The sequence below is a fragment of the Alexandromys fortis genome, unplaced genomic scaffold (assembly GCF_014885135.2).
Source record: "Alexandromys fortis isolate MF-2015 unplaced genomic scaffold, M_Fortis_MF-2015_v1.1 scaffold_80, whole genome shotgun sequence".
In the NCBI taxonomy this organism is placed as follows: Eukaryota; Metazoa; Chordata; class Mammalia; order Rodentia; family Cricetidae; genus Alexandromys; species Alexandromys fortis.
In genome coordinates this window covers 602,319-672,897 of record NW_026068174.1, presented here as the reverse complement: position 1 = coordinate 672,897, position 70,579 = coordinate 602,319, and the positions used below count along the sequence as shown (strand labels likewise).

Here is a 70,579-nt window from a genome sequence, read left to right as displayed (position 1 = left end):
GTGGAACGAACAAAGAGCCATCATAGAAGGGGGGAAACCATCTCCAAGTGTGCTCCCATCATGGTGGCCTGATGAATGCAGCTGAAACCTGGAGCCCCATTTCTTCACCATGCATTTTTTCCCCTGAACATTCTGGATGGAATTGGCAAGCTCAGTGCCGGGAGGACCAGGCAATAGGAAGACCTGAGAAATCATGAGAAAGGGGAGACAGAGGTTCTACAATGGGGAGACAGGGATTCTGAAAGAGGCCCTGACATCCTCCCCAGCATCTTAATAAAAACACTCTGAAGCCCACGGCTCAAACATGGAAACCCACACATACCCGCAAACACACAGCCATTGCTGTCTCAGTCCAAGCCCTTCATAAACACTGTGAGGCCAAGGCCAACCGGTTTAGTTTTAGTCTGTTTATTTCTGGATTTCCTTTCTTTCCTTCCTTCCTTTCTTTTTTAAACAGGCCCTAGTGTATCCTGGGCTGGCTTTCAAATCACACACTGTGGCTGAGGATGATCCTGACCTTCTGAGCATCTTGCCTCCACCTCCTGGGTGCTGGGATTATAGGAATAAGCTATCATACCTGATGTATGTCGTGCTGGGATTCACCCAGAGCTTTGTTCATGGTAGCTGAGCAGTCTACTGGCTGAGCTGCATTTTCATGCCCACAGCTGACTGCTTCTATAGAAGCTAGTTCTCCCTCCAGTAAGCAATACAGCTCCTGAGTCAAGACCATTATCCAGAACACAAAGCAGCAGCCGCCAGTCCCGTTTGCACACTCCTAGCCCTCTCCGGGCCTCTGCCTCTTCCATGTCCTCCGTTCTGATCTCTGTCTTTTCCACTCTGTATCTGCCTGGATCTTAATGATCCTGCTGTCTGGGTCTTCCCAGTTCTCTCTAGGTCCCTGCCTTGGTCTCCAAGTGTCTATGTCTGTGTTTCTTTTTCTATCTTGTTCCCTGTTTCTATGGCTCTTTCTGTGGTTTTGTCATTGACCAGACAATGAGAAAAGGCTTTACTGGGCCCAGACTTACACTGTGAGGATGAGAAATTGGAGCCAAACCATGAGAAAGATCTCTCTTGCTTGTGAGCACACATATCGTTTCATTTGGCTATGGTTGAAAGCCTTCTCATTTTCCCCAAACTAGAATTTTCTCATCAGTTTGTGTTGCTGCCCCGGAGAAGGAAGAGAAGCGGGGTGAAAAGGACAATGGCGAGTCCACAGCAGTTTTGCACAGGAGGATGGGCTCCAGACCAGCAGGGAAGGAGGCAACTCCAGTGATAGCTTGTCCATCAAGATGCTGTTTCACCTTGAATATATCACCCACCATCTCTGAACCCGTTTCCTCTTCTGTGAAAAGAAGAAGACTTGATGGGAGCACCCCTGCCAGCTTTACAAACCTCTGGGTAATTTCTCATTTGAGGATGAATAGAGAGATGCTTTCAGATAAAAAAAAAATAAGCCATCATGCAGGAATAGAGAACAGAGAAAGGACAGTGACAGCAGATGCCAGTGAGGGTGAACAAGGGTGGCAGTGGTGGTGGTTGTGATGATGACAGTGATGGGATGATGCTGTTGATAATGGTGAATATAGTGATGCTCATAATGGTGGCTATGATAACGATGGTAATGAAATGGTAATGATGATAGTAATAATAACGATGCTATGATGGTGATGGTGACGATGATGGTGGTGGTTGTGATGATAAAGGCCAACAGTGGTGATTACGATGGTGGCGATGATGGTGATGGTATGGTAATAACAACCGTCATGGTAGTGGCGGCATGATGATAGTGATGGTGGTGGTTACGGTGATCAATGATGGCAATGATAGTGGTGCTGATGGTTGTGCATTGATGATGGTGGTGCTTATTGTGTTGAGCACAATGATAGCAATGATGATGGTAATGACAGTCGTCATGGTGACTGTGGCAACATTGGTGGTGGTGAGGGTAACACTGATGGTGGTGGTAGTAGGAACGCTGTCAGTGTTGGAGATCATGTTTACAACAACACAGTGCATCTCTGAACCATGCTCCCAGCATGCAAGCAAGAACTAGCGGGTGTGCTTCGGGAACACAGTTCTTCCACCACACATTGGGACCTTTCCACCTCTCTGAACCAACTCAGGTCTCCCATCCCCCTCACACTACCCCAGAGCTCAGAGCCTGGTTCTAACCCCCTGCCATCTCCTCCAAGCTCTTTCCTGCAGGGTCCACCCTGTATCAAGCTTGTATGTGTTCCTGCCTCTGCATTCTTATCACCCTGCCCTGGCTAACTCTGCCCCCGACACACTCTTATACACCCTCGTTCTTCCCCTCAACTCGCTCCTAGCCAGGCAAGGAACATGAGAATACTTACTACAGCTATTAGCTTCTAGGAGCATCCCATGGACCCTGCCTAGGCTTCCAAATACTCAGCTCCACCCACGGTCAACTTGTCAAGAGGCAGCAGGACATAGCCCTGCTATTGCCACATCAGCTTTCTCCATCCTTGGGACAGGGTGATACCAAGTCCAGCTCTCTGCCTCAGTTTCTCCCCCCCCCCAAGGGAGTTATCTCTTAGTCCCTGAGACCTATGAGAAAAGTTTTTCACAGAGTTTAAATGGGCCAGCAGCAGCCTCTTAAGTCTTGCTGCCATCCAGCCAATCCTCATTGGGCTGCAGCCAGAGCAGAGAGGCTGTGGACACACAGTGAGCCTTCTATGACAAGAAACAGCCACTTCCTCTTCCCTCCACTCAACACAGAACCAATCAGGGAACCCATAGGAAATAAGGAGGAAGGAAACAGAACAGATAGACACCCAAAGGTCAAGAGCACAGCCTCCCTCTATGCCTTAGGTCAGCCATTGATCAAGGCAGAGTCTATTGGGTAGCCTTCCTGCAGAAGCAGGCAGAACCTGGTAGCCTCTTTCTACCCTGGCTTCCCCAAGTCCCCCCAGCTTCCCCCTAACTCCTTCCCTGCAGGACCTGTGGTTGACAGGACCTCTGGGGAATCAATCACAGGAGCAGAGCAATCCCCAGCCTCTGACATTCCAATTAAACACTTCCCTCTGACCTTGGTTGCATCATCCCGGCTTATAATAACATTATCTGACTTTGCTGGATGGATGGACAGATAGACAGACAGGCAGACAGACAGAGAATTGGAGCCCACGAGACAGACAGAGGGGATAAACAACCACACAGTTCCAAAGCTGGTCTCAGCACCCTAGAACACATTTCAATCACAAGGAACTGTAGTACACTCCGAGAGAGAGCCGTCAGCCTTCTCAGGGACAGGCATCCATCTCTGTGGAGGAGACAAACAGCCTTGGTCCCCGCCAAGGGGCACCCCGCATTTATCCCACAGCCCAGCCCATCAGTCATCTGTCACTGCTAGCCTGAAAGTCTGAAATTCTGGTGGCAAGTGCAGAGAAGAGACTCCAAGGGCATGGGCTGATGGCCCCTGGCAGTTGACCCTTGCCTGATAGGGGACATTGGGCCCTTCTAGAAAGCAATCTATGAACGGAGGGAGGCTTCTGCCTCAGTACTCCAGGCTGTAAGGGAGGACATCAGGGGGTTGTCCCACCCCTGGGTACCTGCTTTCTGATGGAGAATTATCCTGGATTTGTAGAGAGCCCAGACTGAGAGACAGAGAAAGGAAGCCCCTCCCTCAGCCACAGATACGAAGCACCTACCTTGGTATGCTGCACCTGAAGGAGAGGCATGATCTCTACCCAGTCATGAATAACCTTCCTGCATCCCCTGGGGATCTGGAGAAACTGAGCCCTCCACTCATGGCTATGCAGAGGAGCCTTTATGATCCTTGCCTTTGGTCCAACCTGAACTGAATTCACATTCCTGTGATTTCTTAAGTCAGCCACTCACCCTCTCTAGGTGCCCTGGGGTGAATAGTACCTGCCCTGAGGCATGCAGGAGAAATGCTGACCACCTGGAACATGGGAGATCCTCAGTGAAAAGTGATGAGTCTGGGTCCGGCCAATTCACAGGACTGGGCTCCCAGGAATGGGTGAGCTGCCTAGGAGGAACCCCAAAGATTTTCCAGGGGCCCAGACTTTAGGGCTGGAGACAGGACGCATTATCAATCAGCCTCACATTTAAACATTAGACTCCATCATCCCAGGAGCAACCCAAAAGTTGCCTTATTCGCCCCCACCTCCGAAGAACCGCTTCTTGAGCTGGCGCTGTTTCTTCTGCAGTTATTTTTAGTTTGTTTTCCCAGTAATGATTCTTTTGGGTGAATTTCAGGGCTGTAGCTGTGTGCTCTCTGGGAGACGGGAGACGTATCCATACAAAGCGAAGAAGGAAAAGGGAGGCAGTTATTCATAGTAATTCAACTAGATTTGTAAAGTTATTATTAAGCATGTGTCACCACAAAAGTCACTTTGATTTGGCTTTCCTTCGAGCTGTTCTCCCAGCCCAATGTTGTTTCTTTGCCTTACATGGGAGGCCCAGAGAGCTCCGAGACCTGTCCGGCACACTCAGGCAAATCCTTGCAGGGGGGCAGGGTAGGCCTCTTAGGCCTTGTGTCTCGGTGAGTGTGGCGGAGAAGATGAAACAGCTCTGGCAAACTGGACAGAGCGCCAGGGCCAGCCACCGCCACAACACACTGCCACCAAAAGGGGAGTGCTGCTGATGGTCCCAAGGGACAATGCGGAACTGGGCACAGACAAGAGTAAGGAAGTTGTCCGAGGTCACACAGCTGGAGAGCTAGCTGGTAACCTGGTAAGCTGGGTCCAGAGCTTGAGTTCACATTTCACAGTAAACATCATCTGAGAACCGCTGAAATGCCCCGCGAGACAGGGCTGAGGTGGAAATGGAGCCCCTGGGACCATGGATAACCTTCCTGTTCTGTCTCCTGAGCTTCAAATATGGCTTCATTTTGGCCTGAGCAAAGCAGTGGAGCCTCCAAATGAGGACTTCTGCAGGGTCCTTGTCCTCTCTGAGTTTCTGGGGGCTGCTGAGGTTCCTGCTCTTCCTCCCTCAAAGAGGGAGCTGCTTCTTAGTGGCTGGGCTGGCAGTCTGCTCAGGACCCCCTAGCCCCCTCTCTCCTTCTGGAGGATGGTGAAGTGGGCTTGAGGTGTCCCAGGGAGATCCGCTTCCAGGGCATGTATAATCAGAGTTATTCTGAGCAGGGAGATTTTATTGGGGGAGCCAAGAGGCCTGGGATTGAACCCCAGTTCTGCCACCTCCAGCTGTTGCCACCTGGAGCACATGACTTTGTCCCGCTGAGCTCAGCCACCTCTTGTTTAAGTGGAGATGCTAAGTGCATGCCATGTGGCATCTAGAGAAAATACCAAGGGTGACAACCTAACAAGATGACAAGTACTGGCATCTCAACCGCTGCCTCGTGTGCCCTTCATTCATTCACCATTCATTCATTCATTCACTCATTTGGTTTGTAGATGCTTAAAAACATGGCTCTATATATGAAACTGTATTCAGAGTTAAGAGAGTTTAAAGACAGATGAAACACAGCTTTTGTCTTTAAGAGTTTAGCAACTGAGTAGAGGAAGCTAAGACAGGGGCTGCGTGAATTCTAACAGGAGATAGGGACTAATTTATCTAGGTTGGAAGAAACAGTCTTTTCATAAAAGCCACCAGAGATGGAGAGGACTGAATAGTGGCTGAGCAAAGGGGTAGTGGCCAATTGGAGATGGGCTATAAAGCCCCAAATGTAAGGCTGAAATTAGTCCTACAGGCAACAGGGCGCCACAGATGGTCATACAGCAGCAAAAGTAAGACAGACATAAGAATCTGAGAATTAAGATGTGGGAGGTAGGTTGGGAAACAGTAGGAAGGAGATACTGGTTCCACTTCTGGTCTTCTGGACCCAGCCCCTAAATGAAATCAGGAGAGGTATCTGTGGTGCTGGGGCTCGCCTTCCTCTCCTAGCACACGAGTCCTCTAATGGCTGTCTAGACATGCAGTCTGCAGTGACAGAGCTTCTTCCCAGTCCTGCCTCTGCAGCAGCCCAGACCGAAATTCTCTCTCAAGGCATGAAGACTTGGCTGTGCCAACCCCAGGGCCAGGCAGCGCTGGATGGAGAGCCTCTTGAGGCACAAGAGCAGCAGAGATTATGGCTGACCTGGAGGCCCCTGCTTTTCCTCCCTCAGGGTTAACTGCTGTTTAGCTGTTGGGATGGGTCATGGATAGGGTGTTTTCTGTCTCTCTGTTATACATGTGCGCGCGCACACACACACACACAAACACACACACAAAAACAGGGTTCTATATCTGTCTCTATGTCTTTCTTATACACGTAGTGTTTTCTCGGAATGTGTCTCCTCTCTGTCCCACTACACACACACACGCATGCACACACACACACACACACACACACACACACACACACGACCACCACCACTTTGCCTTGGAATTAAATGCGGCTGTGTGGGGATGGGAGGGAAAGGGGGAGCCCAGAGTCCAGCCTGCCTGGCCCAAATCCAAATCCTTTCTTGGCTGGGAGCCCAGGGTGGTCCCAGCTTACTGGCCATGTGTATTCAAGGGAGGGAGGGAAGGGACAGCCAGGCGTGGATGGGGACTGGAAGGAGTATGCGTCAAGAGAGGAACAAAGTGAAGATTCTAGGAAAATGTGAGCCCCAGGGTCTTTAACCAGATGGTTCTGGGGGTACCTCATTTTGCAAAGATGATATATATGCTACATATTGGGGGTGGGTGCATGCATGCACACGTATCATGTCGGTGTTGGCTAAGCGTCCTGATGTCTTTGTCCTTCTTTGTGAAGTTTCTTGTGACCAAATGTGATAATTCCAACTGTATAGTTCCCACAGGCACACACTTTTGCCGGCCTCATCAGCTTCCTGTTCACTCCACCCAGTCATGATGAAATTCTCAGTTCTGAGAACTCTCTGGACCCTCAACCTCCTGTTTTAAAAAAAAAAATCTAATCTCTTTTCTGCTGCCACCTCCTCTTCTCTGTCGGGCCTTCCCATATCAGCTCATCCTTCCTTCAGTGCGGTGTCAAGTCACCTCCCTCAGGAAGCCTTCCCTCATCTGCCTGATTCTCAAGGGCTCTGGCTTCCCTCTGAAGTGGTCCTCACTGCCCAGAACACTAAAACTCTGGTGTGCAGTGCCAGGGTGAGCACTTTAAGGCCATGGACCGTTTTGTGCATCTATGAAAGCTCTTGACACATAGTGTGGCATGGGGGAGGGACCGCCAACAGTTCAATAACTTAATGGCCACCCACTGAAACATCAGGCAAAGGACAACACAGTGGAGAGGAACACAGAAGGCCCACGTTCCTGGGTCTCCTCTCTGCAGGGAAAATCAGACAGATCAATGCGACCCATAGACACACAGCTGCAGGGGGCGTGGGGGCTTAGATGATGTATGGCACAGGGCAGAACCTGGTCAATGACGGGGAGGACTTCACAGAGGAAGACACACCCGGAGTGAGCATGTGCAAACGATCTATTGGTATTTCGGTCCAAGGTCTGAACTGAGCCCAGGCTGCACCTGGAGCAATGAGACAGGAAGTCATGCTACCTGTGGAAGAGAAAATGAGCTCCCAAGTCTGCTGTGTGGCTAAGCCAGGCCGTGATACTGGTGTGTCACGATGGGTTCATCGAGGGGCAGGAGCCAGGTACATCCTCTTGTAGGGATTCCTTGACTGTTAAGCAGATACCCATGGGACTTCAGGTCCTTCACTAGCTCTTGGTACACCTTGGTTTTCTTGTCCCTTCAAAATAAAAATGAGGGCTGGGGCTCGAGCTCTGTGGCAGAGCACTGGCTTGGTTTGTACAAGGTCATTCATTTGTCCCAGACAACAAAATGACAACCAAAAGTAAGGCAGCTTCTGATCTAGAGTATTAAGCTGGTCACATGACACTGAGCTTGGTGGATGTGGGGCTGGGGGTCATCAGGTAGTGAGGGTACCAGCTAGGAAAGGGAACTGAGCTGGGGGAAAATGCTCAGAGCACACGAGGGATTCGGGGCTTAAAAAAGGCCACCAGATGCTAGGGCCCAGTGGTCTGCTTTCTCTTGCTTGCTTGTGTCCTATACAGCTGCTTCTCTGGGATCATCTTTCCTAGCAATTCTCTGTCTCTGGAAAACACCTCAGTATGGATCATGAGTTACCATGCTGCTAGGAGCTAAACTGTAAACTCTTAAAATCGACACGTTGAAGTTTTTGCCTCTAAATAACAGAATGAGGCTGTATTTGGAGACAAGATCTCTAAACAGGTGATTAAGTTGAAACAGGGCCTTTGGGATGGGGCTCTCATCCAAACTGGTGTTCTTATTAAAATAAAAGAAACCCAGGATTCCTGAGCACAGAGAAGTGGCCATATGACCACACAGAAGACATCCATCTGCCCTCCAAAGACTCAACCCTGCCAACACCTTCATATTGGACTTCTGGCCTGTTAATGTGTTAACTAACACAGCCTGTGACATTTTATTACAGAAGTTGGAGGGGCCGAGGCAGTTGCCTTGCCTTACAGAACTGGAAGCAGGTCTCTGGCCTTCAGTGCTGACATCCTCATGGACAGAGATTAGTAATGACCCTGGAATCTTAGCCAGGAGCCCATCAGGCAGGCGGAGGTGAGGTGCCTGCAGGCCAGAGGCTGGGTGATGGTGATGATAACCCTGTGCCTGTGTGGCTATGGCTAGACTCCACGAAGATCCAACGCATAGTTCTGAGTCAATGCTGGGGGTGGGGAGGGCTGTGCCAGGCTGCGGACAGAGTCACAGGAAACAGTAGTCCTCTGCTCTCAGACACTCAGAACCAGCCTCCTTTTGCCCCAATGGCTTCTCTGGACTGGAAGTTCTGTGTATACCTAGAACCCTCCTGACCATAAACATGACCAGGGAGAGACAGTAGCCCACTCTCCACAGAACCCAGTGGAGTGAAATGGTCAGATCAGCTGCCTATCTAGTCTCTGGAATCACACATTTGATTTGTTGCTGCTGCTTTCTAGTCGAGTGACCCTAATCAAGAAACGTCCCCTGAGTCTCAACTGGATAAGGCAATATTAACTGTATCTATTGAACAAGGGTGCGGCAAGGATCCACACAATACATGCAAAATCCCAAGAACGGTGCCTGGCACATCAAAGGCACTCCTGATGTTAGTTTTCGGTGCCACCGGGTCCCTGATGAGTTTTTGGGGGCTCTCTAGCTTCTGCCATCTGGGTGTTATCTAGCTCAGCCTACTCATTCTGATCCCCAACACAGCACTCAATAAAAAAGGATTTGTTTCTGCCTGGGGAGATGGCTCAGTGGCGAAAGTGCTGGCTGTACAAGTGTGAGGACCTGAGTTCAGATCCCCATGCAAAAATCTAAGAGGGGTGATGTGTAGCTGTAAGCCCCCAATGCTGGGCAGGATGGAGACAAGGGGATCACAGGGCTCGTTGGCCAGCCAATCTAGCGGAAACAGTGAGCTCCAGGTTCAGCGAGAGACCCTGTTTCCCAAATTAAAAAAAAAAAAAAGAAAACTGAAGCACTATAGAAGATGCTTAAACTCAGCCTGTAGGGCTCCCCCTCCTTCCTCGACGCATGGTCGAGGGCAAGTGCACCCAATACCCGTGCATACCAAATACACTCACGAAATGAAAGTAGGCAATGAAATGGAATGCAGAGTTAACAGGCTGTGATGTTTGCGATAAGAACAAGAGGGATAGCTAACTTAGGGAATCTGAAGAGGAGCACCAGGAGGTCCCAGGAATACCCTCTTGGGAATGCCCACCCTGGCCTGTACCCTCTTAGCGGTGGGTATTTTGAAAGCCAGGGCACACTCAAAGGGGCTCCTCAGGCAGATAGGAAGCCATGCTGGCTCTGGATTGGGTCTTGATGAGCGCGTGCACAGGGTGCTGGGGCAGAGGCGCACTCCCTCCCCTCCCCCTATTCCTTGTTATCTGTTCTAGGCATCACGAAGGAGCTGGCGACAGAGACAGCCCCAGCCACGGCCAAAGCTCCATCCAGAAAGGCACTAAGAAAGGAAAAGCAAGGAGGAGACAAAACAATCCTGGGCCAGACCTTCCCAAGCATGCCAGTCCTCTCTCCAGCCTCCACCCCACCTGTCCTCCCTATCTTTGTCCCAGTGGTAAGGCTCACTGGGAACCCATGACCAAGGCTTCTTGGTGAGACCAAGGGCACTTGTTATATAGTCCAGAAGACAAGGGGTGGTACTGTCCCCTCTCTAGGTAAGCTGGGCTAGGGACACCTGGATAGCAGTAGAACTGGGTTTCCCTGGGTAGTCTAGTTTCCAGATGGGGTGAACAGTCCTTACTCCTGAGGTGGAGAAGAGGGACATGTGGCATTTGGGGACCTGGCAGGCAGCTCCATACCCCATAGATGGTATGAAAAGAATAGGGTTGGAGAAAAGAACTCCACTCTGTAAGGATGAAAGGCCCCTGGACTGACAAGCTGGCTCAGTCAGTGAAGCACTTGCAACCCAAGCATGAGGACTTGAGTCAAGTCAACAAAAAATGTGTAGGAGTCAGATATAGTGAAGTGAGTCTAGTAACCCCCATGTTGAGGCAGAGACAGGGAGATAGACCCTTGGTGCTCTCCGGCCAGTCAGTGTAGCCCCAACAGTGAGCTCCATGTTTAGTGAGAGACTGCTGATGGTGATGGTGGAGAGATACTGAGGAAGAGACCTCACATTGACCTCTGGTTTCCACAGGCACATGTACACATACAAAAATGACGGCGAGGCCCCTCAGCCTTCCTGAGATAGCCTGCATCTTCTCCAGGAGTAAAGCAAGCATGGCCAGGTAACCCCACTGCCTGGCTCACGAGCTTAGCATCCACCTTTCCTTCCAGAACAGAAGGTCTATGGGAATAAGAGCTGATCCTCCCTGCCTCATGGTTAGACCCATGACACCTGCGGGTTAGAGATTCACAGTACTGTTGTGAAAGTTGGGAGTGGAAGAAGGGAGAACTGAGTCAAGGTAAAGAGAAACCCATGAAGCCCATGCCGCTAGCAAGCTGCCCAGCACATTACGCTATTTCTAGCCAGAGCCAGGAGAGGAGGGTGAGCCCTCAGCCTCTTTGACTCCTGAGTCAGAGACAGAAGCTGTGGAGAAGAACAGCTGGACAGAATCTTGGGGGAAGTGTGTCTCTTTCCTCTGGCCACCTCCAAGTTCCGGGTCCCCACTGCAAGGGCGGGTAGAGCAGAAGGACCAGCTTATATTCTTCTTTACACAGCATCATCCCTACCTCAGGAGTGCATCTGTACTCTTCACCCCAACAACCCCCCCCCCACACACACACACGGGGAGGGGGGCGGAGGGGGGCAGGAACATGCAGCTGATTGCTGGCTTGCCTCTCCTTGGGATGGTTATCAAGTCCTTAGGTGACATTAATTGCCACCAGGCATTAGGGACCTAATGAGAATTACCTTCTGTGACCACCCCAGCAAAGTCTGTCCCCAGGGCCTCCAATGAGCCTGATAGTCCTTCCCAGTGGACCTCTGAGTTCCAGTCAGCCGGCCATGGGGGAGGTGCAAGAAGAGCTAGGCAGGTTCTAATATGAAACCCAAGCAGGAACAATCAGCGGCTAGGAGGGAAGGGGTTCCCATAGCCATTCAAGCCCATTTTCCCCAAAGTGTCCCTTTCTGGAGGAAAAGGTAACTTACAGGAACCGGCAAGGGAGGGGTCGTGACAATCATGATTTGCCGAAGGCGGCTCAGAAGGGAAACAGCCTGAGGCTTGTCAAGGCTGCCTTTCTTGTTGAGCTGGGATCTCCTGTAGTAGCTCGGGCTGGCCTTGAACTCTGTGTAGCGCAGGCTGGCCTTGGACTCCTGATCCTCCTGACCCCACCTGCCCAGTGCTAGGATTACAAGCTTTTTACTGGGCATGCTAGGCAAACATTCAACCGACCAAGCTACATCACAGCTGAAGGGCAGACGAGGTGTGGACAGGGCGCCCACCAACCTTTGTTCTGACCTCAAAGCCCCATACTCTGTCCGGTATAGAAGGGTGACACACAAGTTCCATCCTCTCATGGGACGGAGTCTGCCCCTCCGGAATAGGGCCGATTAAGATCAAACCTTTCAGGATTTTCCCCCATGACATCTAATAACGCTGTCAAATCAGTGCCATTGATTTCCACGTCTGACGGTTGACTGTCGGGTCTGATTTGAGTTCCGTTCTAATGGACGAGGTGTGATGGTGGGAACGAATGTCCGCCCCTTATCACTCCCTCTTCAACCAATGACTAGGTGGAGTACAGAGACAGTTTCTCACATCCTCCCAGGCCCTCCTGAGGCTTGCGAAACAACCTGTAGGCAGTGGCAAATCCCTCGTCTGCCCCCAGCGGCGCCCCTTGCCCATCCCTGACCGAGGAGCTCCAACCAGAGGAGCTGGGCGCGGCAGCAAGGCTGATTCCCACCGGGTGCCCTGCAGAGACCCAGGCGGACTCAGAGGCTGTGGGAGGCTGCCCCCTACCCGCGCCTCGGGTGGAACCGCTGAAAACATCTCCGGCACCCGGCGGAGAGCTGGCATCCTTTGAAAAGGGACATCGGCGGCGTCTGCGGTGGCGTCTACACAGAACCGCAGTCGCAGCAACCAGCCGGCTCTACTCGGATCCCAGCACCAACCTGAACCGCTGAGGAAAAAAAAATTTAAATGTAAAGCCGAAGAGAACTGAACGGCGAGGCCAGCCCTGGGCTGACTCTCATTAAGGAGCCGCGCGCGCCCCCAGGCTGGGAATGCGGAATGGACACGTGGACAGACAGGGGAGCCGGGGGAGGGGGGAGTCTCCGTGGCGCGCGAGCCGTGGGCCGCGCGCTCCGGGGCCACGTGATCACGGGGAATCTGGGAGGGGGAGGGAGAAGGGAGCGAGCGCGCCAAGCTGGGCGCCCGCCCGCTACGGTCCTGGTGGGCGCTGGATGCCGGACCGAGGAAGAGGGTGGCGAACATCAGTGTGTGTGTCTCTCTTTCTGGAATCATTTACCGAGGAGCGCCGTGGAGGCGGCGGCGACTGCTTCGAGCAACTGTGGCTCCCCCCCCCCGCCTCTTCCCCGCCCCCCCGCTCCTCATTCTTCTCCCCCCCCCCAGTCCAAGGAGAGCTGGCCCCCCTGCCGGCATCATTCTCTTCGCTGGGCCTCCTAAGCACCAGCTGCTTCCTCGGCCAGGGGCTGCGCAGGTGCGGATGCCTTAGCCCCTTGGCCGCACTCCCGCTTCTCTCCATCCGCAGCCGGGACTGGAGCGGCGATCCGCTCGCGCAAACTGACTCCGAAAGAGCTACAGCTTATTCCCTGCCGCACCAAGGCAACGGGCAAGGGGGTGTCTAGGGGAAAGGCGGGGGTGATGGGGAGGACAAGGCGTCGGAGACTCTGAACCCAGGAAAAGTTCAAGGTTTGTGCAGGTTCCCCCAGGGAAGGCGAGGAGCGATGCTTGGCGGGGCAGGGCACCTCTACTGAGACAGCGACACCCCACCCGAGAAGAGAGAGGGTGGTAGCCCAGTGCTGCCGTGGGCTGACTACCCGCTTTCCCATTCTACGACGCTCACGGGCTGGATACTGGAGGAGACGCTCCTGGAAGAAATGGCTCGAGCCAGGGCGCCTTAGCTGGCTTTCCCGCTCCCTCGCTACTCCAAGCCCCATCCATCTCCATGGGGCAGCGGGTGCCTAGAGCTCCACCCTTGCTCCAGCCATCAAGCCCCAGACCGGCCAGGCGGCGCCGAGTCGGCCTGTGCTAGCGCAGACTTGAGTCGAGACTGGAGAGAGCACGCTGGAGTCCAAGACCGAACACTGCGAAGGGACAAACATCTGGTCACCCACCTCAGGCGTTCCATCTGGGCGTCGCCTAGGGTGGTGGCGACCTGCGTCGCCTGTCTCATCCCTGCAAGGAAACTTTTCCTTCCCCGTTTGGATTAAAGTTGCCTGGATTTTCTCCTTCTTTGCAAAAGAAATCATTCGTTGGCTCCCGACCTGGGATTTTCCGGGCTGCTGCAGGGCGCTTGGAGGAAGAAGAAAGCCGCGCTGTGTGTTTGGGGTTACCACCGAAACCAAAGCGATCCGGGCTCGCGTTGGGGATCTGCACCTTGAAGCGAGTACGGATAGGAAAGGCGCGGAGAGGCCAAGGGCTTTGGCACGCAGCTCTCGACAACCTCCGAGAGGTGGGTGGCCACAGGACCCCGGGACCGCACGTGCGGCTCCCCCCTCGCTTCTCAGATCCTGCAGGGGGCACCAGCCCTGGGAGGTGGAGACTCCTCCGGCCCGGAGCTGCGCCCCCGCTGGCTCCGAGGGTGTAGCCGGTGGTGCCTGGGACGCCCCCTCCCCTCAGAGTGTACCCAAATTGCGCTCTCTGGCCCTTGAAACCTCAACAGAGACAGTTGGGCTCCACAGTGAGTGGGAGGCGACCGATCCTAGCTTGAGACCAAGTCGCCGTGGACTGCTGCCCCCTAGGACCCCTTCCGCCCCCGCCTCTGCCATGGCCCCAGGAATGTTGGGCCGCCACGGCGCCGCCCTGCTCTGCCTCTCCGCGCTGCTCGCCCACGGTAAGTGTCGCGGCGCAGACTCGGGGTGAAGATGCGGCGGGCGCCCCTGGAGGGGGCGGAGGGAGAATCGGAGGAAGGAGCACCCTCATCCTATTGCTCCCCTGGACTCTCCGCTGGCGCTACCAGCACGGCGTCCCCGCCTGCCTCGAGAGCATGCTGAGGGGACCTAGGTCGGTCCAGGGGAGACTGGAAAAGGGGATCTTTCCTGTGGTCTCCGAGTTAAAATGCAGGATCCAACCTAAGACCCTGGGGGCGTGTCTGCCCACGAAGATCTAGAGGGATGCTAGAGATGAACTAGATTGGGTCCCTGACACCCGGCCGCGTTGCCCCGTGCAGCCCGCGAGGCTGGGAAGTACTGGGACCCACGGGATCCCGGCTTCCCGACCCCGGCGCGCAAGCGGGTTCCGAGTCGTGCGGCCCGCTGCCTGGCTTCCTGCAGCGGGCCTCGGGCAGGGACGCGCACGGTAGGGGCCCGGGAGGCTTGTGAGCTGCATCTCAATGGCCGGCCGGCTCGCGGAGCAAGGCGGGCGGGGGTCTGGGCAGCGGGCACGGGCCGGGAGGCTGGTGGCGCGCGGAGAAAACGGGGCCGCGCTCCCGCGTTCTGCAATCTGTTGCGTCTGCTCCCCAGGCTCGCCCGGGGCTCCGGGCTCCGCGGGAAAGAGGTGACGGAGGGAGGGGTCTGGGGTAGTGTGCCCATGCAGTGAGACAGCGAGGATACAGGTTGGAGATGGGGCGGGGGGGGGGGGGCAATCTCAGGACAGCCTTCCCCACCCAGAGTGGGAACTCAGATTTTTGAGCCAGGAGGATGCTGTGGCAGCTTCCGCAAGCTGGAGATGCTCCAAGAGGCGAGGGGCGCTGACCTAGGCGGGAGGGAGAGAGCTGTAGAAGCCCGTGAGAGTATAGCTCTCTGCTGCGCCCAACGTGGACGCAGCTGACCTGGGACATATCTCTAACCAACAAAGGGCCGACTAGGGGTGAGGGAATCTGATGTCCCACTTCGAGGGGTGAGCCAAGGACAGAATAGGAGAGGGGTTTTGTGGAGCAGACCATCTAGAGGTTTTAGAACCCTCCACGTGTGGTGGTCAGCTTTTGCCCGAATCTGTGAAGTCCCTAGGAGCCTGGTTGAGCCTGCTGTGAACCCACCTAAGGTCTTTAACCAGGGGCGTTGCTCACCCCAGCTGGGGTTCGTTTTCAAGGCTGAAAGAATAAGAAAGAATGACTTCTAGGAATTGTAGGATCCCAAGACTGGGAGGCAGAAGGGAACCAGCTAACCTCCCCCCCCCCTTTGGGTGGCTGGGTTCTTCCAGCTGTGGGGTGAGCTCTTTTGCCTTTGATTCAGTGGGAATTGCTAGTCCCCTGTTTCCCCAGAAATGTGCAGGCAATGGCTAGCTGGAATAGGGTACGGAGGGCACTTAGGGGTGCATCCAGAGAAGAATCTTCATCCCTTGGAGAGATTGACTGTGGGTAAGGTTAAGACAGTTGCGTGACCAGGAGCTAGCAGGCCTCTGTCTAGGAGTGGCTCTTCCCGGTGCTTGAGTTCCATTACCAGCTCAACGTTGGCCCCTGCGCAGCTCAGTTGCTATCCATAGATCTTGCTACCCCCCTGCATGTTCTCTGGCCTGGCTGTAGAAATCTGTTTCCCTTCCCGGCCTGTCAGAGTGGTCTGATTCCTAAGCCCCTGCCCTAGGCAGGCCTTCTGGAGTGTCCTGCCTGCTGTGAGCCTTAGCTAGGGCTTCATGGTGTGGCTGTCTCTGGGCCCAGGGTGTCCCCCAGCTCACAGGTACTGCTGTCCTTAACCTGTCCACACACAATGCTAGCACAGTACTTGCGTGGCTAGGACTAAGGACTGACTTGGAAGACCAGCGCCCTATTGTTCCCACTTCTGGCTCCTTTCTAAGTCCTTCTCTAAGCTTGAATGTCGCTTTGTCAACCCATACCTCAGTTTTACTTTTAAAACTCCGACGTACCCCCAGTAAGCAAGAACAAAATGAAAGAAATGATGTCATGTGAAAATTAAGAGAGTCTGAGCCCCAGGCCTTCATCCTGCAGGACTGCCTAGGAGCCTCCTGCCACCTCCTCTCGGTTTGAGGAAGGTACATGGACTTACTGTCACTTAGGCCAACTTTCAATAGGTTTTCTAGACTATTCTAAGATGGGGGACGTGGGGGTGCTGCTGCAGTATACAATGCCTGGCGGGCGACAGAGGCCACAGGGTTCTGATCACACAGTCGGACTGGAAGTCAGGCAGGCTGGGCTTCTGTCTCACTATGACACCATTGGGCAGGGTGACCTTGGACTGCCTCTCTAGTGTCAGGTCCCCCTCCTCCCAGCCACAACATGTGGTCTCTGGCCCACAAGTTCCTTCTCAGGTTCCACCAGACTGTTGGGCAGAGCCCTTGTGTGGACAGAGCACCACATTTGTTGTGGGCCCAGCTGAGCCCTGCAGGGTGTTCAGAGTGGGGTGTTCGGCTATCTCTTGGCATTTCCAGTCTTGAGACTACCTCTGAAAAAAGCTAAGAAGGTTGTTTTCTAGTATTTGTCTTTTGGGAAATGATCCTTAATTTTCAGTTTCAACAGAAGCCTGGGGGTCAGGGTGGTGACTGAGCCTGTTGGGGAGCTGACTTGGTCTGTTCTCTTACACAGTAACCTTTATTTTCCCCCAGTGCCTATGGGACCAAAGAACCATTCTTTGCCCTGGTATCAGGGTCCTTCCTGATCTTGTTCCAGTGTGCATCTTCCCCCACGGTGCTCCTGACCTCTGTCCTTCCTGGTGCCTTAGATACCCTGTCTCACTTCCCAAGTCTTCCATAGTCAGCACCTTGCCTCCAGAAACCCCTACTCCAGCCTTTAAAGCCCAGATCCAGTAGCACCTCCAGCAGGGACTCTCTCAGGCCACCCCCAGCTCCCCAAGGCTCCTGAATGTTCTCCTGCCACTTCCGGCTGGCTACCTTTTGAGCTGACATCCACATGCATCAAGTCCCCTAGCCCAGCCTGATGCCTTGTACACACTCTCCCGTCAGTCCCATCCCCAGTGCACACACACAGCAATGGGTCAGAAGAAAGGGATGAGGGGAAGCTGGCTCCCTGGGATAAGGACTGAAGAGGGCAGGGAAAGAGACAGGTGGGTCTCTTGGAGAGGAAGAAGGGGGAGCAGGCCCAGACCATACTAGTGACTCCTTCAGGCTGTACACCCCAAGTGGCACACTGGGCCGTGTTCTTAGGAAGCTACAGGCCGTCTGACACACCCCACGACTTTCTCCTGGAGGTTGTGTCTCCTACCCCCCTATTATGTCTTTCTGGAGGATTGGGCAAGCAGCAGGCCAGGCCAGAAGGCCTGTGGTGGTTGTGGAGCTCAGCTCTGTTAACGTGTGAGGCCAGTAGGTGGGGGTGTGTTCTAAACTTGGTGGCAGAGAAGGAGCTTTGCTGGAATGGATCCTGAGAATGGCTGGGTGCGGGGTTCCAGCTATAGGAGGCTCTGTTGAAGGCCAGGACTGGAACTGGGCCCTGCAAAACACCCATGAGTTTGGGGAGCGGGGCTACAGGCCCAGCCTCTATCCATCAGGATATAGCCCACCCATCTGGGCAAGGTCTGGCCCTGTCAGCTTCAAATACTGAAAGAGGAGACCCGAGGACAACCAAACCCAGCCTTCTAGTAGGCACGGATGAGGGAGCAGACATGCAGGAAAAGGCCTGGAACTCAAATAGCAAGATAATGCTGAAAATTACACCAGGCATGAAGCCTAAAGGGGATTCTTGGTTTGGACAAAAGCACTTGGGCAGTTTTTTTTTTTTTTTTAGATTTTTTTATTGCTGTATAAATAATACCATTCAAAATTTCCACCTCCTCCCATTTCCCTCCTGCTCCCCTACTCCCCCTTCCTCTCCCCCTCCAGTCCTAAGAGAGGGCAGGGTACCCTGACTTCCCAAGATATTCTGCAAGTCCCAAGCTAGCCCACAGTGGCCAGCCATCCTGACAGTCCTATTTAGCCTTCCCTAGCACCCCTGATCACACACCACATCTGATAAAACTTTAGGGCTGAGTCTCACTCACTGCTGGTCCTCCCAGCCCAGCCACAATGAGACCAAAGATTCCCCATCTTGTCCCCACCTCAAGGCATTTTGTATCCAGAGTTATGAGCCCAGCTTCTCAGAGAACTGACACTGGAGGAACCCAAACCCAAGACCTGTTTGGGCTACAGATCAAGTTCAAGGCCAGCCTGGACAACTGTCTCAAAAGGTGAAAGAGAAATCCAGGTCATATCCCAGTGGCACAGTGTTTGTCTGCCCTGTGCAAGGCCATGGGTTTGATTCCCTTCGGTAGCCCAAAAGCAATTCTGTAAGGCAGTTGGGACTCAGAGTCCTCTGATTGCAGGACACGCAGCATGCCTTAGCCCCAGGAAGTCCATTTCTCCTGAGTCTGCTTTCCACCTCTGCCATTCTTAACCTCCAAGTTCTCTGCCCCCCTTCCACCCTTCCACCTGCAGCAAATGCCAACACATGGCTCCGATTGCCCTCCCTGCTCCTTTGCCCCATCCCTGGCAATCCTCCCTTCTTCCCTGCTTGAGCTCAACACAGAATTTTAATAAGAAATTAATGAGCCAGGTGTGTACATGTTTATTTTTGAGAAAACAAATGTCCTTTTCTATTTTCCTTCTCTGTCCCTTTAGCTGAAAAGCAAAGTGGGCATGCCTTGCCATCAAGTCAAGCTGGTGGTGCTCTGCCTAGCTGTCCCCACGGTTGGGCCCCATACCCACCAAAGCCAGCGCCAGTGCTCGGCCAGCCAAAGGCTGTCAATGGAGGATGAATGGAACTTTAGAGAGGGGACAGGTGAGGTCAGTAGTGTAACAAAGACAAGCCAACATTGAGGGTAGCCATCACCCATGGCCTTGGTGTCCATGAGTCGCTGCTGTGTCTTGTCCTTTGTCCCTTTGGCTCTGCTTCCTTCCTTGCCACCTCTCACACGTACAAAAAAAAAAAAAAAAAAAAAAAAAAAAAAACAAAAACAAAAAAAAAACAACCAGGCCTTGTTGGCTCTCACCACCCAGCAGTGTGAGTGGGAAATAGAAGCAATTACCTAGATAATTCAATGCTTGCTGCATGAATGAATGGATGCAAAAATGAATAATTCGCTGTAATAGAAGAGGCAAGAGTAGAAAAGGTAATTGAAGAAAGTCCTTTGTTTTGGTTTTTTTCTTCTTTTTTTTTTTTTTTACTAAATTATTTAGGAAATAATCTGTTTTTAGAAAGTTCCCCTGTTTATCAAACACAAGTCCTTCCTGTTGTAGTCTCTCCCCAGACTTTTTGGTCCGTGAGAATAGGCGAGTAGTTTGCTTTCTTCACTCAAATGGCGTTTGCAGTTTAGCCCATCAAGCAGCTGGTAATTAGATACTTGGCTTGTAGAGCCTGTCAGCCTGTCTTTATTTTCCTGGCCCTATCTTTGTACCTGGGAGAATGACATGTTTAGGGACATCAGGGTGGATGACTAGTTCTCAAAATGGTCCAGATTCTCAGAGACATCTCTATCACCAGTCTCGAGCATGAACATGAGCAATGTGGGACCCTTAAGAGCAGGGGCACAAGACTCCTTCCTACTTGTCTGCAATTCCCATGATCCCACTGTGTCCCCAGGTGGCCACCAACTTGCCAGTGAGCAGTTCTGGCCATGCCAGCTCTAAACCCAGGCTTTCTAACCCTGTACCTGGGGCTCTCTTGCCATCAGGGGCAGCACTGGCATGGGCAGAGAAAGTGGGGACCTGTGAATCCAGTAGACTGCTTCAGGTTCCCTCTCCCTTGCTCTCTTAGGTGTGTCCAATCTCTTAATGGCTCGCTCTCTCTCTCTCTCTCTCTCCCCCCCCCCTTCTCACCAACCTAGTCTTCAAGAGAGCAGTTCATTTCCTCCATCCAGAAAGCCCCTGTCGTAGGGTTTCTGTTGCTGTGATGAAACACCATGACCAAACAGCAAGCTGGGGAGGAAGGGGTTTATTTGACTTAACTTTTATGTTGCTGTTCATCATCAAAGGAAGCCAGGACAGGAACCGAAGTGGGGAAGGAGTCTGGAGGCAAGGGCTCATGCAGAGGCCATGGAGGGGTGCTGCTTACTGGCTTGCTCCACATGGCTTGTTCAGCATGCTTTCTTATAGAACTTAGGACAGCCAGCCCAGGGGTGACCCCACCCAGATGGCCTGAGCATTCCCATATCAATTACTAATTAAGAAAATGCCCCACAGGCTTGCCTATGGAACTGTTTTCTGAAGTGAGGCTCCCTCTCTGATACCTCTAGCTTCTGTCAGGTTGACATAAAACTAGCCAAGACCCCCACCATGGTTCCCAGACAACAGAGGACTCACAAACATTACCACCCATTCTGGTTTTCCCCATTTGAATGGCACATTGCCTGGCTTTCCCTCCTGGCCATGATCATAAATGTGCCTGGATGCCATGTGACCCTTCCCTGCCAATGCCATCCTCGTGTCCCCAGAGGCATGCTGGCGCATGGTGTATATGTTGATTGTCTAAATAAACCAGTGCACAAACCCTTGTGTATATTGAAGTATACATAGACACCATCTTAAGCCCTCAGAAAATATTCAGTTGGTGCTTACTTACTGCACGGGGCCAGCTGTCATCCCAGATAGTCTTAGAATAAAGCTCCTCAGGCTGCTGGCTAACTGTCAGGAGGACACACATTTATTGGGTGTGCTATGCTGTCAGGGACAAAAGTCCTGTAAGGGGAGTGGGGAGTTCTAGAGCAATTGAGCAGTTTGTCAAATAGCAAAGTGAGCTCCTGCTGGATGGGGCATGGTTGAGTATGAACTCCAAGGAGAGAGGGGATGAAAGTGAGACCCTTCAGTATCCACAAGCCTTCACAAAGGACACATGGTGAAGAGCCCTGGGTAGGTGTGGTCACTTGAGAAGGTGGGAGGTTGGCAGGACTGGGGTCTGAGAGAGAGAGGAGCCTCCTGACCTCCCTAGGAGGCCGAATGCCAGTGTGGTCACCCCACAGGACCATCCAGCATTCTTCTCCTTCTCTGCAGTCTCATCTTTGAACTAATTATCTAAGCTTGCAAAAATCCTGTTCACTGGGACCTGTGCGTGACATGTTCTCACTCGGCCTGATTTTATATCGCTCTAATTTGGGGATTTGGGGTGTTGTGGTCAAGAGGTGGAGACTCTGCTAGCATTCAGTGACCACAGAGCCTGCTTTCTGTAAGTCTCTGAGCAACCTGCAGTGGTTCCAGGTCACCTGCTCTGGGACCTCTCTGCCTCTCTCATCATTGACCTGCAAGTGTCTTGGTGTTGGCCTAGCCTCCCACGGTCAGACACTAGCCACTGATCTTCCCTGGTGCCCACATCTCAGCCAGGGGTCCATTCGTCTCTCATCTTGTTCTTCCTCTGGCTCCATAGCTGTTTGAGGCCTTTGTGTAATGGGAAGAAACTCTTCCTTTGGAAATAGGAAAAATGACCATTTTCTCTGCTGCCAATACAGAAAAAAAAAAATCTCAATTTTCTGTGACTGTTCTCAGAGAGGTAAAATCTGCCAGTAGCCAGCCCATGGATGAGAGAGCTGAGAGGGTAGAGAGAACAGGTGGTGATGGGCTTAGTTTTCCTGCCCTGGGGCACCCACAGCCCTTCGCAGGACATTCTTCCCAACCTTGGCCTCTGTTGACCACACACCCTGTGTTGGGCAACCAGTGCTCTGTCTGCTGAGCACTGATTTTGCCCTCCAGTTGGTGTTGGGCACTGAGTCATCCCTGGAGCCAGCAGAGGACCCTGTTCTGTTTCTGCCTGGCTCTGACATTCAGAGCTTTCCTCCTCCACCCACCCTTTCCCTGCACTGGGCATTAAACTCCCTGACTCCGTTGCCCCTTTCATGGTGATTTGGGCCAAGTTTCTTAACCACTCTCTGCTTAAGCTCCTCTTCTGCAAAGGATGATGGTCAAAGCACTCCGCTTGCGGGGTGTGTTGTGATGATTCAGTGAGTTATTTTATGCTAAATATTTCAGCAGATCGCACCCAGCACAGAACAAACGCGTAAAAATGACGGTTGTCAATATTATCATTACTAATGTTATTAGTGTGTGCCAGGAGCCATGTTGAGTGTGAAGACGAAGCTATCTGTCTCTGATAATCTGTTCTTAAAGAGGTTTCTAATGCAATGTCTCAGAGAGAGGAGACTTGTCACTGAACAACTGGAGCCACCACGGAAGGGACTGGGAATGCTGCAGGGAGGGAGGGAGGAAAGGTCGGAGGGGGGAAAAAGGGAGAATTGGTAATTTAGAGAGAGCATGGGAGGCATCTAGGAAGAGGTGGCTCAGGAGCCCTGGTCAGGTTCCAGAATGCTGTTCTGCAGGTGAGGCAGTCAGTGTCGTCTTCTCCAAGGGAGACAAAACCAGGACAGGGTGACTGCTGGCCTGGTGCTCAGCACCTAGGGGTGAAGTGAACAGGTAAACTGAGGCTGCATGCTGGGGAGAAGTACAGCAAGCTAAATGCCAGGCGTGTGCGTAGCCATTCCTTTCCGAGATGTTCTGTCTAGAGACCTCTCAGATCGGTGACCCCATGTTCCACAAAATGCTCAGAAACTATTGAGAGTTGAGGTTGATACCATACAGGCAACATTCTTAACAGCGACCAGGTCAGGGGAAAAAATTGCAGATCGGTCCAGAGTGGAAGGAAGTTGTAGTGCTACCATCTGGAATTGTGGGTCTTGGCGTTGAAGTGGCCATTACCTGCAGTCTCATGTACCCCCTTGAGCGGTGCAAAGCCCACGTTCAGAACCAGGTTTGGTGGCGAGTGCTGCCTCTGTGGCTGGCTGAGGAGCTGAAAGGGCTGGATTCTCTACCTACAAATTTTAGTCTGCAGATGTGCAAATGGAAGGTGGGGAGCCTGTGACCCAAGGCTCAAGACATGGAACTGTCAAGGCCCAGAGTTCCTGGAGCAACTTGCATTATGGACTCTTGGACTACTCATCAGAGCCCAAGCCCAGAGACCCCCAACACCCCTCACTGTGTGATGGAGGCCCAGGCAGCCTCATTTCACATTCCATCCCTCAGCCAAAGGCTTCTGCCAGCCTGTGGTCTGCAGGGAGGCCTCAGGAGCCCAGTCACATTGGTGGGGGGTGTTGGGGGCATCCCACGGCACCCCAGCCTGTGCATCCCTTAACCACTACAGTGAAGCCAGGTGACCTGAGAGCCAGGGACTTCAGAAGATTGGTCCCCCGAGCCTTAGCTTCCCCACTTGCAGCCTGGGAGCATTGGAGCCTTCTCTTGGGAAGATGTGCAGGGGTAGAGCCCACTGTGGAAGCACTGGGAACAAACAGCAGGCACCTGCCACAGGGCTTTGTAAATACAGGTTTCTTCTTTTCTCTCTTGCCCAGAGTCAGGCCTCTGCCTGCCAGGAAGCACATTCAAGATTGTGCCAAAGACTTCCCGGAGAGCAGTTGTCTGGTGATTGGGGGTTTTGTTTTGTTCTGTTGGAGTCTTTTATTTTAAGCCTTAATGCCTCCTAGCAACACACTGCTTGGTTTTAGGACCACAGTAGCCATCTCAATACCTCCCCATACCCGCACCCTGCTGCTACCCAGGTCTCTGCAGCAGCCCAGGTCCCTAGCACAAGCATGGCACTTGTCTGGCGGGGTCTTGACCTCCTGAGATTCACATCCCTATCAAGCAGTCCTCAAGGTGGACAGAGGATGACCTCTACCCCCGTAGTCAGGATCCACGTGTAGGGTCCCAGGGCAGGGTTCTGACTCAGAGCCCTGGTCTCCCTGCTCCTGTAGCCTGGAAGCTCACGGGGACAACACAGAATGAGTCTCCAAGGCCTCGTTACATTTCTGTGTATCTATCCCTGCATGTCTACCATGGGAAGAAAATCTTACCCATCCTATAGAGTCCTTAAAAAGTGGGTCGTTAGAGCAACATGCCCCGTAATGGCACCTACAAATCTTGTGACAAAAGTCATGGAGCCGCTGTTAGTAATGTTATTGGCACCAGGGAACCTTCAGGAGTCGATTTCCACAGGTCTGTCTCAGTGGCCCTTACACCCACTCCTGCCCCCACCACCTGCATTTTTCTTCTTCCTCTGCTATTTTCTTTCCCCACCTGTCCCTCCCCCACAGTGATGGCATGGATGATCAAACCTCTCCTCCCAGGGCTTGGGGATAAGGGTTAGGGTCCCCGACTTTATTGCCCAACAGTAATATAGCAGAAACCATGTGTCTGCCGCAAAGTAATTTTAACAATATATTCCGATCCATCCGTGCAAAAGATGGTTGTTTTCTCATGGAAGCCCATAGGAAGCTGTGAGTGGATGTTTGGAGTTCCTGTTTTCTTCTGTCGGGGTCACAGCCTCAGAACTCTGGCCTTTTACTCTGCCAGCAGCAGGCTGAGTTCCTTTTTGAACCCCACCCCCAGGCGCACCAGCTCCAAACCACATGTCTCTCCCTGCAGGCTCTCAGAGGCACTTCCAAGGCCTACTTTTAGGGGACCCCTCTAGTCCTGACCTGCTTCTCTTGATTCTTGAAAGTTCCCTGCCAACTTAGAGCTGGCCCTGCCTTTCCCAGCTGCGGTGATTCATGCTAGTGATGATGGTGACCCCAGTGATGGGGCCTGAAGCTTCTGTACCTCACCCCCACCCACTGCCGGATTCTGGCCATCAAGGTCAAATGCAGTCACTGTTCTGCTCAGTGTCCCCTCACCTCACCAGGAGAGAGAGCCAGACCCTTTGCAGCATCTCCCGAGCCTACGGGACTGTCATTTCTCCCCACCCTGCCTCTGACCTCTCAGCTCCCACCACACTGGCTTCCCAGCTCTCCTCAGCATGCTGAGTGAGATGACTCAGAGGCTTGGTCTTCAGGCCCCTCTGTCCTTTGGTCTCTCAAATGCTTCTTAACCAGTTCAGACTTCCCTGGCTACCTCGGTCCACTCCCACATCCCTGGGACTTCTCCTATGACATAGTCCAGAGCTGGGTCTACTTGCTAAGAGGTTGAGCCCCCAGCTGAAGGGAGGCCCCAGCCAGCAGAGAACACATTTGTTTTGTTGGGTGTTGTACCCAGCGCCTGGACCAGGGCCCAGCACAGGGATTCTTAGTCTGCAACGTGAAAGGAAGGAGTCAGTGGTAGGTGTGGCCCCCTCCTGAGCTGCTGGGCAAACAAACTAGTTCTTAAATAGGTGACAGTGACAGGAGCCAGAGGTAGAGAAGTTAGCCCTTCCCGCCCGTAACTCATTGACCGTTCGTCTGTCAAATCCTAACTGTGCGACCTCAGAGAGATGGCTTACCTTCTCTGTGTTTGGTTTCCTCCTTTACATACTGGAGTACTAGTAGTATGATCCTCATGAGGTCAGTACAAGGAACGAAGGAGATAATGTGGGCCCGGAGGAAGCTTTGGCTTAATGGTACTTGCTCAGTAAATGGCAGCTATTGTTAATGCCGTTGAAGGCTTTGTCTATACCGAGCATGTAGCACACACTGGACGTGTTTATGGCAGCCACAGGCTGGCACGGGGCAAGTGTGCAAGCAGGTTTGGTGCAGTGCAGTTGATGCCTGGTGGCAGAGGTGCCTGCAGAGTACCTGGTCTCACATGGACTTTGGAGAGGGCTAGAGGTTGCTGCCAAACTCTTATGCTGAGCAGCAACATGTTGAATCACAGCAGTGCCATGGCAGTGTGTGTGTGTGTGTGTGTGTGTGTGTGTGTGTGTGTGTGTACGCGTGTGTGCACGCACGACTGTGTGACAGTTTTTTTTTCTGGAGCCTGCTCACTGGTCCATATAGTATGCAGTGAGGTGGGGTCAAAGGTGTTTCAGCTCTACACCACACTGGGGGATACACTGTTTCCTGGCATCAACCTTCTTATCTGTGAAGGGGGAATCCTGGGAGTCAGCAAGCCAGTGGGAGCAGAGGTTCCAGAAGCAGATGGTAGGAAGGTGCCTTGTGGGCACGTCAACACAAAAGGGGAAACCCCTGCTCTGTCATAGGGTACCACAGCCTTATAGCCCCATCCCCAAGAATCACACTCCTGCTCTAAGACTGTATAAGTTGGTTTGCATAAAACTATCCCTAGGCCTTGCCTTTAAAAGTCTTTGTCTTTTCTCTAAACAGCCCGTAAATGATTTCGGCAAATGGCTCTAAGTAGGAAAAAAAAAAGGAAGAAGGAAAAGAGAAGGAGAAAAAGAAACAATAATGTCAGTGCCAGCTGCCTGACCAGAATGTTGATGAATCTCCTGCCTGCACCTATTCCTTCCCACAAGCCCAAACTGTGCCTCCTCCCTCAGGCAGGAGATGGCCATCAGACAGGAAGCTGTTCTCTCAACCTGCCCTGCCACTCCAGATCTCCTTGGGGACATACGCCTCCCTTGTCAGTGTAAGGGCTCCCTGGAAAAGGCGGGGCCTGCCCATCAGAGGAATCCGGATCCCCTCTAGGCGAGGATTGGGTGGGAACATTGGGATCCCCTCTAGAGCCTGGTTTCTTCCACCATCGTTCAGACAGCGCAGGCTGGTTCCCAGGCTGAGACCTCGGGCACATGCTGATTGGTTTGATCATCTGTCACCCTGCACAGCTTTCCCCAGCACATGCTGTGTGCCAGAGCCTTCAGGATGAGGCTTTCCTGACGCGGTCTGAGCGCTGCATTAATCTTTGGGCATTAAGATACGTATATAGAGGCAATGTGATGCTATGTCTATAGCAAAAGAATAGTAGTAGGTTCACCCCTGAGGCTGATGACCGATCCAGCATGGGTTCTTGTTTCTGTTAACCGTACCATGCACGATTTCCATCTTGTGAAGACCTTAAACCCAATAAGAAAGTGGTTGGTTACTTCTTCCTGCAAGCACAGCCACTTAGAGGAGATCTAGAACCAGGCCCTAGACGTGACCTGGCTCTCCTGGGGCAGGACCTACACTAGAAGCTCAGCATGGAAGCCACCCCTATAGTCTTAGATCTAGGCTCCAGTGCAGACCACCCCCATGCCATTGTGACCACAGCTCTTGTTGTGGCGTGAGGGCCAAGGTAGGGGCATGCAGCTCTGGGACAGTTGGCCTACTTTCTCCTGCTTCTCTCCTGTGTGCTCCCCATGCTTACTACTGGGAAGTGTTACCGTTGCCTGGCATTGTCTGGCATTGCCTGCCCTGACATCACCATGTAGCCATAAGACCTTTTTCCTTGCCCAGGCCCAGTTTCTCTGTGTGAAGCATAATAAAATTGTATGAAATCAGTGATTTTTCTCCAATAAGCACAGAGATGTATGCCACACTTGATAACACAATACGTCATAACATCTTCATACCACGTACACGTACAGATGTTAGGTGTCACAGATGAAAGCCAGCAGGTGGATGAAGGAAAGTGAGGTCTCACGAGTCCCACTTTCCCCATGACACCATGGCTGCTCTCAAACACATCCATGAAGCCAGTAGATAGGCACTAAGTCTGCTGTCACCGTGCAGCTGAGAGCCCACGGGGCATTGCTGATAGAAGCATCCATGGACCTCCACACTCCCTTTCCCTGAGACCTCAGTTTCCCAATAGAGTTGCACCCCAGGGAGATGGACTGGCTCCAGCACCCATGGACACTAGATGTGGGATTAGAGCCACAGGCACCGGAAAGGTTTGGGTGGTAGCAGACAGGGGCCTGTACCATTCCTGTCCACCTTCCCGGCGGGCAAACTGTTCAGATGCCACAGAACCGCCATTCGTCATCTTGTGCTCCCTTTGATGTGCCGAGAAGGAAGGAGGATGAACACAGATACAGCCTCTGCTTCCTCTCCCACTTAATTGGAACCCAATTAAGTGAGTAATTGTTACAAATGTGAAATCACCTTCCACAGCTTGGGGATGTGGCCTGCACACAGCATGAGCCGCAGGCCTCTTAAAGACAGACTTGACCCTAGCGCTTGGATCCCCACAGTGGGGTGTGTTGACCCAGAGCTCCCCACTCTTCCTCTCCACTAGTTACCATAAAACTCAGCCAGCCGCCGCCCCAACTCATGGCCGTTGAGCAGAGTAGTCCATCAAGGCTTTCGGCCTCTGCTCAGACACTCACACCCTGCTAGGCCTGTGTCTCTGTGCTAGGCCTGGCTCACTAGCCCTGAGCTCACGCATACCTGCTCGGCCCTCGTAAGTGGCAAACATGCATAGGAAGTAAATCAAGGCAGAGAGGTGGGTGCCACCAAGGACAGTGAGAGGAATCCAACTGGAACATCAGAAGCCTTAGGCAAAAGCTTTCTAAGGAAGGAGATGTGCTCCCGGGACTGCCCACAGTCCGTCTTTCCTGACAGAGGGAGCAAGGACAGGTATACGGAGAATCAGAGCATGGAAGACAAATGGCTCACTTTAGGGAGTGTCCTAGAAGCCCGTGCAGTGAGCACCCCACCCCCAGAGGCATTTGCTGACATCACTTCTACCTACTGTGCTCTGGGCAGTGGAACCATGGTGGAATGGTTCATTTGGTGTAAGAACCTGCACACGGGCTTTTAGGGCAGGAAGACTTTATTAGTGACAGAGACAGAATGGATGGTAAATCCCTTTGCAACTGTGTGATGAGGACTTGGATTGAATTGGGGTTGTCTGGGTTCAGAAGTAAGTACTCAGAGGATGAAGATCTTGGCCAGTCAGTAGAGTCTGCCGTCCGGCTTAGCATCTGAATTTGCTCCTAGTTAATTCTTGGACTAACCCAATGCTAAAGCAAGGCAGGGAGTAGAGAATAGCGGGGACCCAGAAGCCAGCATTGCATAAGGCTCCTGGCGCTGAGATTGGTCCAGGGAGATTCCCCAATGCTGAGAGACCGGGTGGGTGGGAGATCTGGAAGGATCTCAGGGGTCAGAGGACAGGAGGAGAGGAGGAAGTATATTGGACATGGGCATGTGTTATTGGTGTGTTTGTACGGGTTCATGCACATATGTATGTACATATGCATGTAAAGTCCAAAGGTCCATGTTACATGTTTTCCGCTTTCACACTCTGGTTTATTGTTTGAGACATGGTCTCTCACTAACTTTGGAGTTCACTGAATTGGCTAGGCTGACTGGCCAGGAAGCCTCAGGGACTCTTTTGCCTCTACCTCCCCAGTGCTAGGGTTACAGGTACCTGCCACCACACCTAGATTTTTCTATGGGTCTCCATATTTGCACGGTAATCACTTAACCAATGGAACCATCTCTGATCAGTCCTCAGTTTGATCTTTGAATGATTCAGAGGAAACCTATTTTCGTTTTCTATCTGCATCTGTGGTTGCCTTTCTCACTTGGTTCTCTATTCTGGGTCTAGGTGCTCAAGGCCGGCCTCCTAGAGCCTCTGTTGAGTCTCTCTGTTTATGTAGATGGGGCTGTTTACTGCATGAATTGTGAATAACGTGTTTGGTGGGCTAGTCTTGGAATGCTAGTACAGACACCACACGCTTAGCATTCCAGATCTGAAGTCCAGAATGCTCCAAACTCAGAGACGTTTTGAGAGCAGATGTGACATCCCCCAGATGGAAAATTCCACACCCCACCTTATTAAACAGGCCACAGTCAAAGTGCAGATGCATTAAAAATAATATATATGAAATATCCATCTAGGTGCATATTTGAACAAGACATAAATGAATTTTGTGTTTACTTTTGGGTCCCATCCCTAAAATGTCTCCAACCGAAAAGAATCTGAAACTCAAGACCTTTTTAACCCTGAGAAGTGTTTCCAGGCTCCACCTGTCAATCTCCAATCAACTGTTCATGAACAGTGCACTTAAAATTAAAAAGTCTGAGTGGAACATTAATGTGGGAGGGGGCAGGGTTGGACGGACATAGCCTGTTTGACCCGTCCTAGCAGGATCTCTTGAGGGTCCTCTCTGAGGTGCTTCTGAGGAGAAGCAGCTGAGACCAGAGAAGAGCTGACAGGTGTGGGACAGGCCTGGCCCTGAGCCATCAGTGGAACTGGGAATGCATAGAGCATGGGGTTTTTCTAGGGGCCTGAAGAGGGGGGGAGACCAAGAAAACAGCTCCCATAGATCAGATTCCAATCAAGAAAAGGAAGTATGCAGATGGAGGGGAGGGAACTGTGAGGCCAAGTAAGGGGATCTGTGGGAGCTGGGGTACCTAAGCCCTAGGTCTACATGGACTCCCATTGACATTCACTGTGGCAGAGAAAAGATCTCCAGCTTGGATAATGGGGACTGATGGACAAGTGGTCTGGCTGCCGCCTCTGCCTCCTCATCCCTTGTCCTTCTCCCTCCTCTTGTTTTTTTGTTTCGATTTGTTTTTATTTTGAAACAGGGTTTCTCTGTCCTGGATCCCCATTCTCTAGACCAGGCTGACCTTGAACTCAAAAATCCACTAGCCCCTGCCTCACTAGGACTGGGATTAAAGGCATATGTCACCAACTCCTGACATCCTATCTGCCTTCTTGAAGTATAAAATTCTGGCAAATATAGCCAACAGGCATTCTGTGGACTAAGTTACTCAAGGAGTTCTGGCCAATAGACAGGCTTGGGGACAGGCAGTTAACTTGCCCCTTCATTGCTGAGGAGAGAGTAAATTCCTTAGAGAGGGACACAGTGGCACCCAGCCCTGGAAGAAGCCTGTTCTGCTGCTGCCCCCCTAGGAGGCCCAAACTGCCAAAAATCCCACGCAAAGTGTCATTGGAGCCCCCCTTCCGCTGATCCCAGGGGTTGCCCTCGGAATAAGAAGATTGGGGTCTCCACTGAAGCTGTTCCGTCAGCCCTAGGGGGAGCGAGGTCTTTACCCAGAGGCCACTTTTTTCTCCAAAGCCCCAGCCCTGCTTCCTGAGGATAGTGGACTCAGAGAGGCAGTCATTCACAGGGGAGATGACCCTGGTGGCCTTGGGGGAGGGGCTGTCCCTGACCACACAGGGTGACAGTGATTAAATGCACCAGCAGCTGGGCCATTGGGCCCTCCCTGCTGCTAATTTGGGTCAATTAAGCCAATTTGTCTTTGTTGACTGGATGTCCCCTCTCTGTAATGGCTTTGGCCCCTCTGGGACCAGGGAAGAAAAAATGGGGAGGAGGAGTCTCCTGACTACAAGGCTCTTCTCCTCCCCCCACGACACCCCAAAGCCCTGGGCTCAGGGGGCTTCTGGACCCTTGTGACCTTCGCTTTGTCCTGAGGATGTTGTCAGCAGCCTCATCCGGCAGCTGCCCCAGACTTCACCTCATCTCACAGCAGAGTGAACTGTTCAGAGTCTGCTCAGATGGGAGCTGAACCCAGCCGTGGGGCCCTAGGCCCAAGATTACTGTCGGTACCTTCTGACCTCTGCCCTTTCCACAAGAGGCTTGCTTTGGGCTGGTTCTGCTGCTATGAAACCCCCTCCCCAGGTTTCCTTGGAAACTCACTTCTGAGGTAATCAGGTTCTACCTTGCTCAAAAGAAAGGGAAGAAGGCTCAAAAATTGATGGCTTCAGAGGGAAGAGTGCTGTCTGGCACTGGGCATGCTCCTGAGAGTGTTTCTGGCTGTGGGATTATAATGAACCTATACCCACAAGTCTGGCCTCCCTACTTTTGGCCTGAGTAAGCAAAGGTCAGAGGTCAGAGGTCAGACTGCCACACAGCCCTGTTTTGCTGTGAGCCCTGCATGCCTCTTCATTTCCTGGACCTCGGTTTACCTATACCTAGCCCTGGAGGCATGAGGCCATGGTTGGCCTGGGCTCCTGTAGCTCTCATATTGGAAGGGTTGGCCTAGAGGCAGTGTGGTATGATGGGCAGTTTTCTCTTGTTCCTGCCTCGGAAATGTCGCCGTACTTCTTTCTCCACTCTGGACAAATGAGTCAGGGAACTGTTGTCATATATAGGGACACGCGGGGACTAAGAAGACACAAACCTTCCTTGTGTTTCCCAAAGAAGTTGCATCATCTCCGCAGACTCAGTGGAGGGAGGTACTACCCAGGTCAGTGGGTCATGGGGGAAGGGGCAGCAGTCTCTGGGGAGAAGAGCTAGGCAGGACCAGTCCCAACGGTGCACGCATTAGTCAGTCATGCACACTCATAGGATGGCTTCCTGAGCTCACCCTGTGACAGGTGAAGATGGGAACAGGTCAGAGGGGGACAGAAACAAGTTGAGGCGTTGAGTCATCACTTGGAGTGCTTTCTCTCTAAATACAGCTCACTGGACTTGCCCTGTGTAGCATCAAGGACACCTTCCCATAAGCTGTGGCCCTTGGTCTGAGCTCTTTTGTGCGGGCCCAGTGGTCCCCATGCCTGAGTCCTAGGTGGTTATCTGAGTGGACGAACCTAGTGAATAGAAGGGAGACTAAGTGAGAGGCTAAGGGGCTAAGGCAGTGCAAGAGATCCGTGTCCCCTCCCTCCACCAAGTGCCCTCCTCAAGGCTAAGCCCATGAGGTGTGTCACGTGTGTGACCTGCTCACCTGCCTAGGCATCAGTACTGAGGGTGTGACCCTAAAAGCTGGTAAGGGGCTCACTGTTAACTCAGAGTCCCACAGGGACCGACCAGAGGGAATGTCTCAGTCCCTTCTCTCACTGCTGGTGTAGACATGGAGACCCAGGTGGTTCCCAGCCAGAAAGCCGTGCAGGTGCATGCCATGGGGGCAGTCCATGGTTCTCAGGTCCAGGGGCCTCCTTGTTCATGCTGAATTGTCACCCATGCTGTCTGGGTACCCGGGGAGAAAGGGAAGTGTGTGGTAGTTTGCCTTCAGGGGGCCTGACAGATGGGTACATATAATGAAGCTGAGGGCACATTGGCTTAAATCATGGAGGGCCCCTCCCACTTCTCCTTCCCCGGCTATGATCTTGACAAGGCCCCCCACCAGTCAGCCTTTTCCTGGGGTGTTTCTGGGCTCTCAGGCTGTGCCTTCCCTCCTTTCTAAGTCTCCTCTACAGTGCCTGTCCCCTAGCTGGTGTGCCTTCCTGGGTACCCCATCTCTGCGGAGAGTCTCGAGATCCAGCAGACAGATACCCTTTGAGTGTTCTGTGTAGGTCCTCAACCCTGCCCTTCCCCTAGGCTGGACCCCATATTGTCCCCCCCTTTACTCAGATATCAAATAGGAGCCATAACTGTTGTCCTACATACCCTTCCTCCCCACCCTTCCCTCCACACCTGGCCTGAGCCCACCTGGTGTCTGGACTTTGTTACCAGAAAGTCACACCTAAAACGACAGTAAGCATCATGCACCATGTGCCCAGATGGCCCTGGACCCTGACTTGGGGGCTTTTAATTTATAAGACACACACACACACACCACCACCACCACCAGCAGCAGCAGCAGCAGCAGCAGCAGCAGGAGATCACTGGGGGCTTTTCATTTATAAACACCATACACACACCACCAGCAGCAGGAGGAGGAGATTACTGGCCCAGGAGTGGCCAGAACTTGTCCAGATAGCCCTTGTCAGTGTGGAGCAGCCAGGCCTCAGCACATAGTCTGTGCTCCTCAGAGAGCTCTCAGGAAGGGTCCTTGCTGTCACTCTTGATGCTCAGGAACTGTCACTCAGCTAGACCTGGGCAATCGCATCCTTAGAACGCCCCCTGCAGCCTGCTCTCCGAGTTCCTTCTTACAGTCAGTCAACTTGTCCCCAACACCTGTCCCCCATCAAGAGAGGAGATGCCCCAGTTCCAACTAGTGACTCCCATGGCCCTGGTTTTTTTTTACCTTACCGCATCTTCAGTGTGCCACACATTCCCTTACTCTCTTCCCCAAACACACGAGCCTCGCCCCATACAAATGACCAGTGACATCAGAACTTAGCATCCTGAGGGACTCCAGTTCTCTCTCTGACCACCACCTGCTTGCTCTTCCTATCTCTATTTCTGTTGCTGGTTTTGTGTTTTGAGACAGGACCTCAGTGTATAACCTAGAATGACCTAGAACTCACTGCAATCCTCCTGCATCCATCCCAGAGTGCTGGGATTATGGCTCAACACTATCCAACCTGGCCTCCTAGCTATTCTCCTCACTGCAGGCTCTGCGCAGGCCTCCCGGAAGGGGATCCTCACCCCTGCACTACGCGCCCCAGAAACCCTGTTAATTGTTTGCAGTTCTGTCCCCTCAGAGACCAGTTGTGACCTCCCTATGAACCCCCCTCCCCCAGCACTCATCCAGGGCCTGGAAGGAAGGAACCAAAGAGTAGATGCATTCTGAGGAGAGAGAATGAGCCCATGGCTTGGGTAAAAGATTGCTATTTATAGCAGCTGCCAGCGTTCATTAACAAGGCAATTCTGGACCAGGCTTTGGAAGCCCTCACCCGCCTGTCCCTCTACCGGCCCAAGAAGAAGGTGGGAAGGTGGCTGGCACTGTAAAGGACTGGTGGCTAAGCCACAGGAGGTTAAGCAGATTACACAAAGTCGTACAGCAGGAAAGAGGCTGGACTAGGATTTGAAATTACCTTCTCTGGGTGCAGAAGGGAGACTTGTGGCTCCCAGGGCCTGAACCCAGCTGTCCTGTGTGGTTTGGGGAACCAGGTAGCCCGGGGAGAAGCAGAACATTTGGAAGGTGCAAGAGCAGATTGTGCTGGTCTTTTACTTCCTGGAAGGCACTTGTATTTCCGTATGTAATCAGCCGTGACGTCGTAAGTGAGCAGACACAGGTCTCTTACTCTTGACTATTGCATGGTCAATTGAGGCCCTCAGAGCGTGAATAGTATGACAGGTAAGGCTGGGTCCAGCTCAGGAACCGTGTTGTGAGTCAAAACTGGGCACAGCAAAGCCTGAGGAACAGAGGCTAGGCACCCTCAGTGCCCACTCTGCGGAGGATGGGGTCATGTAGGGAGTATTTTAATGCCAATACCTATTGAAGGCCTCCCTCTGCTGAAGCTAATCCACCCCAGCCTTGTGACTACCCAGACGGGGACCATGTCCCATACAAGCAGAAGATGAAAGAGCCCTGTGCTAAGTAAGGCACAACCCTAAGCCAAGTCCTTGTGTATGGACAGATGGGAGGGTGGGGTGGCATTCAGAGGCCCCATCCACACATCTGTGAAAGTTTTTTTCATCAGATACTGCCACAGAAGTGCACATAACACATATACCCTCAATACATACACACTCAAGAAATCTCATGATCTGAAGCGAGGAAAGGCAGCAGGTACCCAAAGCTTGGCTGTATGGACCTGGGCTTTGTCTGCTGGAATGAGAGTAGTCTGCCTATGTTTCTCCCACCGTGTGTGTGTGTGTGTGTGTGTGTGTGTGTGTGTGTGTGTGCGCGCGCGCGTGCGTGCATGTGCACGCACGTCAGTGTCTTTGTCTTTGTGAGTGTGTATCTGTGTATGTGCATATCTGTGTGTGCTTGTGTATGCATGTGAGTGTGTGTTGGGGGTGTTGCTAAGGAATGAGCCAAAGGTCTTCTACAAGCAAATCAAGCTCTCTACTGCAGAGCCACCTCCCCAGGTCCTCTTTTTAAAAATTACATAAAAAATATGTTTGTGTGTGAGTGTGTGCTCACACATGCCACTGCATATGTGTGGAAGTCAGAAGACCACCTTCAGGAGTCAGTTTTCTCCCTCCATCCTGGGCTCTCGTGGTTGAACTCCATTTGCTGGACTCGTGCAGCAAGCTTGTGTATCTGTTGACCCATCTTGCAAGTCTCCCAGCCCTCTCTTTAGTTAGTTATTTTGAAACAGGGTCTCAGTAAGTTATCAAGATTTCCTTGAACTTTGACATTCCAGGCAGGTCTTTAACTTATGATCCCCCTGCCTCAGTCTCATGAGTAGCAGGGATTGAAGGCTTGAGCCACCATACTGGGCTGTCTGTAGGTTACTTCTAATGGCCACTTCTTTGATCTTGTTTTGTGATACAGTATTTTGGGTAGCCCAGGCTGACCGTGAACCTGCAGTGTATCTGACGCCAGCTATGTATCTGTATCCTTCTGCCTCAGCCTCTCAAATGCTGAAGTGACAATCCCGTACTGCCACACCTGGCTTTGCCACCCTTTATATACCTGGCCCAACTTGCAGTATGGTATATTATGCCCTTACTGACAATACTGTCTTGTGAGCCTCTATGGGTAGGTACCCTGTGGGTGAAAATATTATCAGCTACCACGAGCCAGACAGTTGCCAAGTCCAGAGAGGATGGTGTTCTTTCCCGCAGGCTAAGAGCAGGCTTGTCCTGCTGTGTTAGAGCCTAAAGAATTGGGACCAGTAGGGTCTCTATTGCCCAGCAGCAGAGCATGCCAGAGGTTAGAACTGGAAAAAGCTTGAACAGCCACCCGCAAAAGGAACTGAAATCCAGGGACCGGAAAGACATACCCTGCCTGAGTCCTACAGCAGGACTGGATAGGACAGAAGAACCACCAGCCTGGTCCCGGATATGATGCACCCCAGGTTCCGCCTGTCTGCCCTGGTTTTGTTGTGCACCATGTGCTCTGCCTGTTTGCTGCCTCCCAGACTGCTGCAAAAGAGGTGCCTAGCCTAGAACCAGGTCCGACCAGTGTGTCGGTCTTTGGTCACTAGTAGCTAGAATGCCACGGCTTGTGCTGTGCTGCCTGTTCTGCGGAGGCAGTGAGCAGGGATCGGAAATGGACCTTTAAGATGTGCGTAACAATTCAGGGAGCCTGCAGCCAGACAAAGCAGCGGGTTAACGCCTTTGCCAGCAGGCTGTAGAGAGAACTAGGAGGGAGCTGAATAAAGGTCATTCTAGAATTCAGCCTCGCTACTCTGGGAAGGTGGTTAGACACGTTTCTGAGACCTGATAGATGTGCCTGTGGTAGCTGGAGTGTAATTGGCTCCCATAATCTCATAGGGAGTGGCACTGGTAGGTGTGGCTTTGTTGGAGTGCGAGTATGGCCTTGTTGGAGGAAATGTTTCACTGTGGGGGTGGGCTTTGAGGTTTCCTGTGCTTAAGATATCGCTCAGTGTCTCAGTCAACTTCCTGTTGCCTGCAAGATGCAGGACCCTCAGCTACTCCTCCATCACCTTGTCTGTGCGTGCTGCCGTGTTCCCCACCATGATGATAATGGACGGAACCTCTGAAACTGTAATTAAATGTGTTCCTTATAAGTGTTGCCTTGGTCGTGGTGTCTCTTTGGAGCAGTAGAAACCCTAACAAAGACGGTGGCCGCCTCACTGTCACCCATAATGCTCTCCTCTCCTCTGCATGTCTGGGTTCGTGCAGTTCAAATCATCATATCTCGCTAGTTAGTACCCTGACTGACTTAACCTTGAACTCCTTCAGGAGTGTGTGTGCTGGTGTGAGTGGGGATTAACAGAGAAACAAACCGTTCACAGTGTGTACATGACACTCTCTGTGGGGCACAAGTGTGTCTGTACGGCAGAGACTATGATAGCAGTGCCTCCGTCCATCTTTCCTGTCCCCTAGCAGATATGAGTAGCCAACATCATCTTCAGAAGGGAAAAGGCTGCTTTTCAGTCGTGACTTTGCTGGTCCCAGACCACAGTGGAGTAAATGCATTGCCTGTAGGCCTCTGGTGGGGTGGAGTAAATCCATTGCCTTTTGGCTTCTGATGGAAGTGCATGTAAAACCTCTCTTTTTAAGTCAGAAAGTGAAGGGGGCTGGAGTCCCATTAAGTGTTTCAAGAACCCTTCCCCATGAGCCGAAGACCCTGCTAAGCCACACCTCCTAAAGGCCCCACCACATCCTAGTAACACCAGGCTGAGCCTTTGAAATTACCACCAGACCCTAATCATAGCCACCCTAGATCCCATGAACCTCTTAACGAGCAGAGACTTTGATGATTCAAGTTCCTCCTTCTCTCCAGTTGTATCCCACACTCAGATAAAGCAGAGTGCTCTGAGTGACAGCCACATAGATCATGCAGGTTGTGAAACTTCCCCAGTGAACACTCAGGCTTCTCATGTCTGGGATCCTCCCGGGGACAGGGGGCTCACTGTGAAGCAGCCCTTGGTATTTATTGCTAGGCATTTCTGACCGGAGACGACTACTCCAATGTCGTGTTCTCTGGCCAGTTCAAGTAGGATTTAGGGGGATCCTAAGACATACCAATGGTGTGGGCAACATACCAGCTAGAGCTGGAGAGAGATAAGGGTCCTTGTGACCCGCAGACCACAGGGGAGCAGACTTATGTAGCAACATGGTGTGAGGTGGAAGGTGTTTAGATGGGAGAAAGATGGGCTTGTGGTTGTTCTGAAGAGGAGGACCCCTTATCCTGGGTGGGCAGCAAACACCTCTTTTCCTAAGGGAAATTCTGTTACTCTGTTTATAATACCTGGATCCCAGATGTGTACATCACACACACACCCCAAATGTGTACATTACACATACATCAAGTGTGTACTTACACACCAAATATGTACCTTGTACACACCAAATGTCTACATTACATGCACACCCAAATGTGTAGATTACACATACATCAGATGTATACATTACTTACACACCAAATATATACATTGTACAACCAAATGTGTGTTACACACACACCCAAATGTGTAGATTATGCACACCAAATGTGTCCATTACACACACACAAACGTGTAGATTACATAAACACCCTATCTATGCACTATACACTCACACATCAAATGTGTAATTATACACACACACACACACACACATACATACGCACAGATGATACAGAGAGAGTGAGCACTCAAGTGAGTGATACTACAGTTTCCTGAAGACACCAAAAAGATGTCCTCCAACTCAGTTAGGTTCTCACTGTCGTCTAGAGGCATGCAGACCTCACAGGTTAAGGACTTTGTGCCACAAAGCCACTCCCAATTCTGTATTCTAATTGCTAGTGTGCCCAAGGTTCCCACACTTGTGGACCGCCAGGGTACCACGACCCATCCTCAGCTGCAGAGGCTTCCTGACGTAGCCACTCAAAGAACTCAGGACAGCTACTCACTGTTCCCAACTCCTTTGAGAATTGATAAAGAGCACAGCCAACGGCCCCATGGAGGTGTGCAGAGAGAGATCCGCCCCTTTGAATCTGGGGCACACCGCTGTCCTGTCACGTGTGTTTGCCAAGCCAGCAGCTTCCCATGCCCCTCACTGTAGGCTTCTAATGGAGGATCCCCTAAGTAGACACAACGGGTGAAATCCCTGAGGCGTTGGTGTTCAGCCCGGACTCCTAGTCCCAAAGTGCCTAGGGCCAATGGGTGGGACTAAAAGTTTCAATTCTCCAGCCCTGTGGTTGTTCTTCTGCCAATCAAGGTTCCCCCCCCATATTAGCACATTGGCATAACTAGCTCAAGTGTGTTTGGGGGGCTTTCTGTGGTTGTCAAAGCCTGCTCCTCTCACCCTTTCTAGGGGAATTCCAGAGTCTGGGCGGTCCCTGAGGGAACAGAGGACAAGACTAAGTACACAGATCTTAAATCACAGAATCACCTTTCCCCCAGGACAAAAGAGCTGGACCAGAGTCCCAGATCTGGACCCCAGATCGGGATGCAGCTGAGCTGCTGTGACCTCTGTCCAAGGTTGAGATCATGGCTGTGGTCAGAAGGGACATAGGGCAGAGGACATGAGGGCCTTCTTGGCTTGATGCTGCTGTCTTGTCATCACTGCTAACAAGGCCCCAGGGTGGAGCTTTCTCACTTTGACCTTCTCTTTTTTAACCTTGCCATAAGGGCCGGGTGCAGGCTAAACAAGCAATCTGCCACCAAGATACATCCCAGCCTAACTGTAACCTTCTGAGTGGGACCTTTCTCTTGCCCCTGTGCTGAGAGTGTTGACTGCCAACTTCTCTGCCCTCTGTTTCTTCCCACAATGGAGGACCTGGTGCTTGGCAACCAGCACCAACTGCAGGCACTTCAAACACACAGAACACAGGGGTTATCTTGTTAGGCCTGGAGAGCAGGTGACCTTAGTGATGAAGAGGATGTAGGAGCTTTATGTGGCCTTTACAGAAGCTATGAACTTCAGAAGACCTCATAAATGCCTAGTTGAATGTTCCATCCAACATTTGGAGTCTGGAGGGTGAAGGTAGTAGAGATATGACTGTCTGGCCTCATTCCCACATGGCCCGCACAGCAGGACCCCAGGGTGGGATCGGACCTGAATTGCTGTCATCTCAGGCTTCTTGGAATGAAAAGAAAAAACCAACCTGTGAATCAGCCTGGCTGTGCAGTGAACCAGCCCAGCTGTGCAGTCAGGACAGGCTTCCTGGAGGCAGAGGCACCTCTAAATCTATCCAAATGGTGTGAATTTTAAGAAGCAGCAATGTGGAAGTATATTCTAGGAGTTTGGGGATTTCTGGGAAGGTTCTGGATTCAGTTCCATGCAAGACTGCCTATTCCCACCTGTGCCTCCATGCTGGGCTTCCAGGACCCTATAGTAGAAATAGACAGGGGCAGGAATGTGGGAGTGAGACAGATGGAGTACACCTCTACCCAGAGGGCAGTGGGAGGCACCCTGTACCCCATGCCAACAGAGCCCTAGTTGGGGAGCCTTGCCCTCCTTGCCCAGCTAACCCCATGGGCGATGAGCTTTGGATATCTGTTGCTTCTAGCTCCCCTTGGCCCCTGGGATCAGTAGCCTGTGTTCTTTCGCTTCCTCTGGCTGCTGTTCGCATCTATGGGCAGGAGCGTGCTCGAGAACAAAGTACCATTCCTCTGCTCCAGTGCTCAAGTGGCTCCCCACTGCTAAGGCTCAACGGATAAACATTATTAAGGGGCTAGAACCTATAAGCCAGGTAGAACCTGTGTGAAAATCTACAATGAAGCTGCCGCTGGGAGCGAAGCTGCTCTGTAGAGCCCCGGGGCTTCAGGGAATGTTGGAGAACCTTCAGAATCTGTCTCAGCTCCTCAGCCTGACATTCAAGGGCTTGGCCCTCTTGGTGTCAGGCCGCCTTGTCCAGTCTCAGCACTCTACACATCTCTACCACATGCTCCGCCTTCCAAACTGCCTTTTAGCCCTGACTCTTCTTCTCCCTTCCTGCAATGTCTCTGACCTCACCCAGTCCCTCAGCACACAGAAGTCCCCAACCCAATGTCCCTGCTACGTCATGTTTCTGGTTCTCTGTGTGGGTTGCTGGTGCCAGAGCCAGGCACTCCCGTGAAGGCTCCCAACACTTCCTACCCTTTAGCACGTTATTTATGTACTTGTCTGGCCTCCCTGTTAGCCAGCAAATTCCTCAAGGGCGGACTCTACCTTCTGCAGCCCTCTCTCCCAGCGGTTCCCAGCAGGGTCTCTGAAGATCTGAGCTGGATAAATATTTATTTGGTGGATGTCTGTGAGAGTTGGCTCCAAACCCTACTATTTCATAAGGCACTCGAGGCCAGCTGCTCCATGGAATCTCAGCCACTCCCTGTCCGTAGCAAGGCCACTATCTATGAGGAATTGGATACAGCAAACCAGCCTTGGCAGAGTAGAGAGGAAGCACAGAGAGGTGGGTGCCCACATCTCAGAGAACAGGACCTGGCCCATCCCTGAGGAGGAAGAAAGGAAAGCCCTGTCTGTAAGAAGTCGAGCACCAGTGAAGCCCGGGAGGCGGAATGTGTGGAACACAGCTTAGCAGACGGAAGAGCTAGCAAGTTTGAGACACAGAGGTCTGGGAAAGATGGCTGGAGTTGCTCGGGGGTGTGGGTTGGGAAAGGTGAGATTACAGAAAAGGGACAGGAGAGGGTAGGGACTTATGCTCACGGTGCTGAGAGACTAAGGGGGCATTTGGGAATGTTGGTGGGGCACAGAAAGTCAGCACCTTGGCCGAGAGGACAGAGCTGCCATGAGGCAGAAATCCTGTGAGAACCTAACAGGGATTTCTTCCTCTCTGGACTCATCTTTGCCTAGGGTTGGTGCCACCCACAGTGGGCTGGGTCCTCCCACACGGATCTTTGGTGGACAGTTAGCCCCCCTTGCAGGTCCTCTAGAGTTTCTTTGCTTTTCTTGGTGCACACACCTGGGCTTTCTGTCCTAGGCATCATGTTTTCCAGCTGCTGGTGACCTGGTCCAATCTGCAGGCTATGTCAGACTCTTAGAAAATGATGAGTTTAGAACTGAGGCAGGGACTCCATCCCAGACTAAGTACAGGAGCAGAGAGTACTCAGGGTGAAGAGAATGGCCTGCTAGGGCTCACAAGGTTCACTCCTTCCAATTTAGTTCTTCCCAACCGACCTTGCCCAAGTCCCTATAGTCGGACCTCACTCTGCACCTCATCTTTAGAACCTAAGTCGGATGGCCTTTGGTCTGCAGTCACTGTGAGACCAGTCTGACCCCTCAGTAGCACTGTCAAGACTCCAGTTCATTCATGTTTAAGGAAGCCGTTAATGACACCCACCTGGGGAAGTGGTTGATGGGCATTCACTCCAGCTGTGTGTCCTGGGCACCCCTCTTAGCCTCCCCGAACTTCATTTTTTTCATTGACAAAACTTAAGGACACCATTGTTCTCCCCAGGGGTTATGGTGAGGGCCAGTGACATGGCCCAATGCCTTGCACTTCAGATGCAGCTCTTGAAGGTTAGTTAGATCCTCATGCACCCTACCCCTAAACAGGTAGGGCCCTGTTGCTTGCTGCTTGCTGTAGTCCTGCTCTCTGCTCAGCCCTCACCAACAGACTGGGGGGGCTGACTTGTCTCCCCATCTCTCCCTAGAGCTTCTCTACCAAGCCCCGCCCCATACCCAGCAGGTATGCTGACATGCAATCTCTCTGTCTGTCTCTCTGTCTCTCTCTCTCTCTGTCTCTACACACACACACACACACACACACACACACACTCCTTTCCTTTTCTGTTGTTTGGGCTAATTGTTTATTAGGAGATGCACGCAGGCGGCCCACGCTGGTGGGGGACTCAGCTTGCTCCGCTATAATTAGGATAATGCACATTAGTCATTTAGTGTAACTCGGCGCTGCACCCTCCCCCGCCCTCCCCCGCAGACTCAGTTCCAGCCTAGGCCTGCAACTTTGCACAGGTACTGGCCTCCTTCTCAGTCCTCCCCAGCCCTCCTTCTGCCCTGGCTCCCTCCTCCCTCTCCTCTCAGCAGCGACTGTGCTCACCCTCCCTCCCTCCCCCAGGCCTTCCCTCCAGCCTCCTCTCAGTCTGTCTTAGTTCAGGTCTCTTTCCCTCCCCAGACCCTGCCTCGCCCGCTGGGTTAGGTAGGTGGATTTCAGAGCAAGTCAGAATTCTGCAGGGGATGGTCTCAAGCCCTCCCTCGGCCTGTCCCTCCCACACTGCCCTCCTCGCTGCTGTATGCAGCCCCTTCCTGGCTGGCGAAGGCAGGTCTTTGTCTCCAGGGCCCTTTCGTGCTCTGTCCCTGTGGTTGTTTTCATCCCTGTGCTTCTTGCCTTTTGCCCACTTGACACAAGCTAGGCCTGTCTAGGAAGAAGGGGTCTCAGGTGAGGAATTATCTCCATCAGATTGGCCTGTAGGCACATTTGTGTGTGTGGGGGGGGCATTTTCTTGACTAATGATTGATGTAGGGGGTCCAGTGATGTCCCTGGATGGGTGGGTCCAGTAGCTGGCTGAGCAAGCCAGTAAGTAGTGTTTTCCCATGGCCTCTGCCTCAGTCCCTGCCTCCAGGTTTCTCTGCCTTGGTTTCTTCTGATGGTGGAGGCAAAATGAACCTTTTCATCCCCAAGCTGCTTTTGGTCATGGTATTTTATTAGAGCTATAGGCACCCAAGCTAAGACACTCACCATCGTCCCCAGTCACTACTGCTCACATCAGACCCTAGAAACCTTGCCCTGCAAGAGGCTCTATGGAGGTCATGATGGGATCTCAAATAGTGATGGTTGAACAGGGAGCTTTCCATGCCGTGGGTGCTGGCCTGGACAGGGGCTGCAGATAGGGACAAAGGGCTAGCACCAGATTCTCAAGGATCCCTTTCATCTCTCGGTGTACACCCACTAACTGACCCCAGGCCCTTGACCCCACTTCCTCCATCCCTTCCCACCCACCCCCATCACAGAAGAGTCCTCACACGGGAGGTCATGACTACTGGGCCTTCCACAGTAGCAGCTCCAGGGCATGAGCCACTGAGCTGGAAGCACAAAGCCTCTTGGTCTTCACAGGCCTCTCGAGGCAATCCTGGGGTCACCGATGCAGACGGACCAGCAGACAGAGGCTCTCGACACAGACGGGCATAGGGAGCCAGAGTCGCTGAACTGGCAAGGGAGGGCTCTCTCCCTGCAGCTCATCTCATCCCCTGCTCAGACTTCTGTCCCCTAGGCCTGAGCCTCTGGGCTCCATCCCTCAGGACACCAATTTACCTACAGTGACTTTGTGAACTAGACCGTGACTCTGAATTTACAGGTGTAAGAAATGGAGGCTCAGAGAAGTTAAGCAATCTGCGAAAGGTCACCCAGCTAGACATGTCAGAGCTGTCACTTAAATATGAGTTTGTGCAACAGCAAAGCCCCACAGGTTTTCTTCCTTTTCAACAGTCCTTTATTTTTATCCTCAGAACAGCTTCTACCACTTTTCTTCCTTTAAAAAGGCATTTATTGTTTTCAATTTTATAAGCCGTACATGTTCATTGTAGACAACTGAGAAATACATAAAAGGATGAAATAAAAAATTGACAGTCACCCAAACTCCCCCCAGCCCAAGATAACACCATTAGCATCCTGATGCATTCTCTCCCCGGCTGGTCTGGATCTGCACACGTTGTTCCCTGGTGCTTGGCAGCCCTTCTCAGCCAGTGCACCTTCTCCGAGTCCCTCCCCTTTGCACACGTCATCAGCACCCGATCAGGTCTTCATTTGCATATATTTGCATGTTTAACCCAGTTCTCCTTTCAGACATTTTAAGTTGTCTCTTGTTTACTCGGCTCATGACTGCAAAGCCAATTTCTGTACTAATCCTCCATCGTGTTCCTGCTTATGAGTCTCCCGAGGGAGGGTTTGCTGAGGAAAAGATGTGAAGGGTTTCAAATCCTTTAAAATTTTGTGTGTGTGTGTGTGTGTGTGTGTGTGAGAGAGAGAGAGAGAGAGAGACAGAGACAGAGACAGAAAGAGAGAGATGGAGGATTGAACCCAGGGTCTTGCGTATGCTAAGCTGGGCTGTGACTGGCATCCCCAATCCCTTGATGACACCTTTGAGGCTGGAGTGTTGCTCGGCAGTAGGCAGTTGCCGGATACACACCAGGCCCAGGCCCTTTGTTTGATCCCGAGCCCTGGTGGCGGCAGGGACGGTGCACGTGGTGTGAACTTGCTTCCTAGACAGTGTGTGTGGTTGGCGCTGTTGCTGTGGGGCCAGGGAACACCCTGCATCTTTAATACTTGCAAACAGTGGATGTCTTTTGTTTATTATCTAAATGAGCTTTCTCCGAAGCAAGGTTTCCCCCATGGCAGTCTGCCCCACAGGGACACTGGTTGCCATATTATTCAATTTCCTTTTTCCTGCTGGGATATAGGTCAGGGAGGGCAGAAAACAGCGTTCTAAGCCAGACCCACTGCTCAGCTCAAGGAGAGCAGGCCTGGGCTCACTACTCCCTGAGGCAGAGTCCTCTTCCATGCCAGCTTTAACTTCTTCCACCGTGCAGCGTTGGATAGTTGGTGGCAGGATGCCCCTGAACATGGATGACATGGCCCCTAGGAAACTCATCACCTGCTTTTCCTTTCCCCTCGTTTATTCATCCACCCGGGCCTGTACCCACCCCCAGGTCCGATGAACAGGCTTCCTCTGGCACTGGTAGTCCAGGCACTACCATGGGCTCTGGGTGTTTGTCATCATAAAATGTCATCATTGCTGCCCTTCAGCCGTGAGAATCTGCCCCTTTGGTGCCCTTACCCTCTTCCAATTAAACTTCTGTGATGCTAACTACGTGTATCCAGGGTTCAGGTGGACACGGAAATCTGGAACTAACTCCTGTGGGATCCCAACTGTGTCGGCCTGCCTGGGTCTCAAGGCCCTATCAGCTCTTCTTCATTCTAGCTTCAAAGCAGGAACTGAAGGGTCCCCAGACACTAACCTTCTGTGTGACCCACATGCCTGTGACACACACACACACACACACACACACACACACACACGTCACAGCCATCTCCTACCACACAGACCAACACCCATGAGCACAGCTGGGCTCCATTGCCTCAAACTCACCAAAGCTAATGACACTTTTTTTTTTCTAATTTGAAAGTGATTAGTTTTAATTTAGGGACAATTAGAGGTAGAGGCAGGAGGCATCTGATTGTGATTAGATGCAGGGAGGTGGCCAGTGCCCCCAGCCCTGAGCCTCCAGGGAGATTTATTTCTGCATTCAATAAAGAAAGAGGAGAGGACTATCCTCTGCACCCAGTCATCGACCATATGCCTAAGGCCCATCTGAAATGCCGAGGGCGGGAACTCTGTCCACCTGCCTCCTCTAGCAAGCGTCCCCAGCATCATAAAGGTGTATGACTACCATTTGTCCAGCATCTACTGGGAGCCTCACTCTACTGCATAAAGCCAGTCCGGCCCCTGGCTGTCATATCCCAGCTCAGATGCAAAGGCAGATGCAACAAAACGCAGGCTCGCAGGTCTAATGGCAGACGTGTTTTTGAGGGGCCTCCATACAGACCAACTAAGGTGATGCAGCATCCTCCCGTCCCAGGACAATAACCACTGAGTAATTCTGTGGGAGCTCTTTGATGCTCTGCTTGATACTGGCTCCAGAACTGGAGCTGCACAGAGAGATCAGAGGCGGGAAGAGCTTCAGGGGCTGGGGGATTGCCAACACCTGAGAGAAATGCCTCATCCCCAGCTGCCCATACCACGGGCAAGCCGTCCCGTGTGTCCTGGTAGATTGGATGCCCTTCCTGCAGGACACTGCTCATTCCTTCATCTTCCTAATGGTGGGGAGGATCGACCTGGTCCCGCCCTTACAGGAAGGGTCCCTGGCTAGGCATAACCTGGAAGGCTTTGGGATGGTCCCATGAATGTCCATCACTATCCCACGTGCAAAAGATGGACAGTACCAGCAAGTTTTCTTCCTCTATCACACTCTACGCAATTACGTACTGGAGGAAACAGAGGCTGTGAAGGGGCAGGAGCAGCCTGTTCTCAAGTAATGATTTTCCAGGAACACCAGGATAAGGTGTAGCAGGTGGGTGGCTTGGGCACCTGAGACATGTCATCTCGCAGTTCTAAGAGCAGACAACAGAGGTGGTGTGGGTGGAATCTATTGCAGTGAGAGCCTCTTCCTACTGGTCCCTTGTGTCTCGTGTCATCTTGCCTCTGGGTACACCTGTCTGCTGTCCCCTTATGAAGACATCTTGTCACACTGGGCCCGCAGCTTCCCAATACCTGCCGGGCCTCTTTAGAGACCTTATCTGCAGACAGCCGCATGCTGAGATCTTGGTTGTCTGAACTAGGACGACACAGTCCAGCTCCTGACACACATCAGAAGACAAAAAAGACAGAATCCTCTTGTGCAGGAGATGCTAACAAGAAAAAGAGACCCAGGTACCATAATGTGGCCAGAGGCACAAAAGCAGAGCCAGGCACTGTAGCTGAAAGTGAAGAGCCAGGTGACCTTGGAGCCTAGGGTCATGCCAGTGAAGTGCAGTGGGCAGCCTGCTGGAGGGGCAGGGGGAGGATTGAGCAGGCATGGGTGAGATTCTCATGTGCGTGCATGCATGCATAAGGCAGGGCATGCACAGCCTTCCAGGCCAGTCTGCAGGTTGTCGTGCAGGTCATCGGCAGCTGCTGTGTGTGAGTCTGCCAAGGCTGATCCCAGCTGTCCTTACCACCCTGTCTTACCCGTCAGGTTCCTCTCACTCTCCAGCCACTGACATGCCCTGACCTCCATCTTTGTGTGGATCTCCAGACACTACCCCACATCTGTCTGTCTTTAGCAACCTTCCAAAGCAGATTCAGGGGTGCAAATGTACGTAATCCCAGAACTTGGGAATCTGAGGCAGAATGATCCCAAGTTCAAAGTCAGACTGGGTTACATGGTGAGACCCTGTCTTAAATACACCAGAGAGAGGCAGGGGAGACAGAGACAGACAAAGAGAGAAACTGAGACTTCCAGGTGTTTCTTCTCCCTAGGAGGTCTTGCGCCACGAAGTCCAGTGTTTACAGCTCTCTGCTTAGTCTCAGGACACCGTGTGTATGTGTGTGTGTGTGTGTGTGTGTGTCAGTGTGTGTGTGTGTGTCAGTGTGTGTGTGTGTGTGTGTCAGTGTCAGCACTTACACTCAGGAGGCACATGTTCACTAGCTCTGAAACCATGGCCTCTGAGTGACCTCTACCGACTCCATCAGCCCTATTTCCTGTACTTTGCAGCCACCCAAGAAAATGTCCAGCGCCTCCCCTATTTCCCAAAGGAAACCAGAGCCTCTAGAGGCCAGGCAGCTTCCTTTCGACTGAAGACACAGGATCCAATGCAGAGACCTACCCTCTTCCACTACAGAGGACAACCAGCAGGATCCAGTGACTCAGAGGCTCTCTTGCGGGGTGGGGGATGCGGGTGACAGGGGCTGCTGTGGGTCACCATGCCACAAACAGGAAAAGGGGCGGTGCTCTGATCAGCTCGAATGCTGGCTGTTTGCTTAGGACACGCACTCCCTTTCAGAAGCTTAGTGTCCTTATCTATAAGGTCAGGGAAAGAGGCTAAGAGCCACTAAGAGCCAGAGTCAGAAGCCTCCCCCATCCGGGACCCATCCAGGCTCCTCTGGAGGCTTCACCAAGGAGAAAATTACCACTCAGAGAAATTCATCCTCTCAGTGAACATTGGCTGAGGGTCTACTGTGTGTCGGCCATGTCCTAAGTGCTTGAGTAATACAGGACACTTGTTGTTGCCATTGTCCTGGGGGAGAAAAGTTCTGGTGGACAGGAGAAACCACAGCTTCCTGCACAGTCCACCAAGTCAGTTGAGTGGCAGTCCTATGAGGGAACTAAATCGAGAAAGGATCTCTAGTTTTCTGTGCTTGGGATGTAACGCCATTGGTAGAGCATCTGCTTAGCATGCAGGAAGCCTTGGATTCAATGCTCACTACCAAAAAAAAAAAAGTCTGCTGCAATCCCAGCAGTCCTGAAGTAGAGGCAGGAAGGTCGAGTTCAGGTCATCTTCTGCTACATAGCAAGTTTGAGGCTATCAAGGGCTACATGAGACCCCACCTTCAAAGAAGGGGAGGAGAGAAAGGAAGCTGGGAAGAGCCTAGGATGTCTGCAGAGGTGGAGCTCATTTGACAGTCACTCAGGAAAGATATCCCTGACCAAAGATGGGTGCTGTGTGACAAACTTTCTGACAAACTTTCTCTCAACCCCACACAGGGATCCCATGACAGACCAACGTATAGATAACATCAGAGTCCAACTTGGTGAACTAGTGGCTATTATTGGAGTTACTTACAGGAATATGGGTGAGGGGTTACTTATAGGATCAGGAATGACTCAAAGGCAGCTGCATTACCAGAGCTCACCCCAGCATGGGTGGCGACTCACCGGGCTGGGAACCTGGGGCAGGTGCACAGCCTGCAGGCAGCTCTGCAGGTTGGAGAGTGGCCTTTCTGGGTGAGTCTGGTCTAAACCTCTCAGGGCAGCTCTGTGGCAGCTGGCGGGTCCCAACTTCTCCCAGGCAGCTGCTCTGGTCTGAGACTATGTAGCTCTTTTGAATCTTTGACAGATCAGCTTGTCTGAGTCTTAGCAGCACAGCTTTCCCCCCCCCCTCTAAGAGGGACTCTCAACTTTTATTGTTTTATTGTTTACTGTGTCTAGGATGGACCTAGAGAATCTGGTCAGTTTCAGGGAGTTCTTGAAGCTGGTTGTTTTAAAGTTGTTTACCTCCCTGCTTAAGGAGCTCCCCTGCAGGATGGAATGTTTTGATCTCAGGACAAATTGTTACACAAATGTCTGTAAGAGGCAGAAAGAGTGCTATCAGAGGAGAGGGCTCCAGTGAACAGCCCATGCAAGCCCAGGGCCCCTGGCAGCTCTGCCCTGCAACCCCCCTCCCCAGGCAGGCCCCAAAAGGTGCCTCAGATTCATGGGACACAGAAGGTGATTTGGAAGATTTGATAGTTTGACTCTGCCAGGCTGGACTTACCCCAGGAGACAGAGGGGCTGTCCCCATCTCTTCCTTTACTTCCATTAGAGTCCAGTGCCCTTTGGGTGGCCTCCACTCCCAGGCTGCCTCCAAAGGCTCCAGATGGTCAGCCATGAAGAGAGTAAAAGGGGCAAATGGGGCGAAGTGCCACTTAGCAGCCTCCAGGAGGCTCACAGGACTGTTGGCGAGGGCAGGGCCAGGTCAGGGTTTTGACCTCCCACACTGCCTGGCTCACCCTGTCTGCATCCAGAACACAGCCCACTGACTGTTGCTGCTACTCCAAGCCAGAGGGCAAACACGGTGCAACTCCACCTCAGCCACAGTCTGCAGAGCCCCCACTCTCCTGAGGCTGCTCTTCCGGCTCTCAGGATCCCTGTGAGGACTGCGGCTGATGTCACCTTTGTGATTTTAGGTGGCAACAGGCTAGAAGTAGGAAGCCATTTGTGCAGGGTGAAGCCTTGGCCGAGAATCTGAGCCAGTATCAGCTCACTGGCCTTCTGCTGCTCTCAGAGCTGGCTGGCTGGTGTCCTGACACCTTGCTTCCACAAGGCTTAGAGGTCAGCCCTGAAGCTGCTCTGTGAGGGGACCAGGCCAGGCAGAAAGGCTCTCTCTATTGCCACAAACACCTCCCAGAGCCCATCTTAGCAAGTAGCTCTCCTCCATTCCAGTGCTTTCCAGGACTTGTAGGGAGCAGCAGGGATGAAGAGCTAAGGCCTGTTGGAGCCCTGAGAGCAGAGGAGGGCAGCCTGGTTGAGATAGCCTTGGCTTCCAGGGACCAATGGTACCCCTGTGGGCTGCTGGAGAGAAGACAGGTGAGATCAAGTGCCCCTCATACCACAATGGATTCTGGGACCTAGCAAGGGCCCATTGCTTTCGGGTTTTGTTTTCCAGTTTGTTTTGAGTTGGTGTCCCTACGTAGCCCAAGCTAACCTCAAACCTGCCATCCTCCTGCCTCAACTTCCTATGTGCAGGGATTATAGCCAGCACATCAGATTTAGTTACCTTAGCTTTTCTTTGTCCATTTTCATGTGTGTGTGTGTGTGTGTGATATCCATGTGTGTATATGCATGTTTGCATTGTACAGGCACATGTGTAAGAGTTGCTCCTGCACAAGTGTACACGTGTGTGCAGAGGCCAAAGGTTGATGGTGGAAATCAACCTTAATCACTCTTCCACCTATTCACTGAGGTGGGGTCTCTCAGTCAAACCCACAACTCCCCTGTAAGGTTAGTCTCACTAAGCTTGCTCTGAGGGTCCCATCCTCACCTTCCAAAGCTGAAGTTGGAATTCCAAGGTGGCTTGGTCTGCCCACTGAGCATTCGCATGGGTTCTGAGGATTCGAACTCTGGCCTTCATTGCTGCATAGGAAGCACTTGAGCCACCGAGCCACCTCCCTAGCCTTACCTTAGCTTTGAATTGGGAAATTAAACTGCAGGTTTTAAGTAGGTTAGAGACACTGGAGTCTCAAGAGCAGGGCACTTGGACTTCACAGCCCTTGTGAGGAATCAGTACGTATGTTTTTGAGTCTGGCAAGGTCTAAATGGCATTGATGAAACCAGGGGTATGGGTGAACTGTATGGAATGCCACGTACTGACTGGGGTCTCCACTGCCTGACACGGACGGAGGGTCTGTGGTCATTCATTGCAGAGTGCTTGGACTGGCTAAAGGCTCCCTGGAGGCTAGGATAAGGCCATAAAGCCAGAGATGAGAGCACCCCTCTGAGAAGGGAGTTTCACAGGGTGGAGGCTGCATCCCAGAGGGATTCCTGGAGAAGGTGGCACTGAGGCTACAGCCTGCTTGTGTAAGGAGAAAATTGGAGGGAAGAGCAGAACATGAACAAGGAGAGGCAGTAAGGTAGAGGGGTGACAGTGAGGTGCCCCTTTACAAGCTGGGGCTAGGAAAGAGCACTAGAGCCAAGGGGCCCTGGATGCCACATGTCAAAGACATTGAATTTCTCAGTAAGGTGCCCGGTGGGCTGGGGGTTTTCCTGTGAGAGTAGGCGAGAGAATCTTTAATGTTGAACATAGTTCCATCCTGTTGCATAAATTCCATTTAAAAAAATGTAATTCACAAACACGAATAGCATCCAGCACCTGGCTGGGCATCAGCACCACTTTGATTCGGGTTGAAGGACTAAGTCCAGAAAGCTTACAGGAAAACGCAAAATGGACTTCCAACCACAGACCCTTCTCTACAGGCCTTTCCTTGCCCAGGACTTGAGCAGGGAAAGTCCCATCTGTGCCCAGGAGAAAGGGGGGAAGTCCCCAGGTGAGGGGAGTGCAGTGCAGCTCAGGACACAGCAGTGATCAAGACAAGATTGTCAGAACCTGTTTGCTTTCTTATGGCTCGGGAGGAGGAGCCCCTTTAGGATTTAGGAGATGGAGGACAAAGTCCCCCGGTTACATAGTGTGTGGCGAAGGGACTTGAGATAACAGGGGCTCCTGGGATCCTACACCATTTGGGAGGGCAGGTTTGACTCTTCTCCTGAGATTGACGGTGACAGGTGCCCTTCACCTTCAATCCTTCATCTGTAAGCTGTAAGTGACAGAGTGTATAGAGATCACAGTGCCACTCCTAAAATTGATGTGGAGATCAAATACTTTAAAAGGTGCCAAGTGCCAAATGCCAGCCCAGTGTAGAGTGACAAAGATCAACTAAGTCAACCCTCTGGTGCTGGAGCAGGGCATGAGCAGTAATCCTCTGTGCACAGAACTTTGGCAGGTGAGGCAGCAACCATTTACTCATTTTGCAGTGTTGTGGGGACGGGGCTTATGCCACAGCTCGCGGTGGGTCAGAGGACAACTTGTCGACGTCAGTTCTCTCCTTCCACTATGTGGATTCAGGAGATGCAACGCAGGTTGTCAGACTGGACAGAAAGTGCCTTTACCCACTGAGCCAACATGGAAAGCCATTATTTTGCAGGTTTTCAGGACACCAATAGATACAACCCCACTGAAGGCTCTCTGGGGAGATGGGATGGGTGAATTAGTGGGGGGTTGTGGGAGGAATAGTGCCATGAAGTCCCCCAGAGGCCTCTTCTAATCATTCCGGACCTCTGTGCTTTCTGTCCATAGCCGCCAGCCGCTCCCACCCAGCCAGTCCCAGCCCCCCAGGATCGCAAGCCAGCCCTGTGCTACCGGTTAGCTACCGCCTGTCGCACACACGACTAGCCTTCTTCCTGAAAGAGGCGCGGCCCCTGCCGCCAGCCACAATCAACGGCTCCCTACAGCGCTCAGAGCCCTTCGTGGTGTTCCAGACCAAGGAGCTGCCGGTTCTCAACGTGTCCCTGGGACCCTTCAGCACCAGCCAAGTGGTGGTGCGGGAACTTCTGCAGCCGTCCAGCACCCTGGACATCCCCGATCGCCTGACGGTCAATTGGAAAGTACGCGCTTTCATCGTGCGCGCCCGCGTGCCCGTCTCGCAGCCCGTGGCACAGGTGCTTTTTTATGTGGCCGGTCGCGACTGGGACGACTTCGGGGTCACCGAGCGGCTGCCCTGTGTCCGCCTGCACGCCTTCCGGGACGCACGTGAGGTGCGGAGCTCGTGTCGCCTGGGCGGGGCCTTAGCCACCTGCTTGGTGCGCGCCGAACTGCCCCTGGCCTGGTTCGGACCGCCGGCTCCGGCTGCGCCGCCCAGCGCCCGCCGCAAGTCCCCCGACGGCCTGGAGCCCGAGGCGACAGCCGAGAGCCAGCAGGTAGAACTCTACTATACGCTGCACGCTCCCGATGCAGCGGGCGGCTGCGGGAGCATGCGGCGCGGCCCCGGGCCGGGAGCAGCCACGCGTGGCGAAACCCCCACGCAGCACCCGCTGCTACGCATTGGCAGCATCAGCTTGTTTCGGCCACCGCCGCGTAGGGCCGTTCAGGAGCATAGGCTGGACAGCAACTTGATGATCCGCCTGCCCGACAGGCCACTCAGACCTGGCGAGGTACTCAGCATCCTTCTCTACCTGGCACCCAACTCCTCCTCCGCTGCCAGCCCCAGCGTGGAGCATTTCACACTCAGGTAAGACACCTGGGAATGAGAGGGGCTTCCTAGCCCAGGTGAAGTACCCTTCAGAACCTCAACATCTTCCTCCTGTCTCCTCCAGATTCACCTCACTAGAGCAGCTACATCTCCAAGCCTGTTTGTCCTTATATCCAACGCAACCACAATTTCCTTTTTTTAAATTATATTTTTTGTTTTGTTTGTATGAGTGAAGCTTGCCTGGTATTGCCCTCTTGTGGGAGTTAGAGGGCAACTCTCAGGAGTTTGTTTTCTATGTCCATCATGTGGATTCAGGGATCCAACTCAAGTCAGGCTTGGTGACCAAGGCCTCTACCTGCTGAGCCATATCCCCAGTTCATGACCACAACTTCTTTCTCTTTCTCTGTGTCCCCCCCCCCGCAAAAAAATTGCAACATGTGTGAATATGAGCCTTTTTACAAGCATGGGTGTAGACGGGCAGGATCAGGGCTGGGAAGGATGCTTGGTCCTTTCTGCACAGAGCACACCCACTCACAGATGCCTTGATCATATCCCACCCTAACTTGACATCTATTTTTTTAGTAGGAAGTCACGGTTTGAGTCAGGGCGGGGATTTTGAGGACATTAGATAGGTCCCACCAAGATGCTTCTTCACAAACACACATGTCTAGGAACTGAATTTCCCCATCAGCCTTGCAGCTTCTCTGCAGACTCCCTCCTCTGAGCACACACCCACAAAGCCCCCAGATTCCCAGGGAGTGTCTACCTGATTCCGTGACGGAGACTTACGTGTGAATGAGTTTTCCCAGCCATCCTGGGCTGCGTGAACAGTAGTAGAACACGTCCACGTTGGGAGGTGCTCATCAGCCCGCTTTTAGGAGCAGTAATTAAGGCACAGCCAAAGCTTGTTTACTGCGGGATGCATCTCACGCACATCCAGAGGGGGGTGATGAGGCTGTGAGCCCCTCCAAAACCATGGTAAAAAGCAATGGGCGGGGCTGGAGCTGTAGACTCAGAGGAGACCCCCACCTCTTTGCTTTCTGAAGCGTTGTCACGGTGAAGATGGAGGGATGTTGTTCTTTCTTGTCCCAGAAGAACTCAGGGCTGCTGTGTCTCACGTCAGTAAGAATGTGGTTCTAGGGCTGGGGAAGTAGCTTAGTGCTCGCCTGGTATGCATGAAGCCTGGGTTTCACCCATAAATTGGTGACATATTGCACACCCATAACCCCAGGGCTCTAGAGGTGGAGGAAGGAGAATTTTCAGAAGTTCAGAGTCACCCATGACTACGTAGAAAGTTGAGGGTTAGCTTGGGCTACATAAGCTCCTGTCTTTATAAAAGTCGGGGAGGTGTCTTCTCTGAGCTGCGATTGATTCTAAGGGGCTTCCTGAGAAAACCTGAGGGTGTACAGAGGTTATTGTGTTACTAATGTTTGGAGAGACCAAGTAAGGAATAGGCCAGGGCCAAGACAGAAGGGATGACAGTGTCCAAAGTTGCAACTTAAGAACCGATCACCTACCCAAATGTTAAATGTAGATCCTATGGTAATTCAGATCACTTGCTTCCCCAGTCCCCAGCTCCAACCTAGGGCTGGTAGTGAGCAAGCTTTGCTTCAAAGTCTGCCTTTTCTTCCTCACTTTTGGTCCAGGGTGAAGGCCAAGAAGGGTGTGACCCTCCTAGGCACCAAGTCTCGAAGTGGCCAGTGGCGTGTGACCTCAGAGCTGCTGACTGGGGCGAAGCATTCAACAGCCACTGTGGATGTGGCCTGGGCCCAGGGCACACCCCTTCCCCCCTGGTGAGTCTCACTTCTGCAGAGCAGGCACCTGGGGCCTGGGGTAACTAATCTCCACGGAGAAAGATGGAGTCACAGAGTGCTGGTGGGAGTCAATTTCCAAAAATCAGAAATGGGATTCTGGGGTTGGGGTACTCTGGTGGGCTGAGGGGAGTAGTTAAGGGCTGCAGAGCCCTGCCCTTCATCCTCCGTCTCTCCCACTCCTGTCTGCCTTGCAGGGAGGGTCAGGGACCCCTGGAGATCTTGCAGCTGGACTTCGAGATGGAGAACTTCACCAGCCAGTCCGTGAAGCGGAGGATCATGTGGCACATTGATTATCGAGGACACAGTGCCCTGCCCGACCTGGAGCGGGTTGTCACGGAGCTGACGGTCATCCAGAGGGATGTGCAAGCCATCCTGCCCCTGGCCATGGTAAGCAGGCCTCGACCAAGCACCCCAGCCGGGCCCATGAATTCCCATGTATGTAGTGGGACTGGGCAGGGCTGAGCACGTGTACGTGTGGATGGAGGGAAGGACCACTTCACTTCTGAGACAATGCCTGTGGAACTGGGTATGTGCCCATCCACAGGAGGCAGGCACAGCTCTTCCTGGCGAAATCACCATAGAAGAACTCTCTGAAAGCGAGCTTAGGGGAGCTCTAATAGAAAGTGGTTGTCCCCCCGTAAGGTTTTGGAAGTCATCAGAAAGGAAGCACTCATCCCACCTAAGATGAAGACAGGAGTGCGCTCCAGAAGGACCCAGCTCCTGTAGGAGAAGGCACATGGAGAGGAATGTGGGTGGTTTGTTTAGAGAGGGGATGGAGGGCTGATGGCCCATCCAGAGCACTGTGACCAGCCAGGAGGGTGTGTTGATGTTACCCTGAGAGCTTTGGCTCAGGGGAAGGGATGGATGTTCCCGGAAAGCAGGGACGGCTTCTGCAGCCGTCTGTCTGGGCTGACAGACATCTGAGGAGAGCATGGGATTGGGCAGAGGCAGACCCTTGCACTTCCCCAGAGGAAGTGGATCTCTGAGGAGTGGCAGCAGTGGGTGACAGGCATGTCTCTGGGGAAACGCACTCAGCAGAGCTCCTCCGGCCCCTGCCTCCCTGCAGGACACCGAGATCATCAACACTGCCATCCTGACAGGCCGGACTGTGGCCATTCCCGTCAAGGTCATCGCCATCGAGGTGTCTGGCCTTGTCCTTGATGTTTCTGCCCTGGTGGAGTGCCAGTCTGACAATGAGGACATCATCAAGGTGGGTCTTTGGGAGAGAAGAGCCCCCAAGCCCTTCCAGGTCATCCTTGAAGATGACATACCTCTGCCCTGCTGTGGACCAGCAGCTGCCCCTCCTCTCTGCCATCCTAAGCAGCACCCCAGCTCAGTCCCATGTGTGTGGGTATCCCCACGTAGACTCAGATTCCCTCTCCTAGTCCAAAGGACCACTCCATCCAGACCTAGTGACTGTCCTGGCAGAGTAAAAGAGTAAGACAGTACCCAAAAGGGGATGGGTAGTGTTGACAGTGTAACTCCAACCCAGCAGGTCACTATTGAGCTCTGTATAAGACAGACTCAAATAAGGGAGAAAGGTGGATAGATTTTCCCTGCATCCTAGGCAGGAGAGGAACAAGGTGAAGAAACTGGAGCTAGGAAGGGCAGCTTCAGGAATAGAGAATCCGACATGCCCCAGTACCTACAACCTCCCATGACCCTCCCAACTGTGGCTCCCTCCTACCCCCAGATGCTCTCCAGAGACCAGATTCACCTGCTCCCAAGAATCGACATATAGTGCTCTCTCAGGCACATTTCCCCATCCTGTGAGGGCTGAGACGCCAGCAGGACTCAGATGATTCTAGATGAACTGCTATACATCTCTGTGAAACGTGGCTTTTTTTTTTAATGGAGGCTGAGCCAACCAATGGTTGGAATCCCCTACCTTCCAGGATGGGAGAGATTTCCTGCTTCCCTCCACCCCATCTCTAAGAAGATACAAGGAGCAAAAGGCTAAGGGTTAGCCGGGCGGTGGTGATGCACACCTTTAATCCCAGCACTCGGGAGGCAGAGGCAGGCGGATCTCTGTGAGTTCGAGACCAGCCTGGTCTACAAGAGCTAGTTCTAGGACAGGCTCCAAAACTACAGAGAAACCCTGTCTCGAAAATCCAAAAAAAAAAAAAAAAAAAAAAGGCTAAGGGTTTGGCATGGTCTAGGGATCCATATGTACAGATGAGACACATTTCTTAGTTACTGTTCTATTGCTGTGCTAACATACCATGGCCAAGGCAACTTATAGACAAGTTTATTGGAAGATGTCTTAGTTTTTAATTGCCATGACAAAACACAATAACCAAGGAAACTTATAAAAGAAAGCATTTAATTTGGGGCTAAGGTTGCAGAAGGTTAGTCCGTGGCCACCACAGTTGTAAGTATGGCAACACGCAGTCAGGCATGATGCCGTGGCAGTGGCTGAAAGCCTACATAGGACCCGAAGCGGGAGGCAGAGAGAGCACACAGGGAAGGGTGTGACCTTTTAACACCTCAAAGCCCACCTCGGCGACACGCCTCCTCCAGCAAGACCACACCTCCTAATCCTTCCCAAGCAGCACCACCAACTGGGGACTATGAGCCTGTAGGGGCCACTCTCATTCAAACCACCATAAGGTGTACTCCAGCACCCCCATCACTGCAGAGGCTTTGGGATGTGGCCAGCTCACCGGTCACATGGTAACTTCTCCAAGACTCACAGAGGTGCCCCAAAGTATATTCCAACAGAAGTGTCCAGGTGTGTGTGTGTGTGTGTGTGTGTGCGCGTGTGTGTGTGTGTGTGTGTGTGTGTGCGCGCGCGCGCGCGCGTGTGTGTATACATGCGATCCACTCAAGGTGTGTCAGGTGTGTGCATGGATACCCAAAACACACTCAGACACCATCACCTACCCTGAAGCCTTGGCGGTGCCCCCCCCCCCCCGGGATGGATTGAGCACTGCTTCCAGCAACATATCCTCAGTAGGCATGTGGGTTCCATGAGGGAGCCTCTGGGCATAGTGTAGCTAGCTTGGTGGGCAGACATTTGCATAAACACTACACACATTATCAGTGGCCACCATCCACCCATCTGCACTCAGGCTTCTCTGATCCCAAATTTTCTTCTCTGTTCCCATTCCCGCTCCTACATACCTGCCAGGAACAGCCCTTCGTTTGAAATTAACAAGCTGCCCACTCGCCTAGCAAGCTATGCCACTGTGGCATGGAGGAGGCAGGGACCTGTTCCTTACTCCAGCTCTCCGTTCTACCTAGTCAAACACCCACTGCGGGGTGCAGAAGACCATCTGGTAGACAGTCCCAGAGCCCTGGGTATTCTGAGGTAGAGAGCACCCCCGGGAAGCCTCTTCCCTAGCAGTCCTCTCCACTTCCTCTCCAGCAGCCTTGCTGGCCCTGTAGTCAGACCCAAGTACCCCGAACTGCCCAGCAGGACCTAGAAGGCAAGCCATACCCATGCTTTATGTTCCTGCCCTTCCCCAGGTGTCCAGCAGCTGTGACTATGTGTTTGTGAGTGGGAAGGAGTCTCGAGGGTCCATGAACGCCAGAGTCACCTTCCGCTACGATGTCCTCAGTGCCCCCCTGGAAATGACAGTCTGGGTCCCCAAGCTACCTCTGCACATTGAGCTCTCGGATGCCCGCCTCAGCCAAGTGAAGGGATGGAGGGTGCCTATCCTTTCCGACCGAAGGTACAGCCCCAGCACGTAGTGTAAACATGGGACAGTACTCTGATCTGCACACATATAAGGCCTTTGGTGGACACAGTCTGTGGGCTGTGGTGGAAACAGCATGCTTGTTTTGAGCAGCCACTGTGTACTGGGCACTGACAGGTATTTGAAATGTGAAAAGAGTGTGATTTGCCAGGTTCTCAGTCCATCGGGGTGGGAAGACATCCCAGAGCATGGTGGGAAACTCTGTGGGCAGGAAATGAAAGGGCGTGAATGAGAGAGTCCCTCTTTATCCAAAAATAAAGCCAGGCTTCCTGGAAAAGCTGATTCTTGAGCTAAGTCTTAAAGGACAAGAGGACAGGGGTCAGCTGGGGATCTATAGGTTCCAGGGGACTGGACACACCCTTGAACACAGTGGCACGTAACTGCACCTGTGTCCCCCAGCCAGGGACACCCACACAAATAGCAGCACATATACTAGATCCACTGCCTCAGCTGGGCACCGAGGGCAGACTCCTGGGTCCATAGGGACAGATTCACCACAATGCGTAGGTCTACACAAGCTCCATTTGTGGGCCACGTACGTGTTTATTTACCATGCTCCACCCACCCATTCGGAGCTTCCCAAGTGGAGCCCAACAGGCCTCTGTGGGCAGCCAGGGCTATGGAGAGGAGTAGGGAGAGAAGGGGGAGCTGGTCCACGTTCAGAGCTGTGGTGGCTCCAACAGCAGGAACAGTAGCAGAGCCCCTCCAGCCAGAATGCGCCCTTCCATTGCTGGGGCTTTTGCTAGCATGCAGCCTCTGCTTCGGGGCTGGGGCGCAGCCTGGGACTCTGCTTTGCCAACCAGAGCAGTATCCACGCTGCTTTCTCTGAGTACCGGGGTTGTAGGAAGCTCTTTGGTTTAAACCCTGGTTTTGTCGTTTACTAGTAGTGCATCTTACACTACTTATTCAACGTCTCTGACTCATTTTTTCTCCTCCATGAAATGGGCAGTAGTGACTGGATAACAGTGAGGATTAAATTGGTTAACACGGGTAAAAAAGAGACTTCCATGTGAATGGTTGTCTTAGTTGGTTACTTCTAACAAAACATTAGCAATCTTATTCTCTACTGCATACCCCCTGCCAGGAAATCTCCTGGTTTTAGCATCCTTTTCCAATGGTGTAGGCTGAGGATTTCCTTAAGCCATTAAGTCCAGGTTCCCTTTTGCTTAATGCCCTACTTCTCTCTCTCTCTCTCTCTCTCTCTCTCTCTCTCTCTCTCTCTCTCTTTCATTCTCTTTGGTCTAAGCAATGAGAGTGCAATAGAATGCTTGCTTAGCATGCATGAAGCCCTGGGTTCAACCCTCCACACAAAACCAGGTGTGGTAGTGAATGCCTGCACAATCCTAGCAGTTGGGGGAGTTGAGGCAGAAGTATCAGGAAGTTCAAGGGAGAGCTAGCCTGATCTGTGAAGCCTCACCTTTCAAAAAAGGCACCAAGAAGAAACTGACTTCATCTCTACTCTCTGAAGTCTCCTCAGTTAAAAGTCAAACGTCATCCCTTATCATTCATGTTCCACACATGACCATATGACATGTCAGCCGAGCTTGTGACAAGGATCCCTCCTTGCTAGAGTCTCAGGCTCAGCACAGGGTCATGTGCCTGCTCAGTGCTGAGGAAGGGGCATTGTCACTGTATGGATGGGATACCAGCTGTTGGCAGCCATGGGTTGGGAAGGCGAAAGAAGGAACTCTCCAGGTGAGAGAGGCTGGGATGGCTGGCTGCATACACAGTCACAGAGGGGACCCGCAAAGACCGGCAGAGAGAAAGAGGTGCAGCTCAGTTACAAGGGGAGAGATGTGTCTGAGCCAGAGAGTGCTTCCCCCAGTCCTTATGTTGGCATTCCCCAGGTCAGCTCGGGAGAGCGAAGATGAGGAGGAGGAAGAAGAAGAACGGAGACAGAGTGCCAGCCGAGGCTGCACTCTGCAATACCAGCATGCCACCCTGCAGGTCTTCACCCAGTTCCACACGACATCATCCGAGGGCACCGACCAGGTGGTCACCATGCTGGGCCCTGACTGGCTGGTGGAGGTCACTGACCTGGTCAGTGACTTCATGCGGGTGGGTGACCCCCGAGTGGCCCACTTGGTGGACAGCAGCACACTGGCAGGACTGGAGCCGGGCACCACCCCCTTTAAGGTAGGAAAGGGCTCTGTCCAGGCACAAAGTAGTAGACCTGGGAACCTGGGTTATCCACACAGGTAGAGAACTCAGGTGAACTCAGGACCTTCACTTCTGAAAGCCACCGCAGTGACTTTCCTTTCCTCCCCCTGCGGTTGCACCTTCTAAGACCAAGCTCTTTTTTCACCTATTGGTGAAGTTCTCAGGCAAGCCTCAGCAGCCTTCAGAGCCTCTGGGGGGAGGGACATTGGAACAGAATCGGGGTCTGTAGGCATGGAGGGAAAATCACGCTGCTGAGTCACTAGAAGGAAACTACGGGTGGTCTAAGAATTCAGCTCTTGCCTTCCGCTCTGACAGTGGGGTGGCCAAGTAGATATCAGCTGTCCCGGAGCTTGTAAATGACCACAGCTTACAGAAGTATTTTGTTTATAAAACAACTGATCTACAGCTCAACCACCAGTTCCTGTTACCACTGCGTGCCTCTCTCACCTGTGTCTGCATTTCTGCTTGGCCCCTGGGAGCCCCTGACTCTCCATGTTCCTTACAGACCTATACAGACCTAGGGGAGAGCAGGCGTCCTGTGCTCTCTCACCCTTCTCCCCAGCAGTGCTGGGAGCTCCCCGGGGGTGGGGACCCTGAGCAAGGCAGCTGCTTCCCAGGTATCCCCCACCACCATTTGTTCTATCATAGGTTGTGTCCCCCCTGACCGAGGCTGTGCTGGGGGAGACGCTACTGACAGTGACAGAGGAGAAGGTCAGTATCACACAGCTGCAGGCCCAGGTGGTAGCCAGTCTCGCTTTGTCCCTGCGACCCAGCCCTGGGAGCAGCCACACCATCTTGGCGACCACAGCTGTGCAGCCCACCCTCAGCTTCCCCAAGCAGGTAACTGACTCCCTGAAACCACCCCCACTCCCAGCTAGCATGTGAGGTGTGGAATGGGACCTGGACCACCCTGGCCATCCATCCATCTTCAGATGAGGCCTTTAGATATATAAGGAGCTCTGCACCTTATCCTCCAGTCCTTTACAGGGGCAGGCAGGACTCCAATGTCCCTGTCAAGGGTCTCCTATTGGCTTCTCAGTGGGCGCTCTCCTCTCTTCCTCCGAGTTCCTCTTCTGGTTGAGTCTGTAGTGTACCAATACCTATGAATTATAGGTATCAGCTATAGGATAGAGATGGAAAGATGATGGGTGGTGTTAGGCCATAGGGTCCCTTGTCGCTTAATCTTTGATCCAGATTCCTCTTTTTTTTCTCTGGCTTCATTAGCCAAGGGTCAGACAGTGATAGGTGATGAGGGAAACCCAGCCAGGAGCTTACCTTCAGGTCAAGAGAAGAGGGGGAATGTTCAGGGTGGCAGATGAGACCTGAAAATCCTACCCTGTGTTCCCGGTCCCCACAATGCAAGGGGCCTCACATTGTACCTCAGAAGTGGTCTCAAGTCCTACCTAGAACCTGGCATTTCAGGTGCTGAGCCAGGCAGAGCTGGTACCTATCAGAGAAGATGCTAAGACCGGCCCTGACTTCTGTCCCCTTTCCACTTTCAGGAAGCTCTGCTGAGTCTGTGGCTCTCCTACAGTGACGGAACCACAGCCCCGCTCTCTTTATACAGTCCCCGGGACTACGGGCTTTTGGTGAGCAGCCTGGATGAACGGGTGGCCACTGTGACCCAAGACAAGGCTTTCCCACTGGTGGTGGCTGAGGCAGAGGGCTCAGGAGATCTGCTTCGTGCAGAGCTCACCATCTCCGAGAGCTGCCAGAAAACCAAGCGTAAGAGTGTGCTGGCTATTACTCCTGTGGGCCTGCGAGTACACTTTGGGCGGGATGAGGAGGATCCCACATATGACTACCCAGGGCCCAGCCAGCCCGGGCCTGGTGGGGGCGAGGACGAGTCCCGAGGAGCTGGTCCACCAGGCACTGCCATCCCCGCTGGTGAGATCCCTGGATTGGGCACTTCTGGCCCAGTGCCGCTCACAGAGGACTACTTACCGCTGCCCACGGGCTTCCTGCAGATGCCCCGGGGGCTGACGGACCTAGAGATTGGTATGTACGCACTGCTGGGGGTCTTCTGCCTCGCCATCCTTGTCTTCCTCATCAACTGCATTGTGTTCGTGCTGCGATACCGGCACAAGCGCATCCCTCCCGAGGGCCAGACCAGCATGGACCACTCGCACCACTGGGTGTTCCTGGGCAATGGGCAGCCACTGCGGGTGCAAGGTGAGCTGTCGCCTCCTGCAGGGAGCGCCCTGGAAACCGTGCCTGCCTGCTGCCATGGTGATCACCACAGCAGTGGCAGTTCGCAGACCAGCGTCCAGAGCCAAGTGCATGGCCGTGGGGACGGCTCCTCTGGGGGCTCGGCCAGGGACCAGACAGAGGACCCTGCTAGCTCGCCCACCTCCAAGCGCAAGAGGGTCAAGTTCACGACCTTCACCACTCTTCCCTCAGAGGAGCTGGCCTATGACTCGGTGCCTGCGGGCGAAGAGGATGAGGAGGACGAAGAGGACCTGGGTTGGGGTTGTCCAGATGTGACCGGAACCACGCGGCCCACTCCACCCCCGGACCTGCACAATTACATGCGCAGAATCAAAGACATTGCATAGTGGTGGCCTGAGTTGGCAGGATATCACCACACACACGGTAGCCTCTGGCTGGGAGTCAGCCAGGACCCCCAGCTCACAGGGACTTGGGGCAGCTGAATGGATTTTACAGTTCCTGCCATTGCAGCTTTGGTCTGACCGGTTGTGGCCAGGTCCACCTTGATCTTCTGCCCCCTACAGGTGGAAGACTCCTTCCAAACCTAGCGTGAAACAGGGAGACAGTTCGGCCCTGTTCACCCTTTCCAAACCTCATTCCATCTTAAACATACCCCACTGCCCCAAGATTGAGGCTCCAAGGCCAAACTTGGGGCCAGGTGGGCCCACACTGTGCCCTGCCATGCCTCTCACGTCCCCAATGGTGCCCCCTGTGCAGGGGACCCGAGTGGGGTCTTGTGTCACAGGCTGCACAAAGACTTTTTCTTAAACCAATATTCAGGGATTTCTGTCCTGCAGGGTGAGAAGTGGCGGCTGCCTGCCTTGCCAAGGATCTTGCTGCAGACAGAACATGGGGTATTTGGGGGATAGTTGTGATGTCTGCTGGTTTCTGGGTGTCTCCCAAGCCTGGAGCTGACTGCGGGGGTGGGGAGCAGTGCAAAGTGGGCACTTTCCCATGGCTCCCTCTGCTCTTTAGACTGTGCAAGGGCCCAAGTCAGAGGGCTTTTCTTATCTCTCTGGCCAAACCATACCCACACAGCAAGCGCAGTGGGTGATGGACAGCCTGTCCCCACAGCAAGGTCAACACGACTGCGCCTTAGCCTGGGCTCTGCTCACTCCGGCTTCCCTCCACACCAAAGGGCGGGCAGCCATAGCCAGCGTCCCTGAGATGGAGGAGGCCACCGGGAGTATTGCAAGGGTCCATTGGGTGGGTGAAGGCAGAAGGGAGCTATTGCTCTGTGCCTTCCCCAGTCCCCCAGCCTCACCTCTTGGGTTCTACCCGCCACTGTGTCCGTTTTTCATAAATAAATGGAAGGCATCGGTCTGGCTCGGGGACAACAGCTCCCTGCGAACAGACAGTACACAGAGGCTGGCTCTGTCTCATCCTTGCATGTTCGCCATGGGACATGGGGCAACACTACTAGCTACCCACGGCTGGTGACCTGCTCTTCCAACCCTACATGTTGTGTCTCTTAAGACACTTGGTTACCATGGAGGCACCCACACTGTGTAACAAAAGATCCACTGCCCTGAAAAGGTGATCTTTTAAAAAGGGGGTTTTCTCTAGGAGTCTTCAGTGATCGATTCTGGAGGAAGCTGGCCTCAAGACTGGCTCAGGAGAAAGGTCTTGTGGGTGGAAGGGGACAAAAGGGAGAGGTGTGTGACTTGGTATGCCTGCCAGAAATTTCTAGTTTCCTTTGTCTATGTGGCAGAAGTCTCTTCTTGCACCCACTATGGCGGGAGTCTAGAAGGTCAGATGGGAAAGCCCTGTTGGATGTGGCTCTCACATTAAATGGGCAGAGCCTCTCGGGGCTTGGGAACATTTGCAGGGTCTTTGCAGGCCCTGAAAGGCTACATCAGAACATAGGAAAACAAGTCAGGCAGGGACACTGCAACTCAGAAGATCCTGCTGGGGTAGCCGGTCAGCTCACGCACAGGGCTATAGTAAAATCATCTTAGGGAAGGCAAAGACCTGGCCAGCAGGCTGAAACTGCACTAACAGCCAGAACAATTTTCAGCGCACCATAGCAAGTCAACTGGCTTCCGGGGCCACCTGTCCCACAACCTGGGCAGGGCTCTGTCTAGTTCCCGGGGAAGTCGCTGCACCTAGCAGAGATCACAAGCTGAGAGTGTGAATGAGTGAATTTTTGTCAGGACTAGAGTCCAACTTCTGAGGAAGCTGAGTCTGAATGGGGAGACTGGAATCTGACATTCTACTTGCTCACCACGTGTTTGACAACAGTGTGCAGTGGCAAGAAAGAGCTACCCCAAAAGCTGAGCAGAGGGTAGGGCTCCATCTCAGGTCAGGGTTCTTCAGAACCCAGAATCTAGACACTTGCTGGGCCAGTCTACCTTGCCTAGCTGGTGGGGTGCCCTGAGAGGCATCATTTTCTTAACCCATTGTGCCTGGAGTTGGTAAGTGCTCAGCCAACACTTGCTGACTAAATTAAAGTTCAATTGCCAGTTCAGTGACGGTTCTTCATCCTGGGCATGATTTTATTTTCATACTGGGGACTGAACCGAGGTCTTTGCACGAGTTAGGCAGGTCCTTTACCACTGAGCCACTCACTCATCTTCCTTTTACTTTTGTTTAATTGTTTGAGGCAGCGTCCTCACTAAGTACTAAGTGGCCCAGAATGACCTTGAACTTACTGTAGCCTGATCAGGCCTTGAACTTGCAAGCCTCCTTCCTCAGCCTCCTGAGTATCCGGTGTTACAACCAGCATTGCTATAACAGTCTGGGATTTCCTATACAACCTTTTTTTTAGTGCAGGAAGTCACAGGTGTCGAAGGCATCCCCTCGGAGCTCCCAGGGAGAGCGATGGGGGAACACAGATGCATCTGTAGAAGTATTCCAGAGTTGTGGGTGAAAAGTCACCACTGTTAAATATTTAGCATATTAATTTCCTACTGTGTGTTGGTCTCTGCCAGAAGTCTGGGCCACAATATGGAGCAGTCCTCAAGGGTCCCACTGCCACCTGGGATAGCCATCGAGTTTTGCCTTGGGTGAAAGAAGGAGGTGAAGGAAGACAACAGTAAAAGACGTTCCCAGTGGATTTGGAATCCCAGGCTGCTGCTCAGCATTGCAGCCTTGTCCCTCCCCCTGTTGTCCCTAAGTCATCACCAATAAGGAAACAAGAAGAGCTTCTTGAAAAGGATGGGGGTTGCGGAAGGAGTGCTGTAGGGTTTGGGCATCATTATCCCACCTGAGGTTTAGATGTTTTCCTCCACCTGGGTAGGGGAAGGTAGCAAGGTGACCAGACCATGAGGCAGTAGGTGCAGCAGACAGAATACAGCCCAGAGTCAGGCAAGAATAGAGCCAAGGCATACAGCAGTGTGCAGACACAAGACTTGCCAGCTGCTTCATCCCAGATAGAGATGGGGGGAAGAATGAGCAACGCTTAATTATAGAGACCTCATTCCCCCACCTCCCCAGAGCTGAGGATGCTGCCGGCAAGCTCACGCTATTTCCAGCCAAGACACTAGGGCACATGGTGGAAGCAAAGTAGGCAGAAGCCACACAGCAGGCTTTAGAACTGAGTCCCCAGCTGTGCCTGCCATCCTGTCCTGTAATTTGTGACCCTTTCTCCTCATCCCTCACACTGTCCGCATTGGAGAACTCAGAAGCAATCACTGGAAATCACTACACATGACCCTGGAGGACTTCAAACTGGAGCAGGTTTGACAGGAATGAGGCAAGGACCTGAAGTTAACAGCAGCTCTGGAATAACTAGGCTCTGAACTTCTCTTTTTGTAAAAAGCTGTCTTCAATCCCCTAAATGAATAGAAACATCGCGTACAGAATAGTTATTGGCAGAGGGATCCTCGGATATTGGGGACCTTGGCTCAGGAGTCAGCTTACTAGCAAAATGGGGTTAGGATGTGTCAGGTGCCCTGCCCCCTTTTAGACACTTAGGGAGGCAAAGAGATTGGTCTGGGAGCCAAATGGAGAAACTACTACATGTAAAAAAAAAATGGAGAAGTCAAAACTCTTAAAGGGGACAAACTTCCCAAGGCAGGCCATCTGGCACCTGCAGCTCAACTGTGCTGCACTGTGAACTTAAGCAAATGTATCTCTAGCTCTGGTCCCTCATTTCCCCATTTGTGAAAGCATAGATACCTAGCAGACAATAGCTGCTGGCCTTTCTGAAGTGGTCCATGACTCTAATCCTCAGATTTCTACCAAGACTATTGGGGGAGTTGAGATCCCGTGCTCCTGCATCATAGGTGAGGACACAGGCTCGGAAAGGGCGAGGTCTCCAGCTTAGAAGTGCTCTTGTGCGAGCTGTGAAACCCTTCCCTCGAAGGCAGCTGTGACAGGTCTAGTGGTTAAAGCCAGAGAGGATTGCAGTGGAGGAGGTGGGGGGGGGGCGTGGATAAGGGCTCCAAGCGCCCATTAGTGGGATGAGGCTGCAACGCCTCACTTGAAGCCTAAGTGTTGGAACCACTGTGTGAGGGACACACTCCCTCTCCCCTGGGACCTCCAGTCTCAGCTGACTGTCTCATCCAGCAGCCATGCAACCCTCAGAGCAGAGTACCCCCAGGGGCTTTCCTGAATAGGTGCCCCATTTGGGGAGCTGGTGGCACAGCACAGATGCCAGAACAAGTAGCTGGGAATGACCTTGCACTTGCCTTTTCGCTGGGGCGCTGGGGCAAGGCAAGAAAACCTGGGGGGGGACGGGGGTTGAAGTTGAAGGCATCTCTGAGGACCCCCATCCCTGCCACAGTGGTGCAGATGCTGCAGAGTGTCTATTACACCTTGCCACATCTCATACAATGCAAGCACGGAGGAAATGGGGGTAAGAAATCACACTTCTGAGGGTTCACTCCCTGCTCACTTCCTAACGAGTGCTGTTGTATCCATCTTAGAGATGACCAAACTGAAGCCTGGAGAACTTACATCGTTGGTCTCCTGGGTAGAGACGGTGAGCTCAGTAGTTTTGACAGAGGCCAGAGTACCAGACTGGAGTCTTCGGGTGTGATGAGAATCCTTACTTCACTGATGTCTTTATGCTTATGAGACTGTTGCTGCTCACATGTGCAAAGAGACAAGACCCTTCACTAAAGTCCGGGGACAAGATGTACCTCTGGTGCCTTTGTTGATCCTTAGGTCCCAAGGTTTGAAGCCCAGGTTCCACCCATCCCTGCCCCCTTGTCTCCATCCCAAGGAGATGGTCTCCTGCCTTCAGAGAATCCAAAGGTGCATGGGGATGGTTGTGCGTACTCCACACCCAGGACAAAGGAAGAGGAAAAAATACAGAATGCAGGCAGTTAATACAGAAGGGAAGCCTGAAGCAGAGTGGGAGACAGCATTGGGGGTCTACAGATGTCTAAAATGTCACTTTGGAGACTTGAGGTTGTGGCCCCAACCCTTCTTGCCTAGAGGAGGAACCAATGGAGGACGAAGGTGCTGGAGGAAGATCCATTAGGAGGAGACTCGAAGTGGGCCAGGGACCTGGCTTAATTGTCCTGTGTATCTCAGTCTCTGGCCCACCTCTGAAAGATAGGATGCCCCTGAAAGACCTCCTGGTAGGCACTGCCATTCTCCTGCTTTAAAAGATGTTCTTAGTGGGCTTCCTGGGGGTGGTTGGCTGGGCGGGGCTCTAGGTGTGTTTCTATAGGAAGGGCCTGCCAGCTGGAGAGACGAGACAGGACAGAGAAAGGAGAGCCTGCCAGTTCTGGGAGCTTAACACTCCTCAGTAAGAGGAGCCAGACAGCTCATTCGCCTACCTTGAAAGTTGATTGACTCCATGTGACAGATCCCACAATCAAAGAAGCCTAGAAGGTAAAGATGAAGGGGCAGGGCAAAGGTTCCACATTTCCTCTTTGTTCTGATCCTCCTGTATATTTACAGCCTCCACCCTCTCCTGGGCACAGACTCTACTCTCCAGAAGATGGAGATGCCGTTTATCAGAGATGATGGGAATCTGGAATGCCACCCCCCCCCTTTGCCCTCTGCCCACACAGACACACACTTGTTCACTATTGAAACTCTCCCACCTGCCTTAGGCATTGATGGGCGGCAGGGTATCTCTCTCCTGCCCATGCCACCACGTGACGGATGAGTAATGGGAACAGCTTTTCCATGCTTACAGTATCAGGACTGGCTCACCCACACCTCTGCCAATGGGGTTGGCTCTATTTGCTAACCAGGCGAGGAGCAGGGCCTGTTCTCCCAGGTGTTGCAGCTGGTGGGGGACAGGGACAACTCTCCAGTCCTCTGGCCTGGGGCCAGCTCTCCCACCTGACTCAGGCATCGATGGGTGGGAGAGGGAGGACATCTTTCCCCTGCCCATGCCACCACATGACAGATGGGTAATGAGGACAGCCATCCCATGCTCACAACTGTAGGGCTGGTTCACCCACACCTCCACCAACAGGATTGGCTCTATTGATACACACACTTGCTAATTGCGCATGTGCATAGAGGCAACTGGAGCCTCACCACACCCAT

General features: G+C 52.6%; 1 protein-coding gene across 1 annotated transcript; it reads left to right on the top strand.

The window, feature by feature from the left end:
* Positions 1 to 14,233: 14,233 nt before the first annotated feature.
* On the top strand, positions 14,234 to 65,471 carry Tmem132e (transmembrane protein 132E). Its single transcript, XM_050128710.1, has 9 exons — positions 14,234 to 14,464; positions 53,355 to 54,285; positions 55,893 to 56,039; positions 56,255 to 56,447; positions 57,127 to 57,270; positions 59,529 to 59,734; positions 61,606 to 61,894; positions 62,567 to 62,758; positions 63,421 to 65,471. The coding sequence occupies exons 1-9, from the start codon at positions 14,398 to 14,400 to the stop codon at positions 64,471 to 64,473; spliced, it is 3,222 nt and encodes a 1,073-aa protein (XP_049984667.1). The 5' UTR covers positions 14,234 to 14,397; the 3' UTR covers positions 64,474 to 65,471.
* The last annotated feature ends 5,108 nt before the right edge of the window (positions 65,472 to 70,579 follow it).

Excerpts from the sequence above, each read along its gene's own strand:
- Tmem132e (XM_050128710.1), top strand. The coding sequence starts at position 14,398 with ATGGCCCCAGGAATGTTGGGCCGCCACGGCGCCGCCCTGCTCTGCCTC. Across the intron at positions 14,465-53,354 it reads CTCCGCGCTGCTCGCCCACG|CCGCCAGCCGCTCCCACCCA; the intron begins GTAAGTGTCGCG and ends TTCTGTCCATAG. Across the intron at positions 59,735-61,605 it reads CCTATCCTTTCCGACCGAAG|GTCAGCTCGGGAGAGCGAAG; the intron begins GTACAGCCCCAG and ends GGCATTCCCCAG.